This window comes from Dermacentor variabilis, chromosome 6 (assembly GCF_050947875.1).
Source record: "Dermacentor variabilis isolate Ectoservices chromosome 6, ASM5094787v1, whole genome shotgun sequence".
Lineage (NCBI taxonomy): Eukaryota > Metazoa > Arthropoda > Arachnida > Ixodida > Ixodidae > Dermacentor > Dermacentor variabilis.
Genome location: NC_134573.1, coordinates 68,399,041 through 68,467,180, shown reverse-complemented (window position 1 = coordinate 68,467,180; position 68,140 = coordinate 68,399,041). Strand labels below are relative to the sequence as shown.

At 46.7% G+C, this 68,140-nt stretch overlaps 1 protein-coding gene across 1 annotated transcript; it reads left to right on the top strand.

Moving 5' to 3' along the window:
* Positions 1 to 21,655: 21,655 nt before the first annotated feature.
* On the top strand, positions 21,656 to 32,307 carry LOC142584200 (uncharacterized). Its single transcript, XM_075694361.1, has 3 exons — positions 21,656 to 21,987; positions 26,874 to 27,214; positions 31,666 to 32,307. The coding sequence occupies exons 1-3, from the start codon at positions 21,738 to 21,740 to the stop codon at positions 32,089 to 32,091; spliced, it is 1,017 nt and encodes a 338-aa protein (XP_075550476.1). The 5' UTR covers positions 21,656 to 21,737; the 3' UTR covers positions 32,092 to 32,307.
* Positions 32,308 to 68,140: the final 35,833 nt, after the last annotated feature.

Sequence of the window (68,140 nt, the reverse complement as noted above, 5' to 3'; positions counted from 1 at the left end):
CTGTCTGCAATTCCTTCGCAGTCACTGAACGCGTCGCTTCTTACTGCGACGGCTACGCTGGATCTAGGAGAAAGCATCACGTCGTCATCGGCAATGTAAAGGGCGTCGAATTTTTCTTCCGTGTTGAACGCTGCGATAGCGTGCTTTGTTGAAAAGGAAACACATGATTCCGGCAGGTTGATTACAGCGCCATTATCCTGCAAGAAGTCCATGCCAATAATCAAGTCTCTTGAGCACTCGGGAAGGACGATAAAGCTAGCGACGTACGTGAAGCCTCGTATTCCTATTCTAGCCGTGCACTTGCCCGTGGGGTCGATGAGGTGTCCTCCTGCGGTGCGAACTTGTGGTCCTTTCCATGGTGTCAGCACTTTCTTCAACTTCCTGGCAAGCTCATTACTTATTACCGAGTAATCTGCACCTGTATCCACTAACGCGTTCACTTCGTAACCGTCAACAAACACGCGTAAATCGGAACCAACGTCGCTCTGATGGCACTGGTTTCTGAGTCCCTCGTCGTCGCTCGGAGTCATCGATGGAGGTTCTTGTCTTTTCGCGTTGGCAGCGACCTTACCTCCTGAGGTCGCTGACTCTAGTTTTCCCGACGCGGGCTCTGTGAACGGCGTCTTGGGGAGCTTGAAGACGGGCGAGGGCTCGGTGACCGATGCCTCAACGGCGCTGTTGATCGAGGTTGGTGTTGCTGGTAGATGTATGGGGAGCTCTGACGAGTGGACAAATACTCTTCGATTTCAAATGGACGCTCACCATTTCGGGGGCAAGGGGCGTTCACCGGAAAGCCACGAAGCCCTGCCTGGCGATAGTGGCACATTCTGTACAGGTGGCCAGCCTCCCCACAGTGGTAACAGAGGGGTATTCGGTCAGGAGTGCGCCATACATCAGCCTTCCTGAATCTTCTCTCGGGTGGCGGCAGCGTAGCTCGAGGCATCGAGCTATTGATTGAGGAAGTGGCGGCGACGTCAGCACGTCCGGGAGTTTGCCGCAGCACATCGGCATATGAGACGCTCGGTTGGCGCAGTAGTGGCGCTTGGGGCTCAGCACGTCCGGGAGTTTCCCTCAGCACATCGGCATATGAGACGCTCGGTTGGCGCAGTAGTGGCACTTGGGGCTGCGCACTGAGCTGTGGTTCCTGGACAGCCTGTCTGACCTCTTCACGAACCAGGTCTGCCAGCGAAGAGGGCATTAGAGCGCTCTGGTCAAGCCGTAGCCTCTGGAGCTCTTCTCGCACTACAGATCGCACGAGCTCCCGTATGATCTCCCCGCTGTTTCCAAAGACGGCTGGAACTGCGTCTACAGAGGTGATGTTCATCTCCCGGTTGTACATCCTTGATCGCTGTTGCAACGTGCTTTCCATTGTTGTCGCCTCTGAACGAAACTCAGCAACGGTGCGCGGTGGGCTCCGAACCAACCCTGCAAGCAGTTCCTGTTTTACGCCCCGCATTAGATGGCGTAGTTTCTTGTCCTCGCTCATGTTCGGATCAGCTCGGCGGAATAGGCGGGACATGTCTTCTACATACATGGCCACGCTTTCGTTATTCCGCTGGTTTCTTGCTTGCAGGGCAGCTTCGGCCCTCTCCCTGCGGTCGGTACTCGGGTAAGTCGCCAGCAACTCCCGTCGGAAAGCATCCCATGATACAAATGTCGCTTCGTGGTTTTCAAACCACGTTCGAGCGCTGTCCTCTAACGCGAAGTAAACATTTCGTAGCTTGCGCTCTCCATTCTATCCATTGAACTCAGCGACGCGCTCAAAGCGTTCCAGCCAGTCCTCGGCGTCTTCAAATGTGTCGCCGTGGAAAGGCTCTGGCGTCATTGGCGAGTTCACCACGATGTGAGTTGGCGTGGCTTGAGTTGCCATCTCGGTAGCGTTTCCGCTAGCAGATGCTGATGCTCCGATCGAATCCGGTAAAGGGGAAAACTCGGGGGGCTCACCACGTAGGCGACGACTGCTGCGTTGGTGAACAGGAGTCAACTCGATGGGTCCGAGTCGCCGTGAGTCCGGGCTCCTTTCTCTAACTTGAGAAGGGCTTGAAATCATACCCCGCACCTCCACCAGATTTGTAACGCACAGTTTGCGTGACGGTGCTTTAATCACTTCACCCTGGGCGAACTTGTGCCCGACAAGCAGCTAAACGAGAGCCTCACTAGAACGTCCACAGCCGTTTTCCGCAAGGGACCCGCTCCTCTTCTTCTTTTTTTTTGTGTCCCGCGCTGATGGCACGTTGCTCCGATTGCGCGTGCCTTGCGGGCCCGTGTTGCCCGCTTCACTGCCGCTATCTTTCGCAGGTAGCAGTAAGAAGCTGGACGGACACAGGAGGCGGCTGGCGCGTAATTTGAAATCGTCTTGCGTCAATATAATCAGCCGTGCGCTAATTATGCTGAGATTGCATATACGTTTTGACTGATTCAAGACGTAACTCTTTTGCATTGCGGATGTTCGGATGAATGAAAAAGTGATAATTCGAACTGTGCTGCACGTGTCAGCCGTGTAACATTTGCTTCTTTTTGTGACGCGAAGGCAAGCTTTCGCGTTCGCGCACCGTGTGTTTGTATATATATCCAAGTATCTTCCTGTGAGATACCTGTTGATAGCCTGCTCTCGTGTTTGTCTACTACGGCCCCGATTTCTTTTTTCTATTTTTTTTTGCAGGTTCCAAGAAGTCGAGCAATATGATGCAAATGTCCTCGAAATGGGGTTCATCAGTTTTGAGACAGATTAGTCTACAGTTATTTTGAACATCCGGCAGAAGCAATAAGCGGCACATTCGCAAGAGGGAGAACGACTTAACGCATTCTGCACTTGCATCGCAGCGCAAAAGGCCAACATTTGTAAGGATCTCATTCATGGGAACCATTTCTATGTGTATATTTCGTGTTTGCAAACGCTTTCTTTCCATATAAAGTATAGGTTCCAATGTGATGTTTGCGCTTGAGAGAAAGCGGCACCAATTTGTCATAAAGGCGTTCGATCACTTTCACAGCGTGCATAGATGACAGCGTCACGACTAATGGACGAGAATAACTGACATACTACGTTCATCGCGCACATTTCTACATGACGCTCGCGTTATTCAGGCAAATATGTCACGTGCCTTACATTCAGTCATCGTGGTACTAAAATGATTTAATACACGCAAGTACCGACGAACGCTCCTAGCTCTACCAGGGCAAACACATCCGCGTTGTTGAATCAGCAGCTACATAGCGCTGCATACACGCAAACGCATTGCCTTTCGCGTGTACCGGCGAAACATTGACTTCATCGCAGCCCTTTCACGCCGGGCAAGTGTCTTTAAAAGGCAAATAAATAATCTGATGAATGCAATAGAAATAACTTGCTACGCGGTTTGATCTGTGCGAGCCGCGACAGTGCTTTTGCCGGCAAGTACACAAGTCATCGTGGACGACATAACACTTAAACGAAGCTCTGGCAGCTATATGAACATCGTGTACATTACGTATATTAATGGCGAGACAAAGAGCTCTGATTTTTTGTGCTTGTACTCCACACTAAAAGTACTGCTTGTACTTCACACTAAAAGGACATGCTTCTCACTGGAAGCAGGCTGCCAATCCGAAGCGGCTAAAAAAGCGCGCAGTTACTCTGCGCAAAGAGCACAGAAATCATCTGCTTCTGCCAGCTTTATAGCGTTCCATCATCGCTCCTAGCACAGCACTCAACAAACAAGCCTAAAGTACGGTAAAAATCTATGCGCAAACGCCCGACAACAATTTTTAATGTATCACCTCGCGTAGCTCTATGGGCGAAGGAGGCGTTGCCCGGGGCGAATGACCGAACTGCAAGGGCGAGCTACGAGGGAAAGCGCGAGCGGCGAGGAGACCAGGAGAAGGAGAGGCCGGGCGAGGAGGTATGTCGCTACCTTTAATTTTATTCAGGGAGCTTACAGCGGCCTGCATGGTGCAGCCGACTGGTGGCACAGAACTTAACCAGCCAAACACAGATTATTGCAACCAGTGTAAAAGATTTTAAATATTTCAAAAGACAACGTGTTCCCGATTACGCTCCTGCCAAAAATTTACACCAGCAGCAAAGTAGAAAACAGTTGGTTACTGCTACATTAGCTCTGTGTTTCTCTGGTTGAGATCTGTGCCACCATGCGGCAGCACCATGAAGGCCGTTCATATATGGGCCTCCGATCATCCGGTAGAACGCCCAGTCCGCTTGCGCTTGCCGGACGTTTACCCAAATACCGGACAATCTAAAGCTCGCTGTTGTGGTAGTAATCCTCCGGCGTGCAGGGGCGGCCGCAAACGCGTAGATACTGGTGCCGATCGCATACCAACAGCCCGATACGTTGCAGCTACTCCGTTCACATGCTGCCTTGCGCAGGTACACGATGTCGCAGCTTGACATGTCATTGATCGCTAGATTTGAAGCCCACAAAATAAGAAATTGGAGGACGCTTAAGCTTCGCCTTCAAGAGTGGAACGCGATAGCCTTATCGCACCCCGTTCGCAAGGCCTATCAAACGATCTACGCGAGCCAAACGTCTCGAGCCGGGCCGCGACGTGCGATGAAGGTGGACGCGATCATGGGGCGAGTGGCGCGCCACGTGTCGGGGCAGCGCCGTACATTGCGAGGAGGGGGTCTTCTGTGTTCGCCGCAAGATGGCTCTGCGTGTGCCCAGAGCGCAGAAGAAATGTAGCGGAAACGTACTTCGCTACTCGTCAAACTGCGACTTCTGTAATTTACATGGTCATAATTACCGATATACGCCGCAGTATAACTTTCTACGGCACGTTTCTAAGGCAACACCGCATTCACTAGAGGCGATTTTGTCCCACTTTGAACGATCGAACTCGTGGCAGAGTGGCAGCGTGTCTCCGTCTCACACTCCGGAGACCCTGGTTCGATTCCCGCTAGCCCATCTTGCAAGATATATTTTTATTTATGAAGTGCCTTCTGGGATTTATCGCTCACGGTCAACGCTACTGACGCCGACAACACCGGCTTTTCTGCCACACGAGCTCCTTAACGCTGTCGCGTTAATAAGGCCGATCTAGAAAGCTCGAGAGCAACATTGACCGAGCAGCTGGCGTCCACACGGATAATGTTGTAACACAGGCAGGCGACACTTGCTGTGTGCCGAAAGTGCTTGAGTGTAGTGATAAATGGACGTTGTGTATTCACGTTCTGTGCTTCTTTATAAAAACAATTTAACTAACATCCCGACTATTACGAACAACATTTATTCACCGTAAAATTTGAAAAATTGTTGATCACGCCACCTGTGTAGCGAATCGGATAGCTCGCCCAACAGGGCTAACTACGTCATTTGTGAGGGGGCGGCTGAAAACTCAAGGGAGCGGTACCGCTCTGAATGGTAGCGATGCCCATTTTTAAAACCTTATAAAAATAATTGCACCTTTTACGCGAGGCGCTTAAACGCGCCACTTAATGTTTACAAGGACATACCCTAACGTCTCGGTACGTCTGTACAACATCGTCAAAATCGTTTCAGGGTCCCTTTAAATATAAGCAAGGTGCATCGTCTAATTTATCGACGACATCAGCTAAACCAACTAAAAACATCGTACGATTCATGAAAATAGAGAAAAATACGAGGGTACAGTAATTATCTCCGACACTTTTAATCAATACAAGAACGTGGAAGCCTTCCCACGGGTTGCCCATAAGTTGGCCTCTATTTTCACCAAGCTTGAAGGTGGTGTCTTACGCAGTTATTTTAGGAGTGTGGGAAACCTTGCGAACAAAGGCACCGAAACACCCCGAAACGCAGGAATAATAAAAAAAAAACTTTCTACAAAGGTTGTTATTGACGTACAGCGATGAAACATTTGTAGCTCGTCACTCGCAACACGTTTTCTACTTCAACCAAAAAATAAACACCGTGCCTGAGATAGTTCACCGAAGAGACCCGGGCAAAGCAACCACATGCGCTGTATATAAAAATTTGGAGATGAGCATTCAGTAATTATTTTCGAAGCAGATATATTTATCATACACACGGAAAACGTTCGGTACACATCACACATAGTGTGAACCCCATCGCACCGAAATATACAATTTCTGCAAACCTAAGCCCGTCCAGTGTAGTGGATAGAATGGTTAAGCGTTTCAGCTGACGCCTCTGAAGGCGCCGGAAACGAAAGTTCAGCTATTTTAATGTGACCCCTAAATGAAACACTCACCTAAAACTATTCCTGCATATTGCTTCGTATATTACCTACATTCTCTAAAAATAAGAGTTTATTTAATGTTTTCGCTTGTTTATAAAACCGTAAAGACTGGCATCTAACGTCTTCGAGCGCTTCCAGTCGCAATAACTACATCGTTGCAAAAAAATTTTGGAAGGCGATTTAATACCTAGTTGAAGTAGATGAAAGACAATGTACTGATGGGCAAGTTCGGCGTGAAGATATGGCATATAAACCGTGTAACTGATGATGATGGCCGCGCTGGAACTAGTAAGTTTGATCGACCTCAGCTAGAGGTTGGATCGCTTTCCAACTTTTCATCAACAGTTATTATCGCTAAATTCATCATCATCAAAGTCACCATGAGTGAGGCTCTGAGAATAAATTGCATGGCTCATTATTATTAACATCATCAACATTGATATTATTATCATCATCAGTTCTATCTCCCCTTTAGACTACAGCAGTATCTCGGAAATCAGTCCACGAAAGAGGCTGGAATCAGAGGCTAGAAACAGGCGTACCTGATATAGAAAAGTGGCGATAACTCGTGAAGCAAGACATCGTCTTCAAAAAAGTAAAGGCGGCAGGGCATCGAACCCTGTTACATCTGCGCGGGAACGGGAGTACGAGGGACGTTACGAAAGTAAGTTTCGTCATTTATTTTCACATGGAAGCTTTATTGCCAAAAAATACACCATAGCATCATGAACTACACACCTTGCACTATTTTTTCTCATAGTCGCCACCGACTTTCAGACATTTGTAGTAGCGTGCATTCAGTTTGAAGAAACCACTCTGGTAAAATTCGGTGCTGTGATGCAAGGAATCGTCGCACAGTCTGCTCCATCTGAGGATTGTTTTGGAAGTGACGTCCCGAGATTGCGGCTTTCAATGCAGAGAACAGGTGCCTATTCATAGAGGATAACAGCACGCACTTCCATTGGCGACCACGTTATCAGCACACGTATGTATGCCATCGTGATTTGTACTGGAATAACCTCCGGCAAGCCGGTCTGCTGCTACTCTCTCTTCTTCGGCGTTCTGCGCTTGCGTCATTCCTCCTCCGCTGACGCTCCTTCAGTCGTTGAACCAGCAACAGGAGTGGATTCTTATGGCTATTGTTTGTCTCACCTGGTGTACCATCTTCTCGTTCAAAAAAAATATAGATGACGCAAGTTGCTTTCGGAACGTTCGTGGTATTTACCGCAACGCCAACAGCGAGCTACTCTACGGCGCTTGTGTACGTGCAAAAATAAAAACTGACTGAAAACATTACAAGTTCTCGCTGAGTCATTTTTTTGTTGATTTCTTTGTTTCCGAAGGTGAACTTTTGGGGCCATTTTACGTTCCTTGTGGCCTAACTTTTCGCCTACAACGCATTTAAAGTGTACAGTCACTTCAAGATGCCCGTTTCATCATAAAAGCGACCCTTCAATGACGCTGGCACTGCTTTCCATCGAAGCCAGGTAATGCACGTATGTACATTCTCCCTCTTGTTCTTGTAGAATTCCAGCTGGCACATTTGACGACGGCAAGGTATACATGTGCGATGGACAGCGCTGTAAATATTCTAAACATCGTATTCCAAAGGCAGCTTGAAGCTTTGCCGGATGCCCCTTTTCGCAAAGGTTTCTTCCTGTGGATCGTCCGCATCTTTGCTAAACTATCTAATGGACACGTGAGGTGTGTTTTTACACATTTGGACCAGAATACTGGTTATGAAAGTCTTCGGATCCTAGTAAAAGTATAAAGGTAAGGGGGCTATGTGCACGACAAACACACCTTGTTTCGGGGCTACTTGCCCGAGGAGCATGAAAGGACAGAATTACTGTGAACCAGAGACTAAAAAAGCTTATCACAGCCCTTAACATACCTTAAATCCTGTATTAATCTCCATACATACATTTCACCAAACACAAGAGAACAGGGCAAGCATAAACCATGCAGTCATCCTGCTTTCTTTTCTGTCCAGCGCGCACTCGCTTGGTTCACAGGGCAGCTACGAATCTCAGATCAATTCAAAAGCGACAGATGGCGTAAATCGACAATACGACAGATTTTGAGAATGCCTCGAATACCAAACCTACTCTGACGCGTGTCATCTGTTCCGTGAAAAGTTTGGCACGTAACGCCCACAGCTTGATGCGACGCGGTGCAGCTGTCTTGATGCTTGCGCCTTTTCTGTTCTGCCTTTTCTGCAAAAGCATTAGCTGCCTCTTTGTGGCATTTCGCCACGTGTCAATCATGCACGCAGCCACACGTTGCACAGCGTTCGGTTTTTGTCTGTAGTACTTCATTCAGGCGTAGCACGTTCTCGTTGACAAGGAACCTTCCCTTCTAAAATCCGTACACGCTTCAGTGGAAGCACACACTTTCCTTCTTTCAGGACAACTGCCGGCAGTATATGTTATTTTTCTCTTCTTTCAACCACTGCCTACGACGCCTTAATTTATTTGCCACTCATTTGCGGCTTTCTCTTGCACCACAGTGTGCAAAGATACTGACACGCGTATATTTGAAATGCGTAAGCATGTCTATGGTTACCCAACGAGAAAACTGTCCGTCCGTCTTTCTTTCGCGTAAGACGATCGTTTTCAAGGTTGAGCCAGCCAGCTCTGAAAGACGGCGACGACGAACGCGCGGGCAGTGGCAGGAAAATTTGGGGGTGGGCCAACTTGAAATTTAGGGTTTGACCAAGTTATATTTGGGGGTTGGCCTGAATCCATGATAGGATGTGTAAGCGCGACTGAACGAGGACGTACAGAGAAACAGACACACCGAGACGGCGCTGTCTCAGTGTGTCTGTTTTTTTTTTCTACGTCCTCGTTCAGTCGCGCTGACACATTATATCATTGTTAATTTACTTAGTAAGCGAATGTTTACAAGGTTATACAGCTGATAAAACTACTATCCTTGCTTCGTATAGCTATCTACTAATTTGCTATCGCAATCGGTGCTTGACCTTTCGGGAGAAACTGCAACTTTTTCTAAACCGGGTGCGTGACATTACACTTGTTTCGAAATTGGCCCAGGTAGACGGCAGTAAGTGCTTGTACGGCGTTGCGTATTGTGTAAAAGAGAGACGTGCACTAACGCCTGAAGTTTCAGGGACAACCGGGACGACCTATGCTCGACTACGAGGTGACAAACACACTAAGTGAATGATAAGAGGCCTGTACGGCCAGACCGTATTCCGAAATTGTTTCTAAGGCGGTTCGCTTATTATTTATTTCCAGTGACAGTTTTTCGCCACCAAATAGTGGTTCCGCAGGACGGAACAAATCTATGTTTTTAGGGTCAGACGGTTCAGCATGTGAATACACCTCACGGATTCGCCGTGACGTGTAGTTGACTGCTGTTCGCAGCGTTTCGTCCGTGGCGCACACGGATGGAAAATGCCGAGCTAATTGTCACATCTGGATTCTGGCATGCAAACAGATTGGGAACTAGGAATAGTAGTAACAACTTTATTTTATGTTTTTTAAGGAAAGGGGCCACAGGGTAGAGGGGAGAAGGGTGTACTCGAGGTAGTTCTCCGCCACCCTCTCAGCCAACCCCACGATGGCCTCCTGAACGTTGGCCTTGGAGCTGCGCAAGGCGACCCCCCTCCCCGGCTCCTCCCTATAGTTACTAAATTATTAAAGGGGAGGTGGTAATAGGTGTTGAAGGCATCCCTACATAATGTGGTTGAGATTGGCCTTGGCCGCTGAGTAGAAGCGGCAAGCCGGGGAAGTGCAGAGACAGGGGTGAATGACCTGAAGAGAGTGAGGGGAGGGAAAGGTGCGAGTCTGTAGCCGCCGCCACAGGATCTCGCGTTTGCGCGAAGAATTACGCACGAACGGAGGAAAGGTCAGGCGATCGAGTGCATAATGTGCACAGATGTCGTGGAATGGGAGAAGGCGATCTCGCGCGCAGAGCGGCGTCTCGAAGGCAACGATTTGCGACTCACCGTTAATCCTCGGGCGCTGGTGTGAGCGACCTCGTTGCCAGCGAGACTCGCGTGTGCTGGGGTCCACATGATGCCTATGTCTTGTTTGGGAGGGTGAGAGAGTATTAGGGAAAGGGCTGGCCGCGAAACCCTGCGCGCTCCGAAATTGCGTATGGCTGTTTTTGAGTCGATGACAATGACGGAGGGATTCGGAATAGCGAAAGCCAGGGCTATGGCCCCTTCCCCCGCCTCCTCCGGAGTGGAAGAGGCAGCCGTAGCTAACTGGACCTGCGAATTGATTACTGAGAGAGAATACTTCGAACCAGTGCTATATTCGACGGCGTCGGCATAGAGCACGCCAGTTGAATTGGAGAACTGTCTTTGCAGGGCTTTTTGCCTTCTGCGTGGGGTGTGATGTATAGCGTGCATGTTTCCTAGGAGTGGTCGTATGTGTAGATTCGCGTGTATGTCTTGTGGAATGGTGTGTTTGGGGTGAGCGAGAGAGGGTGGGGAAATGTCTATGGAGTTAAGACTGTGTCGTCCGGTCTCCGTTTTGGAAACCGGGTGCACTGAAAAGCGAAATGGGCTTCCGCGAGCTCTTCGAGGGTGTTGAAGGTACCGGTTTGCATGAGCCGTTTTGTGGATCTGCGTAGTGGGAGGCCTAGGGTTAATTCATAGATTTTACGAAGGCCAGTGTTGGACCTGGTCAATCTCCTTTCTAAGGTGTAAGTATGGGAGTGGTGGTGGTAACAACTTTATTGAATATCCGGCAAATTCGCGGCCTGGGCGTGGGCCACCCCCGATGAGGTCCGGAGATCCTGTCTCCTCGGCGCCTCACGGGCTTGCTGGATGGCCCATAGTTGATCTTGGAGGGTTTAGCTGCGCAGCGCGGCCGTCCACCGCACCACATATTCACTTCGGAAGACTGCATTTTCTCTGCCTATAACCTCACATTTCCCGAGAATATGTCTAAGTGATGCGTGAGCCCTAAACTATGACAGTGCATGGCAGTGCAAACTGTAGACTTTCGGATCCTTCCCATAGTTTCGTCATGTTTAACACTTCATGTGTAACTTTGACCGCCATCCTTCAACCCGCTTTGCATCCGTCAACCCGCTGCGTCAACCCGGTGGATGACCTCAAAATCATACTGCTGCAATTCGAGTATCCAGCGCGCCAGCCTTCCTCTTGGCTCCGACTGACTGAGGAGATAGATCAGAGCCTGATGGTCCGTATACAGTTTGAATTTTCTGCCGTATATGTACGATCTAAAGTATTCCACTGCCATGAGGACGGCAAGGGCCTTCTTCTCCGTCGTAAAGTAATTGAGCTGAATTAGTGTTAAAGGTGTAGGAATAGTACGCTACGACACGAAGTTGTCGATTTAGTGGAGAACTGCAGTCCCGCTGATACAGCACTGCCCCTGTACCATAATGTGATGCGTCTGTGTTCATTTCGAACGGCATGCTGAAGTCGCGTAGAGCTAGTACAGGGTCAGACGAGATGCGGCGCACTAGTTCTTGATAGGCTGCTTCACAATCGTCGGACCAAATAAAAGGAACAGGCTTTTTTGTCAACTCGGTCAGGCACTTTGTCATCTGTGCAAAATCCTTGATGAAAGCCCTGAAGTGGCCTGCTAGTGCAAGGAAAACTCGCAGCGAATGAAGGTCGTGCGACTTCTTAAGTGTGTAAATCCGATGTACAGACTGTTGCTTGGTACTTTTGGCAGCACTGTCGAACACTCTACTCCACTTTATAAAAAGGACCTTGGGCTGAAAGAAATCGCTCCTTTTTTCATTTATCTTCAGATCGGCATTGCTGAGTGCTTGTAAGGCATTCGCCAGGTGTTCGGGGTGCTCCTGCTCAGACCAAGAATACACAATGATGTCATCAATGTAAACATTGCAAAAAATTCCGATATATGACTTTAGAACATTGTTCATCATCTTCTGGAACCATGTGGGTGAGTTGTTTGAGCCAAAAGGTAGCCTGTTATATTTGTATATGTCGAATGGTGTCACGAAGGCGGAAAACTTTTTAGTCTCCTCTGGCAATGACTATTGCCAGAAGCCTTTGCACAGGTCCAAGCGCAAAAAAAAAGATCGTACAGCCTCCGATTTCATTGATGATTTCGTCGATAATTGGCATTGCAAAGGGAAATAAGTCAGACTGTTTGTTGACCTGCCTGTACTCAATACAGAGACGAAATGTGCCATCTCCTGTAGGAGCAATAGTGATCGGAGAAGCGAAGGCAGAAGTTGATGGGCGGATTACACCACCGTCGAGCATCTTCTGTATTTCTTCCTTCAACCAATGCTTCTTCTCTCGCGATATATTGTAAGCCTTGCGTTTCACTACAGTCTTGTCACGAAGTTCAAATGGTACTTGAAACTTTGATGTGGCGTTCGGATAGCCCCCGACGCATATTAGCTCTGGATACAGCGTGATAACATCCACCGCTGTAGTGGGCTTCCGTTGATGTTCAGCAAGGGAAACCGAAGACATTTGGCGGTCATCTCGAGTAATGACTTCGCCATCCCAGTAGAGGTCAAGTCGTAGCTGTTGCATGACTGGGGCGAGACAAGAGCAGCTGATATTTTATTCCACTGAGTACGAGAGCCTTAGTTAATGTGCCTTGTCCTTCCGCCCACTCATTATACGTCTGTTTGTTGCCGTCGTAACCATACACTGTCACAGGATAATATTCCACGATGCTTAGGTCCGGAATTTCGCTCTTGTTTACAACTGTTATCGAAGCTCCGCTATCTACTACAGCCTTGAGGTCCTTCCCATTTGCTTGCACAGAAATGTACACAAGCTTGGCACGATCGGCAAGAAAGATAGTCTTTTTAAATGAGAGAGGGTGACCTCCCGATATCAAGTTGGTCCCGTTTTTGCACCGCAGTGTTTGATATTCATTGGATGAAGCACTGTAGCCGTTATAAGCACTCTCTTGATGCTGCAAAGTGCATAAATATTTCATATTTGTAAGCAAGTCATCAGCAGCATATGGAGTTCGTAATTGTACCTCACGCTGCATGCTCTTCGGCAATCTTAATATAATCAGAGGTACGAGCGACGAGTCCGATAACGTGGAGTCAGCAATATGTAGCAGCCTTCTCTTCCCAAAAAAGTATTCTACCAGAGTGCCGGAATTATATTTGAAGGCTATAGCGCTGTCCCAGCTCTGGAGCTTATTCTCGGAGAAAGGCGTCGAAAAACTGTCTCTCCAGTCAGCCCACGGCCGGTGCGCTCTTTGGGTGATTCTCAAATCATGCCAGGTTTTTGGTATGCCTCCAATGTACAAGCGCATATTCATAACCTTGTCAAGGTCATGTCGCCAACCATTTTGGTCGCACGCGTACTTATAAAAAATCAGCCAAGCTTGTGCGTTTGCATGTGACGAACCGTCGAAAACATCCGGTTTTACCGGTTCCAACGACGGGCTCCGAGAATGCTGGAGGACGTTTTTCGTCACGACCTCTAGTATCTGTTGCTGGTGTTCACTGTTTCTCTGCTCGAGTTCCATTATATGGTGAAAAATGTCTTGCGCTTTCTCATATATTCGGCCTTATTCACCCATGCTGGTCGTACACGGTTACGTTGTACCGCCGATAGCAAAATGTCGTTCGTGAGCGTTTTGAACAAGGGATCAGTGCTCACCCGCAACAGCCGTCCTCCGTGGAAAAGGCTTGCCACACTCGTGTGTTTGTCGCCGTCCGCGCAGGTTTCCATAACGTCCAAGCCAATGGTCCTCGGTGAAACGAAGCGGAAGAGGTGCACAACACAGGTTCTAATCCTATCCTGTTGACTGCGCCAAATTTGTAATAAAACTGATATACGTCAAGATGACAAGGTAGCCATCCTTATTTTTTCTCACTTCTTCGTCTCCTCCCCCCACCTTTCCTCTTCTTCTTCTCCCTTACATAACTTCTGTGATGACAAAGACTTGCATTAGTCTGAGAAGCGTTTTCCCGCAGACCGCCGGTGTTGTTGGACACGCGGCCGATGAGTCTGAGAGTGTTGTCAACGCTGGATTGGAGTGTCTGGAGTGTGTGCGTGTTGTGTCGATTGTTTTGAACATGCAGACCGGCAATCCTGAGCCTGTCTACCCTGGGGACTTGTTTGTTGCCGAGTAGAATGTCGATGTCGGGAGTGCGTCTATGGTTGCCGGTGTGGGCAGGAAGCAGTAGTTCCGATTTCTAGGGAACAGACGAGATTCATGCATCCCGCAGTGGCCTCCACCTCATCGGCGGCGGTCTGCAGGATGTCATGAATCTCACCGTCTGAGCCAGCTGTGACCAAGAGGGGGAGTCGTCTGCGTAAAGAGAGAAATGCAGCCTTGGGGTGGTTTAAAGGGAGCGTAGCGTGTAAAGTTGAAAAGCAGTAAAGATAGCACGGACCTCTGGGGGTGCTGAAGCTCCCAAAGGTATATGCAGAGGATTGCTCCGCGCCAATAAATATTGTCGTGGTATGGTTGGAGATGAATGCGGCAGTGAGATTGTGGATTTTTTCGCTGACCTTCAGGAGGTTTAGCTCCCGAAGTATGACGCAATGATCTGCGTTATTAAAAGCGTCGTGAAGGTGGAGACCCAAAATAGCGTGTGTGTCGTGAGTAGGGTTGCACGCCAAGATGTCGTGCTTCAAGCGAAGCATAACGTCCTAGCATGATGGGGTGTGGCGGAATCCCGCCTTGTCTGGTGGGAAAGGAGGTTGTTCTCCTTAATGCATTTATTGAGGCAGTTGAGGCTGACGTGTTCGAAAGTTCTGCCAATGGATGAAGTGAGTGAGATTGATCTGAGGTAGGATGTGTTAACGCGTTTGTGGGGTTTTGGAATAAAGATAACGTTGGGCATCATTTCACGAGGATGGAAAGGTGCCAGTGTCGAAGCAGTGGTTAAGGTATGTGGTGTGTGCCTTGGTGGAATTGTCGTCCAGGTTACGGATAATTTTATTAATCTGGTCGGGGCCAGGAGCGGAGGTCATGCGGAGGTTATTCCGCGCGTGGTACACTTCGGCTTCTGTGATTCATGTAGTAAGATCCGGATTAGCTATGCCATTGTAGCGGGAATTGCAGAAACAGCGGGCTGGAGGAAGGTGTTTTTGTCGAATCTCGGCAAAGATTTCCTTAAGTTATCTTTGTGAGTGTGTAAGTTTGCTTATGTGGTGGTTGCGATGTGTGCGTGAGGTGGTGGGATCTGTGAGGTGTCGTAATAGCTGCTATGTTCTCTTACGGCTGATCTGACAGTGAATGCTGTCGCATATTTGACTCCACTGCTGGATACTAAGCTGGGTGACATATGTTTGAATTTGGAGATCAAGTTGAACTATTCTAAGTCTCAAACTTCGATTGCGTTAGCACTTCTTCCAGCGTTTCAGGAGAGATGTCTTGGCTTCCCACTTGTGTATGAGCCGGGCGTCGACTGTGGGGAGTGGTGTGTTAAAATGGAGGTTTGTGATGTGGAACTATGCATCGGCTTGGAGTTGCTGGACCCATTCCGTGATGTGGGCAGGGGCTGACACTTGCCTTGCAGCGCGAAACTGGTTCCATTTAGTGAGGTTGAGGGGCTTTGGTGCGAGGAGGTTGTGGCGGAAGCGTGAGGGGGTTAGGATGATGCAGTGATAGCCGCCGAAGTTGATTTGTAAGTTTGTCCAGTTGACGTGATAGGCTCTGTGTGTCTGTGTTAGATTGGGCGAGATGTCTCAGGCAACGTTGGTGCCTAGTCGTGAGGCTATGTCAGTGTAGTTATGGAGTGTAAGGCGGTGGTTCTTTATGTGTGCCCAGAGCTAGCTGCCTTTGGGTGTACTGCTGGAGTCACCCCATAATTGGTTGGGGGCTTTAAAGTCTCCTAGAATTAGGAGCGGGTGTTTACCGGCAGCATATAGGGCATAAGCGATTGGGGTGTCGAATTTATTATTTGTGTCTTTAGGGTGACAATGAACGTTTAGAATGTATAACGCGGGAGTGCGAATATTGCAAGGAAGGATTTCGATAAAATCGTGCTTTATGTCGTTGTCCTTGAATTGTGAATGCGTGGCAGTTAGGTGTTTAAGTATGAGTACGGCTGTATTAGGTATGGTGTTGCATTTGGTTTGCATGATATTGTAACTAGAGAATCGCACGGTTCCGTGGGTTTCCTGTAAGAAGACGATGGCAGGCGGCTTGTTGCAAGTGGCAATGTACTGCTGAACACTGGCTTTCTTACGACGAAACCGCCTGCAATTTCACTGCCAGACTACGAGCTATGAGCGGGCAGTACTACTGGCCATCGCTCGGGTGGGTGGCTGGTGAGTTAGTTGGGCGGGTAGTGGTGGCTTGGGTGAAAGTGGCTAGTTGTGCAGTGACGGACTCAAGAAAGTGGTTGAGTTTGCAGTAAGGGCGATGAACTGCCTGGCGGACCTTTGTTGGAAGGTGATAAAGTGTTGTCGTAGTTTGTGGACTTTCATTTCAAGTGTGGTAATTCTGTCGTTAAATCTAAGAAGGGTATCGTCAAGGCGATCCTCCGTGCGCGGCTTGTCGGGGGTTTTGCGTTTGTTGGGGGGAGAGGGTAGCTTAGGTGGTTTAAATTAATTAATTTAAATTAAAGTGCAACACGCCTGGGATAGGACGGTTTGGTGGAGGTAGCGGTTAATGGTGAAAATTATGGTGTGAGAGGTTGCAGTTATGAGAGGGTAGGAGGTCGTGAGGGTGGTGGGGTGGATTGAAGCGCCAGTTATAGCTGGTGGATCTCGTCCCTGACGCTGGCATTCTCTAGAAGGAGAGAGCTTTCACGGTTGGAGGTCTGACATGGCGAAGAGCAGCTGGAGGCAACCCCAGTCCTGTTTACCTGCAGGGGTGGGGTATTGCTGGCTTTGAGGGTGGCGGCGGAGTGTCGCCCTGAGGTCTTGCTGTTGCTCCTGGTGCGGGATTGGGCAGGGCCTCCGGCCGGGATGAGGTTGCTTATGGGCTCTTGAACTTGGAGAACGTCGGTTATGGCTTGTACCATTGATTTCACAGCTGAAAACCCGCAGGTTGTGCACGGTTACAGGCGATGCACGGCGGTTTGCAGTTGTAGTCCTTGAAAGGGTCGAGGGTTGCACAGTTCGAGCAGCGCGTGTCCGTAGAGAACGGACACACGTCCTGGCGATGGCCCAATTTGCGGCAACGAGTGCAGGCCTCACTTTTCTCTCGGAAATGAATATAGCGGAGGGAACAACCCTCGTAGTTGATATAATAGGGGACACGCTTCCCTTGAAAGGTGATGAGCATGGCTCCGTGCTGCCCAGTCGCCTGGCGGTTCCGATTGTGAGGTCGGGATTATAGCTGATGAGTGCAGGTAGGATGGCTTGTTCGGGTGTGTCGACAGGTAGGAGGATGACACCACGACAGAGGTCTGAAGGGTCAGCTTAGTGGGTGGTCACCTCGTAGGTGGTTCCGTTAAAGTTGAAGGTGCGGATGGCGTTGTAGAAATCGGCAAGATCCATATTTGGAGTGGTCCCCAGGATGGCATTGCTCATGCTGCTGACGCAAAACTGGTCTTGAGCAGTGTGGCCATTGATGGATAGGCCGGTCGCCTTGACGATGATCTAGCTTAGGACGCAGGAGTGGATTTTTCTGCAGTCGATAACGCCTCGGATCCTGAGAACGATTTCGTAGTCGTTGGCAGGTAACGGTGGAAGTTTCGGTGCTTTCTTGGATGGCTACAGCAGTGGTGTTGTATAGTGGATGGCGAGGGTTGTTGATGACGTCGGGTGATGTTGGTATGCAGCGCACGCCAGCTGCGTCTCGCTCCGCTCCTCCGTTCATGCCGGGAAGCTAGGATTAGCGTGGACGCCGCTGAGGACTAGCCCGAAAATTGGCTATGTCCTTCAAGAGCGCCATCGGAGCTATAAAAAAATGTCTGCAAAACAAAGGCCATAGCACTCACGAACGTCTAGTAAAAAATTTTGACGCACTCGCAGTCATTGGCGAATCGCCAGGTCATGAAAAAACTGGAACCGAGACGAACGCTGCTTTCCCTGCTGCTGGTCGTGATGCGTCTCCAGATTCGGAACAAGTTCTGTCAATTTACCAACAAAACCGTTTTCACATAAAGAGCGTCTCCATTTCTGTTCTATTTATAAAAAAAAATTAACTACAGAAATTCCCAGATTTGTCTACTAAAGCGTAACCATTGTTTTACTCGGCTGTGACTATGTTTTTGCTTAACGTTGCTTACTTGCCTTTCCTAGCTTACGCATGTCTACTCATGGCCCTTCCGGTGGCAAAGAATGCTTAGCCTTTTGTAGACAATTCACGATGTTTCTAGCCGCATCGAACCCCTTAAATGCAATTGTGCCAATTGAGCCGGAACGCCGGGCACGAGTGCACCTCGACGGTGCAGAGCGGTCGAAAGCGAACGCCAGCTGCCGCAGTACGCGTAAGGCCTTGCGTGAGGGCCAAATGTATCGCCGTGATGCCACGACACCGTCGCTGTCCCTCAGGCAAGCCTTGCGCGCATTCCTTGTCCACACAAGCTGTCGCCTGCGTTCTGACTGCGCCTCGGGAAGGCCCAGTGAAAACGTGCCAAGCGCCTCAACGCGCTCGCTTGCCCGCAAGGTGTTCGTAACCGGAAAGACGCTCAGCAGCGTTCAAATGAGCATTGGGCCACCCCAAATTTCGAGTCGGGTGTCACCCAAATTTCAAGTTGGCCTACCCTCAAATTTAAAATGCCCTATCCTCAAAGTTGGTCTATGCCCAAGTTTAGGATGGCCCACACTCAAATTTTAATTGGCTCACCCCCAGTTTTCAACTTGGCTCATCTCCAAACTTCAAGTTGGCCCACCCTCAAATCTAAGTTGGCCCGCCCCCAAATATAATTTGGGGGTGGGCCCAAGAATTTCAAGTTGGCCTACCCCCAAATGTATCTTCGTCTACCTCCAAATTTCAAGTTGGCCCACCCCAAAATTTTCGTGCCACTGCTCGCGCGTTCGTCGTCGTCTTCTTCCACAGCTGGCTGGCTCTATCTCGAAAGCGATCGTCTTAGGCGAAGGTAGGACCAACGGACAGTTTTCTCGTTGAGTAGCCATACAAATGTTTGCACATTTAAAACTATTAAGTGGTGATTTAGCGGCAATCCTAAAGAAACGCGTTAACATTACATTTCACCTCTTTCACGTCCCGAATACATGATTTACACCGCATTCACCACATTTAGAAGCGTTCCTCAGGAGCTGACTCGACACGCGTCCTGCCTCTTCGAGGAACGAAGTGCAACTGATAGTGGTGCAAAGAAGACCACCTTCGGTTGCACATATACATATGTATATACAGATACACACAGATATCTTCCGCAAAGCAGAGGCATCATATTGTTGGTGCTGCTGTCGCCTCAAAACATGGCTCGCACCCACCAGGGGGATTGGCCACGCCGGATGGATTGAAAGGTGTACCCAACAACATACCACAAGTTTAAAGGCGAACATTAAGAACGAAGCATTTGGCAAATAACTGATGACGCAGATTTTGAGAGTAGGCCTATACATAAACTAAATAACTTAAAATAAACTACGAAACTAAAAAATTAAAATAAAATAAACAGTCCCATGGTTGCTACCCTAGCATCGTTACCTTCCGGATACTTCAATGAACATAATTGTGCAGAGCAGTAATAATCGAACCATGGCTTGTGATTGATTGACAGGCATCAAAAGACTATTTTTGTGGTGTTGTAAATGCTAAATGCAGATTTCCAGTTCGAAATATGAGGAACGTTCTGCTGTGGGAGGAGAAGCGGCGGCAAGAAAGAAAGAAATGGTCAATAGTTTCTGGTTCATTACAGAAAGAGCAGAGGTTAGTTATGGATAAACCAGATCTATGAAGGTAAAAATTTAGGCAGAGAACTCTACAGAGGAAGCTTGATGACGTCACCTCGCATTGGCGTGAAAGGCATTTGCTCATGTTCCAACAAAATTTTAGGACTCGAAAATGATCAGCGTAAAGTATGGATGATTCATTACAATTCAGCAATAAAAGGCCTTTAAATCTAGATCCTGTTAGAAAAGATCAATCAGGAAGAACATTTAAAACCGGAGCTTTTAGTGATGATGATGCGAGTGAGTCAGCTGATTCATTTAAAAAGATTCCACTATGTCTGGGGATCCAGAAAAAAAAACGGTCTTGAGACCATTTGTCTGGGGCAAGAGTCGAAAATATGCTCAACAGGTGTGACCGATTACTAGAAGTTAAATGTGTACAGAGCGAAAGCGCAACTGTAACAACAATTACATTACATATCTGTGAATCCAATTTAGGATGGTCAGAATAATTCCCAGAAATTCTGCAAGAAATATTGCAGGGTAAACTAAACAGCGAGACGGGCTAGTTAAGCGAGTTAAGCTGATTTGTAAAGATGCCAACACCGGCCTTCTCAAACTTTTGTGTTGTGTCCGTAAAGATAACCAAATGAGACGGAAATTGACGAATATGATCTTGGGGGAGAACTTCAAGTATGTGCGCAAGAAGAAATTTTGCGCGTTTTGGAAAAATATCATAAAAAGTCACCTTGAACGAATTCGATTTTGGAGAAATCAGGCTCGGTAGACAAACTGGAAGTTTTGATAACCGCTCCTGAACAAAAACAAGTTGTGGCTGTTGGTAAGGACGCCAACCTGTTCTGAAAAATGATTCGGGAAAATTGGTGGAAACGGGCTGCAAATTGGAGAGGGCTGCATCGTAAAGCGTGAGGAAATTCAGGGCAGTCAATCGCTATAATCTGGATTGAAGCAGAATAGTGTCAGACTCCAGATAAAGCGCATTGTTAGCCACAAAACTCAGCAGCATAAGGCAGAGACGCAGTGCCTGCCTTTACAGTAGTATTAAAAATATTAGTTTGTATGCTGCACATCCTGAAAAAAAGAACGCAGCCAAATTCGAGAAATGGGCGGACGTAAAGTTGATAAACCATCAGCAACGTAGTTCTACGCATCCCTGTCTTTCTATTATTGAACCGGCGCAACAATGCCATGCGACGTTCTCCTTTAGTAGCACCTGCTTCGATTTGGTGCTGCCAGTTTAGCTTACCATCATAAAATATCCCTAAGTAGTTCAAAGCTACAACTTACTCATTTAGATAATGAAGATAACGAAAACGGGATTTGACAATAGAAACACAAGTAACGAGCTTGACGTTAAGCGAAAAAGACAATCCGTCCAGCAAGTAGTCGAGTTCAGCATATGTTGTTGTTGATGTTGCCTTAAAAGATGGCATAAACTTGAGTAAACATTACTGCTACTCGCCTCTTCTTCGTCGTCTCATGCTTGTCTCAGTTAGCACTTCCGTGTTGCAGCTGTGGTTCTCCGTTTCAACATTCTCTCGCGGTGTTTCTCGCAATTATGCCAAACACAGCAGCATACGACGACGAAACAGCAAGTAACTAGTAGCAAATGCTTACGCATCATTCAGATAACTTCCACAGGAGATTCTGCATATAATTTTTGTCACTTCGTTCGAGCTACGTTTAAAGCTCATCATCATCAGTACCGGCACGCACTGCGCCGCTCTATTCACGTGCGTCCAGCAAGAAGATCGTGGAAGCCGAGTCGGACGCACCAGGCCTAGATCGTTCCCCCGGTGTACCTTGCTCGCTGAGCGCCATGGAGTCCGCGCACAACTCGGCCACCAGCCGCCCGAAGTCCGCGAAGGCCTCACGCCGCGCTCGCAAGCGGCGCAAGTCTTTGGCCTCGACGCTGTCAAAGTCGTCCAAGAGCGACGACGATCGGCCGGAGGTGAAGGCCTCGCCCGGGCCCGTTGCCGAAGCCATCACGGCCTCTTCGCCAGTCACGCCGCTGTCCGCCCAACCTTGTCCGACTCCTCCGAATAAGCCCGAAGACGCCGTACCGTCGGGTAAGCTTCAAACCACATCACGTGCGTGGGATACCTTTGCAAAGAACTGAACGCGTGTGCGCTCGTCATGCCTCAGAAAACAGCTTACCTGCACAGTGCGTCAAGCGCAGCCCCATATTACAATGGCTCTCAAACCATGCGTATATGCCCCGTGCCGTTGCACTGCTACGACACGGACAAGTCTGACATTGGTTTCAGTAATAGTCTAGCAATAGGCTAATATGGCTGCAGCCAGCCTGCTTGGAACCAGCTGTGATTAATACCTGGGCCGCCCCGCCGCAGTATTTCTCGGCAAAACTTACCTTACTGCATCAGTGACGCACTTGATCAGTCATGTTGCTACAATTCTACGTTCGTGCAGGGCTCATTCAGCACCGAGTATTTCCGCAGCAAGGTAAAGCGCAATAGAAAATAAATTACCGGAGGAAATTAGGCTCCCTTTGGTCGCCTCGTGTTGGGTTTTTCGAAAGCTTAAGTGCAATTATGGTGTAACAGCTAACGGTAAGATGAGAATGGAACAGTGTCAGGGTACACTCGGCAGACGCAAGACGATGACTGTTGGAGCTCACTTGCACAGGCCTTTAACATAGACAGCGCAGGCAACAGGAGAAGTGAAACGGGCGGGACTGATACGTGCTGTCCTGTCCTGTTCGCAGAGGTGCCAACCACCCAGGCTAGTTTCCCCGTAACTCAGATAAAAAAATATTCTTTAGATTTCCCCCTATTCTCGCAAAATGCGGTTATTTACTTTGTCAATATATATTTTTCCTAATAAAACATTCATAGTGTTATACAAATAGACAGCACATTTTAAACTGTAGATTTATTTCTAAGCTTGTTTAAAGATATTCACTAATTCAAGTACTGGACTGAAGTAGAAATTACGTCTCAATGATTGTTTTCATCTTAATAGAGTATTCTGCTTGAAGCCATGCTCACAGAAGACGACGTCAGCACGCATATAGTTTGTTTTTGTCCAAAGTTGTTTTGCACCTAGACCGAGGTGCCAAGATAGGACGACGGGCTAAGGATGGTCCCTTACAGGATGTAACAGTGTCAAAACAGTGCGCCACCTCACGGCAGCAATGTAAAATAATGTTTTGTTGCCACTCACTCATGTGGCCTCACCAATAATAATAATAATAGTAATAATTTCTGGCGTTTTACGTGCAAAAAGTACGATCTCATTAGGAAGCACGCCGTAGCGGGGAATCCGGATTAATTTTTACCAGCTGGGGTTCTTTAACGTGCATCTAAATATAAGTGCACGGGTGCTTTTCCGTTTCACCCCCATCGAAATGCCGCCACCGTGGCCGGGATTTGATCCCGCGAACGCGTGTATTTCAACGTCACGCCAAAGCCACTAAGATACCACGGCGGGTATGACCCGGCGCTACTGAAGCATCATTTGCAGGGAAGCGCGGAGATACGCGGCTCATAATTGTCTTTCCTCCAAAGCGAAGCTGGGCCAAGCGCATGACCGCTAACACTGTCCATGGTTGCTCTGCCGATGGGCGGTTCCCGGTAAATTTTAGTACAGATAGCCCGATGCTCTACGCCCAAGCAGCTCTCTGAAACAGCTGTCGTCGCACGCAGGAAAGAGACGACGAACTTTTAGGAAGACTTATTTACTGAACGTTTTCGGCAGGTGGACCAGCCTTCGTCAGAGTACAGTCTCAGAGTACAGAGTACAGTCGTCAGAGCACTGTACTCTGACAAAGGCTGGTCCACCAGCCGAAAACGTTCAGCAAATAAGTCTTCCTAAAAGTTCGTCGTCTCTTTCCTGCGTATGTTACGTCGGGTCCTGCGTGCTGAACTTTGAAGAAACTCCTTATATATATATATATATATATATATATATATATATATATATATATATATATATATATATATATATATATATATATATATATATATATATATATATATATATATATATATATATATATATATATATATCAGTCGTGAGTATATAGCTGGCTGTTTAGCGCCACGACAGCATTGCCGTTCTCGGCACGAGGTAAATGTGTCCACTTACACCCATATTTGCCCATGCTCCTTCATTTGATGCTCCAGCATACGTTTGTTTCACCGGTTATCGATAAATATATTCGGAATTCAGAGACATCGACAACACAGCTTAGATGTACGCACGGTAAAATTGCAGTGGCAGTAATTTATTGCAGGACTTGAGGCACCCACACACTGTCGTGTATACTGGGCGAAATGCGTTCACTGCACTACTGTACCATCAAAAGTCACAGCGCACATGCTAGTGCGAATGTGATTTGCAAATGACTGAAATCAAAACACCCCGTGACACCAACAGTTTAAACCTCTCCCTTTGTTGGCGCGAAAGCTTCTTTTAAATTTGGACCGAGCTCTCTATTTCCCCCTTAACAATGCCAATATCCCAGATTTTCCTAGAGTTGGCTGTCTTCAGTGCACCTTATCAGTTGGTTGCACTTTTCCCACGGTCTGCAGGGTTTGCCATGTTGAACTCGAAACAACTAGGTCGGCGTAGACCCAGCAAACTGTAGTGGGCCTAGAGCGCGATGTTGATAGAAGTGAAACAATCGGCAAGCATTCCGCCATACCTGCGCAAGTTTTACTTATGCATGTGTTTGACAAACAAATTGACCTTTTTCTACCACACATGCTTGTACAAAGCATATGCTACACAATCCTTTCCATATTCCGCCATCATAGGTATTCGACAGTCGCCACTGGGTATTCACTCATCATCAGAACGCCATATTCACTGAGCCAATAGAGCGGTGGCAATAGCTAAAAGCGAAAAGATCATTCGAAATGTTGCCCAAACTGCGATTGATCTAAATATACGTGACGTATATCCACGGAAAAACAAGTCATGACGCAGTGGTTTGTGAGAAACGTCTGAAACGCTAAGGGAAACGTTTATAAGCCACGCCATACATGAGTCGTAACTTGAAGAACCATAATACAGCTAGCGGACGCAATTTTGTGGCTACGTTACCGTCCTCTTAACATTGCTGAATAAATGCGTCAGAAATTCCGCCATTGAAGACAGGCACAATTATTAATACTCCTGTAGTGAAATAAGAATTGAATAAACTGAAGCTGAATATAGGCACAAAAGACAACAGTACGGTCAAAGCTAGCGATTACGCCGTGGTCGGTGGGATTTTCTTCGTACTCTACCAACCTGGCTATATGATTTTATTTTGCTTATTGCACATTAAGGGCCACTTGGCTTTGTATAAGAGTACCTAGAAAACGTTCTGCCGGATCAGGAAGCCTGACGTCGAAGTTGCCCACAAATTTGCGTGGTAGCTCTGTAGATCCGTTAATAATTTGAAAACGTACACCTTTATCAGATTTAATGATGGAATTGATGAATGAATGAATTGATTATGAATTAATTTATTCTGGTTGTGGATGGCGCCTAAAGCTATAAGTCAACGGGAAGGATAAAGGAAAAAGGTAATTCGGAGTATTCTAGATGTTAGTCATTGAGCGAAGGACCGTGAGATCGGTAGAGTTGACTGGTAGTCTAATTAGTGCTGCGTCGTGAATAAGCGGCAGCGCTTCAGGTTAAGTTGCACAAATAGCAGAAGACCCGCAAATAGAAGCCCCGTCCTATATTATTCGAAAAAAAAAACACAAGATCCGGAACACGCAGGTGCGACCGCGGCAGGCCGCGCGATGCACTTATTCTCGGGGACGCCTTTCTGTGGCAACGTAGTGCAAGCTGCTGGGCGGAGCTTCTGCACCCGTGTTACGCACCAAGTAGTCCGGCAATATTTGACAGGCTTGTGGTTTATTGCAAGAGATGCTGAACCGACGCAGTTTCAATGTACGATGGTTTTGTGGGGAAAAGAAAAGCCGCAAAATAAGTCAACTTCAGCATTCGGTGGTGTGCTTTGTCTGATTTATGTCGTTGTAAACAAAGTCTTAGTTGTATTCTTTTTCTCCAGCTCCAATTACAGACGATAACAATGCGGGACTCTTTCCAGAAGCACTATAGTTGTGCGCGCTTTGCCTCCGTAGCTCCCTCATTGCCGAAGAATATTGTCCGCGAGTATACGAAGAAAAGTTGACAGTCACTTTAGCAAACGCTAAAGCGGACGAAGGCGAAAGCCAGCCCTCTAACGAGACGTTCATTAAATTACTTGACGTTTTCATTCTAATGCGTTGTTACTTCCTATTGTTTTCTCCCCCCAGCATTCGTGGGTTCTAGTGCCCTAATACGGCTTTAGTTGACTGTGTCTTAACTTCACCCTAATTAACACCAAAGGTCGTTGGTTCAAGTTCCTCAATTAACTGTACCTGAATTAACTTTGCCTTAATTAACACTAAAGGTAGTTGGTTCGACTCTCGTCCTTCACGATGTCAATTGGAATCCAACTTTGAGATGTCGCTGGTTCGTCCATATCTCCAAGTGAGTTCGCCTTCCACCAAAGGTCGAGCTCGTGAGTACTACTGTATTAATTACATGTCCTAATTAATGATGTAATTATTCAATGTGCGGTAATTAGCACCAAAGGTCGCGGTTTAGCTGCCCTTAATTAATGTCGCCTTAATTAACACCAAGAGTGGTGGATTGGAGGTCCTTAACTCTTACGCTTGTCCTTGTCGCCTTTTTAGTATCGAGTGTCCACTTTCGTGCTAGTCACTTCGGCTTAACTCTCAATCAACTGTGCTTTAATTCACTTTGCCGTTTTAACACCAAAAGTCGCGGGTTCGACTCTCACCAAAGGTACAGGGTCGGACCCCCCTAATTTTGGTGTCATTGAATTTTGGTCGCGTAACTCCGAACGGTCGAATTTTTGTCCCATGAGCCGTCTAAGGCTTTCGCCTTCGAAAGTTCGGTTACGTTAATGAGTTGCACACGCGCTGTGCAGAGTCTGCAGCAATGGCCGCCGCCTTCACCGAGTCCCCCGCCGTCGCCGTCGGTGCGTCGGCGCACTTGGCGTTCGACGACACTCTGCGCGTGGAAGAGCCGGTGGTTGTGGCGTCGCCGCTGTCCCCGGCCGTGATCCCCGCCAAGGCCCCGAGCGACCAGCAGTCCATCGCAGCCGAGGCCGGGAGTGCGGGACCGCCCCCGAGACCTTCCTTCGGCGCCAATGCCTCGGCGGCCGACGACGTGCACCATCCCACTCCCATTGGCCTGCAGGCTCGGCTGCGATCCTCGGACGCTGCTGTTCCGGCGGCCACCGCGCAAGTTCCCTGCGCGTCTCAAACGGTGAGTTGCACTTGATCTGTTGATACAACAGCGAGTTTTCGCGAAGCGCCATGGTCCACTCAGAATCCGCTCAGACCGTTGTATCCGGGCGCGCAGTCTGAACGCTGACGCCGGTAGCGGCAGGTATACAACTATACGAGGGGCGTTGATAAAGTTCGTGTTAGCGTTGCCATATATATATATTTATAAAAGGCATACACGATAGGCTTCAAAGTGAGTGTGCGTCTGTATAGTTCTAGCGCAATGTAAAACTTGTGTTCTATATAGCGCCGCGCTACACCGCTATACGGCACCAAAACAAAAATGGCAGCACCCATCGGGAAAGTGGAAGCACGTGCAGTGATCGGCGTTCTGTACTTGAAGGAACAAGATGCCAAGAAGACTCACGTCGAGCTGGCGGTGGTGTACGGTGGCAATCCCCGAGCTTATGACAGTGTTGTCAAATAGCGCAGATGATTTCGGTGCGATCAAACAAGCCTGGACAACGAAGAAAGAAGGGGCCGCCCGTCGCTCGATCGTTGAACCACAGATTGCTGCGCATACGGAGGCTCTAGTGCTCGCTGACCGGCGGATAAGTATTGAATAATTCGTAGAACGGGTTATCGTGAGTTCATGCTCTGGACCCTACATACTTCACAACAACCTGCACACGACTAAAGTTGATGCGCGCTGGGTTCCGCGCCTGCTGACGCCACTGCAAAAAGACTTGTGGAAGGAAGCAACCGCAAAAAAAATTGAAGCTTTTCGAGAGCAACTCTAGCGACATTTCTGACCCTCTGATACTCATGGATGAGTGTTCGGTGCAAAATTGACCCAGAACCTAAACTGCAAAGCCAACAATTGAAGCACGCGGAAACTCACCCGCGCCAAAGATGGCCAAGGTTGTGCCGTCGTCATGAAGGTTATGCTGAGCGTCTTCTGGGACTGTCGTGGTGCTCTTCTCAAAATGTATGCCCGCAAAGGCCAAACTATGACAGGAAAGTATATTATTATATTATCACGAGCTTCTCACCAAAGGTGCTACCAAGGCGAAACGCAGAGAAAAGCTCTCGAAAGACGACCGCCTGTTCCGTGACAATGCACGCGCTCACTCAGCACACGCGACGGTGATGCATGCAGCCTGCTTAGGCTGCGAAGTTTTGCCCCACCCGCCATGTTCACCCGATCTCGCACCAAGTTACTTCTTTCTCTTCCTTCGCATCAAGTGCACACTGGGCGGGAAACGCTTTCGGGACGGCCAGGAAGTGATTGCTCAAGTCGAGCTCTTCCTGAGCTCTTAAAATGGGGAGTATACTGCGATGGCCTGTGACAGCTCATCCATTGTTGGCAAAAGTGAGTGACCTTCGGAGTATATTATGTACAGAAAGAATGAACTTCCAATCAAATTTCATGTATTCGTCTCTGTTCCTTCATGTCAGTAATACGAACTTTATGACCGCCCCTCCGAGTCATCAGTAATTCATTAGCGTGACCAGCGAGATGCATGGTGATGACTTGGAGGACACTTCGCCGACGCAACCACAAAGGAGAAGAGGAAAAGTTGTGTGCTGAAAGCAGCCTCTCAACCACTGTTGCAGCGGGTTTCAAAGAAGCTAATGCTGTATTTTGCTATTGTTATAGGTGTTTTCTAACAGTGTTGAACACGCTACCTCTTTGTCCTTTTATTTTAGTTGAAACTTCATCAAGCCAGCAGACAAGGACCAGAAGAAGGATCAAAAAAAATGATTATTTTTTAAATTAAACTGGCGATCCTGAATGCTCCGCATCCGCCGCCATGGCCGTGATTGGTGCGAGCTATCGTCTAGGCATAAATTCATAGCACACACGTAAAAATAACGAATGCCAAGCAAAGTGCACTATCTCAACATAGAATATTTCAGCACCCAGGTGGTGTGCAAATGATGATGTCCTGTTCAGCAAAGCTCGAGATTACTTGCAACAAATAATTGAGGACTTCAGCCGGCAACTTGTAACAGTAGGGTTGAATAATATTATACAGACGACAGAGGTAGTGTTCAATGGCCTCGCAAGAAAACGAGAATTCATGATTGGTACTTGGTTTGTAGATCATGCGCAAAAGTATAGCTTGGTTCCCTGATTATGAGAAGAACTTTTACAAGAATATAGATATGGGTTAGAGCACGTGGCTCAGGCATTACCAAATCATGACTGGGAGCTTACCGCCATCCTTGAAACGAAAACTGTGCTATGAGTGCATTCTACCTGTGCTAGCATATAGGGGCAGATACTTTCAGTTTAACAAAGAAGCCTGAGAACAAGTTAAGAACCGCGAAACTTGTGATATAACGGAAATTTCTAGACGTAACGTTAAGACACAGAAAGAGAGTGGTTTGTATCAGAGACGAAACAGGGAATAGCCTATATTCCAATGGACAATACGCAAGAATGAAGCTCGTGAGGATATGAAATACGTGGGGTGGATAACCGGTGGACAATTAGGGCTACAGAATTAAGTGGTGGGATTAAATTAGGAAATGTTGTAGCCAGGAAGGAAGAGCGAGACGGGCAGACGAGGAATCACATACGCAAACGTTTAATAGTCTCTCAGACGTGTTCCAGCTCAAGAATAAGAGCACGCGCTGCCAGATCACCGACCACGCTCAGTCACGGGAAAATATGTCTCCACGCTTTACAATGTACAGGCATAAGTTGGAATCATGCAGCTACCGCAAGATAGGGGTAATTGGAGATCTATAGGAGAGGTCTTCGTCCTGAAGTGTACATAAAAAAAATAATAAAAAGAAAGTGTGCGGTAGGACAGCCGCTGCGGTAGCTATTTTCGTAAAGCACCACATGCATAATGAGAGAGGAGGTGCAGGTTTCAAAGATCCCACCTGTCGTATGATGTCTCCTTGTGCACTTTTATTTCCCTTTTAAATGCGAGGCCTTTCTATGCCTAGTCGGAGCCAAGGTCAAAGCAAGGTCACGTGCAAGGGCGCACCGTTTTTGTCTTGGGGAAAATGTCGGCCAATCCCGGAGACAGCGCAGCTCATAAAGCCGCCGGACGTACTACCGACAAACAAGAGATATAGTGTGAATGATACACTACGTTTTGCGGCAGACGATCCGCCTACTATTTCTTACATATCTTACATCTTAGAGACATCGTAATCTTACATATTTTAGAGACAATGATACTTGAACTTTTGAGGCACGTGATACAACGTGGTCTTGCGCAAGAATTAAGTGTTGCCAGTTTCCAGCGCCGCAATTAAATGTTAGTGTTCGCTACATCGCCGGCGAAACTTATACAGTCACTTTTTACTGACTTCTGTGGTGTTGCTTGTAAGACGTATTAAACTTTGCCACTTTATATACAAGTATCCATATTTAAAGGATGGTCAACTATACAGCCTATAGGACGTGATTGGTTTTGTGCTGTCATTGGCGCGCAATGTGCCATTACCGCTTTGTTTAGGTCTACGTCTCGTTTTATGCGCCATGCCTGGCCGAAAGCGTGGATGACCTATGTTGACTCGTGACTGCTCTCTGCAACAAAAGGAGGTGTCTCAGGCGCCGTGGAAAGGTAGCTTGTAAAGGTACTGTGGCGCAATGTAAAACAAAATTCGGCCGAAATTCTTAAGACTGCTTACGTGTGGGAACCCAAAGCATTATGCCGTTTGTAGACCTCGGAACGCCATGAACCTGCTTATGTTATCCACTCATGACATGGCGTAACCTCCTCCCCATTGGCTGCGTCCTTCTTTTTTCTTCTGTGAACATTTACAATTAGGAAAGAACAACTACCTTGGCGGTGAATGATTGTTGAAGCGCTGACGTTAAAGGTTAGAACTTTATTCTTAAAGAACAATATACGAAACATTTCGCTAATCTCTTCAAGCTTCCGGTTTTTGGAAATGTTTACAAGAACAAATTATTCATTCTTATTGAAGCCCTAATCTGCACTTATACTCCGAATGTATGAAACTTATAACTTTTTACCTACGCCAAAAAAGAGCTGTTGGTAAAAAGCCGCAGTTTCGTCGGAAAGATGAATCATTGATTGCGATAGCAAATTACTGGACAGCTATACGCAGCAAGGCTAGTAGTTTTATCAGCTGTACGAACTGCCGCAAACATTCGATTGCTATCTAAATAAAACGAGCGTGGTGTCACGCGCGCAGAAGCAAACATGAACACATCTAACTGGATGCACCGCGGACGCTCGTTGATAGAACGCCGGCAAGATGAAAAGCGGCTACAGTGGCCAGCGAATTCCCCTTCGTGCTACCTCTCGCTTCAACGCGAACTAGGCGAGCGAGAATTGAGCGCACACGAAGCTATCAGCCAACTCAGGTCGGCTGGCCTTCGAACACAACTGCATTATGCTAGTGCATGTATAGGTATATACAGGTGGTCATTCGTGTACCAAGTCTTTTCGTGTAAAAGATACCGAAACGGGCAAGACCACACTGCTCTCCACACTGCAGCGCAAGCCGTCGTGCGGTCAACTGGTCCTGATCGCCCTGCCGCGCGCCCTGCTCGCGGTGTTCGCCCTGGCCGCGGTGTTCGTCGCCGTGTCCATCCTGACCCCGAAGCCGAGGCCGCACGACGTGTGCCGCAGCCACACGTGCGCCGAGTACTCGGGCCGGCTGAGACGCTCGGTCAACCTGCTGGTCAGCCCGTGCATCAGCCTGACGCGCTTCGTGTGCGCCCACTGGCGCCAGCACGACGACCTGGGAGTGCGGCCCGGCGTCGTGGAAGCGGCCCTGGGCCGAATGTCCCGCCTGGCGCTCTCCCTGCGCGGGTCGTCGCCCCGGCCCCGGACCGCGGCGCAGTTCGGCGCCGCGTTCTTCCGCAGCTGCAACGCTGTGTTCAGGTGCGGGACCGCCCCACTGCAATCACTCGTTCCTTAGCTATATCACGCGATACCTGTCCGGCCAGTGCGAGCCATACCCATACGGACTCTGTGAGGACTGCGTCCCGGTGGGTAGAACATTCCTAGAGAAGAAGGACCTCACCGTAATGGTGCGCATGCCAATATAGCCAAGACAGTGTAATGTCCAACTTCTTTGAGCTCTTGCGGTCTTGTAAGTCGAATAAATGTGCCAACTCCACAACCAATACTACGAAGGCTGTTCATCTGCAGATGTGCCTTGTCTTCCTAGATTACATAGAAGTTCGCATGAACGCAGCAAATACCTGGCCTTTCAGGAGACGTCAATATAATTTTGGGTTTGGTGAAAGGAGTGTGGAGCATTGGACGAGAGTCTAACACATGCCTGTTTCAAATATTTGTCGCATACCGTTGCAGCCTCTACTCTGAGAAAAAAAGATAGATATAATCGACCTTCAGCCATTTTATCTCTGATGCATTCCGTGTGTGTGACGAGGGATATGAAAGTATGGTTTCTACGAAGCAATGGAGTTCGTTAACCAATGTGGTTGGGCGGAAGGCGCAGCAAAATCAGGTGGCGTTGCTACGAGTTAACTGTGTACACCTCAGAAGCTATAATGTCGCAAAGGAAAACACGGGGAAACGGGGACAGCGCGCATGTAAGCAGTGCATAAAGACTTTGTCTCATCCATGGCTCGTGTCAGGTTACGATTTTATTCCAATGTCAATTGTTTTGTAGACGAGCTGGCGTTGAGTGGATGCATAAGTAGAAGAGGAGATACGCACTAACCTGGCCCCGACCCCTCCTCCTAGCGCGCGCACGTCTCCTCGCTCCATTCCCCTCCTCTTATATATATATATATATATATATATATATATATATATATATATATATATATATATATATATATATATATATATATATATATATATATGTGTGTGTGTTCATCATAATCAGCAGCAGCAGCGCTGAAAGGTAAGATCAAGCCGGGCAAGGGCTCGCGTCACGAATTCAGAGGCCGAACGGGGGCGTTGTTATGTTCGTCGAAGAAATAGTTCAGCTGTTTCAGAAATCGGATGTCTCGGTGCAGCTCTAGATGTGTAGAGTAAAAGAGCAACTGTTTGCCGGCCTTGTGCGTAATCCTCCTGCCACCGTAGCGGCGTTCCTTCGTGAGGCATTAACCATGGAGAGGACGCTTCGGCAACGGTCGTCGCAATATGCGCGTCTCACAGCCACCGCCTGCTCCCTCGCGACAGGAACCGAAAATGAAAGCCACAGACCTCGTACGGCGTGTGGTGATGGAATAGGTCCAAAAGTTACAAGCAGCGGGACCCCAGCCGAATGTGACGCCCATTACAGATGTGCTCCGTGACGAGTTTTGGTAGATAATGCAACCTTTCGCGCACCCCTTGATCACTTATGCCGAAGCGGTGCGCGTGCCAGTGCCAACTACAGTGAGTTTCTGGTCTCCAACGGGGCAGGCAGCACCGCTGTTCCCGAGCGCCGCAACCCCGCGGACGGCTACATACGCTGACCCACGCCTGAACATGAGGAACACAAATGCGTGACGCACGGCCGACAATCGTCTACTGTGTTGCCATTGTGAGGAAGCCGGTCACTTTTACCGTGACTGTATACGTTTCACCAAATGGGTCCTCGCGGCTTCCACACGAACGCGCGTTGCCCGCACTACGGAGAGCGCCTTGAGGAAATCGAAGCGTATCTGGCAGGATGTCATCACCTTGCGGCTCCACAGCTACAGCGGTCTCGATCACCGACTCCTAGGCGCTTTATGCCCCCTAGCCGCAACACTACCCCCTTCGATTCCGTCGGCCTCAGTGGCTCCAGCCCATTTCGTGGAAACTATAGGACCAGTAACTGGCCGTGTTGAGGCCGCTATGTCCGCGAAACTGTCAAATTTCCTCTCTCGACATAACGTGTGTCCAAAGAACTACAGACAAATGGCCGACAAGTTTCTGACATTTCACCTGATACCGAAGTTTCCGCCGACATTGCCGTTTCCGTTGATGGCCATCAACTTGTCGACACCCGCGCCGATTACTCTGTTATGAGTGGTGCTTTCGCAGCTGCACTTGGGAAGGTCCCCAGCTGCGCACAGCCGCCGGTCATCTTGTAGAAACAACAAGGCGATTCATGGCCAGAATTCGAATCCGCAATTCTACCTTCATTGGCTCTTTCGTCGTACTGCCTCTTTCTTCGCGGGAAATAATCCTGCGGTTGGATTTCCTTCGGGAACATGAAGCCGTCATCAGTCTGCGGGGCCTATCTCTGAAATTTTCTAGCCAACGCATCGTAACACTGTATGAATGCCCCTCAGAGCGAACAGCATTGCGTGTTCCGGCATGACATCGATACGTCGAAGCATCGTGGAATATTCTAAGCCTTCCAACTTTGTACGATTATACTTCGGACGCCTTAGACTTCCGTCAACCAAAGGACTAGGCAGGATTCCGTAAAGGCTACTCAACAATAGACCATATTCACACACACAATCAGGTGATAGAAAAATGTGCGGAGTATAACCAACCTTTATATATAGCTTTCATTGATAACGAGAAAGCGTTTGATTCAGTCGAAACCTCAGCAGTCATGGAGGCATTGCGGAATCAGGGTGTAGACGAGCTGTATGTAAAAATACTGAAAGATATCTATAGCGGCTCCACAGCCACCGTAGTCCTCCATAAAGAAAGCAACAAAATCCCAATAAAGAAAGGCGTCAGGCAGGGAGATGCGATCTCTCCAATGCTATTCACAACGTGCTTACAGGAGGTATTCAGAGACCTGGATTGGGAAGAATTGGGGATAAGAGTTAATGGAGAATACCTTAGTAACTTGCGATTCGCTGATGATATTGCCTTGCTTAGTAACTCAGGGGACCAACTGCAATGCATGCTCACTGACCTGGAGAGGCAAAGCCGAAGGGTGGGTTTAAAAATTAATCTGCAGAAAACTAAAGTAATGTTTAACAGTCTCGGAAGAGAACAGCAGTTTACCATAGGTAGTGAGGCGCTGGAAGTGGTAAGGGAATACATTTACTTAGGACAGATAGTGACTGCGGATCCGGATCATGAGACTGAAATAATCAGAAGAATAAGAATGGGCTGGGGTGCGTTTGGCAGGCATTCTCAGATCGTGAACAGCAGATTGCCATTATCCCTCAAGAGAAAAGTTTATAACAGCTGTGTCTTACCAGTACTCACCTACGGGGCAGAAACCTGGAGGCTTACGAAAAGGGTTCTACTTAAATTGAGGACGACGCAACGAGCTATGGAAAGGAGAATGATAGGTGCAATGTTAAGGGATAAGGAAAGAGCAGATTTGGTGAGGGAACAAACGTGAGTTAATGATATCTTAGTTGAAATCAAGAAAAAGAAATGGGCATGGGCAGGACACGTAAAGAGGAGGGAAGATAACCGATGGTCATTAAGAGTTACGGAATGGATTCCAAGGGAAGGGAAGCGTAGCAGAGGGCGGCAGAAAGTTAGGTGGGCGGAAGAGATTAAGAAGTTTGCAGGAACAACATGGCCACAATTAGTACATGACCGGAGTAGTGGGAGAAGTATGGGAGAGGCCTTTGCCCTGCAGTGGGCGTAACCAGGCTGATGATGATGATGATGATGATGATGATGACGACGACGACGACGGCTACGACGACGACGACGATGATGATGATGATGATGATGATGATGATGATGATGATGATGATGATGATGACGACGACGACGACGACGACGACGACGACGACGACGACGACGACGACGACGACGACGACGACTTCGGACTCATGGAACATAGGGATCGCCATTTTCAACATGGGTAGACAGGTGCCTTTCAAATTGATTGATTGATTGATTGATTGATTGATTGATTGATTGATTGATTGATTGATTGATTGATTGAACGAGTTTTGTGTCACAAAGGGGACACCAAGGTTTGGAGAGATGCTGTAACTGGGGTCACTGAATTAACTTTGACTGTCTCTTGTCCTTTAATGTGCAACTAAATGTAAGTACACAAACATGCTTGCACTCGTCCCCTTATATAAACAGCCACGATTGCCAGGATTAGCACTACCTTGTGTTAGACAGCAGCAGCAGTAATCCACTGGGTCACAGCGCAGGATGACGTTGTTTTCGCTGCCGTAATTTCAGTTCTATGGTAAACTAAATGCTCGGGATTCGACGCGAAGTGATAGCATCGCAGAATCGGGCTGTCATTAAGCGCCGTCTCTCAAGACGCAGTAGTAAGTGCAATATCAGACCGCAGGTCCGCACATTTTTGGCTACCCAGGGAGAAAGATGCGCGAAAGAACTCTACCGTCTAACCGAGTTCCTTCCACAGGTTCGAAGATCAAAGCATGCTTATTCGTCGGCATTCAGTCATTTCCACAAATAGCACGGCGTCATTTAGACTTTGTTGCTGGGTTAGATGCAAGTAAAGATGCGCATTTCTACCTTACTTGAGGAAAAAGTCGGAAGGTCCTCGTATTTACCGCCAAGGCATTTTCCGATAGATGTGCGAAGGGAACATCGGCACGGAGTATATACGCGTATAGTTCAAGAAGTTAGCCGATGCTGGTGGCGCAGTGGCTGCAGCCTTGCCGTGAGCGTTAATTCAACCCGCAGCGACCAAGTATTTTCTTCCTGCAATCCGGCTAGTAGTCTAAATTGCAGGCCACAAGGATACACAGGATAACTCGTGCCAAGCTTTATATAATCCACTTGTGCGTTAGGCCAATGCAACAAACGGTGTTCTGTACTGTCCGCTTGGATGACTCGAAATACCTTTCATAATAAACTTGGGTAAATATTTAACACTAATTAATTAATTAGCATTTAAAAGGAAGCTTTAGCTCCGGCCCAACTCCGACGCGGCCTATCCATATGCATGTAAAACGCGAAAACGTTTTTCTGAAATAACCCATGGACCGATTTTAATGAAATCTGTTGCATTTGAGAGAGAAAGTTAAATTCTAGTGACTGTTGGAAGCAGAATTTCGATTAATGCCGAAATTTTGTTTTAAAAATTTTAAAATATTTGACAGTTTGAAAAAAGTAGAAGCACGAAGTTTACAAATTCATAGCTCTGCAGCAAGAACAGATGTCGCAGTTATGTAAACGGCATCCATTAGATCATTCAAAGCGGACAAATTCAATATGTCATTTTACATTTTACGTGAATTTGTTACGCTGGTTACAAGGGTTCTGCAAAAACTGTATTTCCATGTTACTAACGTTTTTGATATTCATGTGTAACATAACAATTTTGTCAGCTTTAGATTTACTAGTCCATGCAATTCACAGAATTGTATTATCATTTTACGTTGTTGAGTTACAGAGTTGTAAACTTCATAGTATCGTTTTTTGAAAATGTTCAATTTTTGCCACTATTTAATAAAAAATTGACGACCTAACTCGAAGATTGGAAACCAACAGTCACTAGATTAAAAGTTTTTCTTTTAAATGCAACAAACCTCGTCAAATTTGATGCAGCAGTTGCCGAGAAAAACGAGTTCTCCTTTTACATGCATTTAGATAGGAGCACCCGAGCTAAAGCTTCCTCTTAAGGTCTTGTTCTAAGCGAAAACTGTACAATGGAAAAATTGTAGAGCCCTAGGCAAATATCCAAGCAATTTTTTTTTTGGGGGGGGGGGGGGGGGGGGGGGGGGGGAGAGGGGCTGTCGTTTTAATTTTCCCGGACTTCAGAGAGAGTGCGCGAGACTTGAAGATGTACCGCGTGACTAAGCGCCTACGCACGGCGACATTTGTGCCCTGAAAAATGCTACGAACGCACGATCGGTGCAGCACGCAGGCCAAAGGCATAAACGTGCAAGACCTCAGCAACGGAGATGGATCGAATACAGAGATCTCGGCTTCCAATATTGCCGAGATGTCTTGTGCGTTGAAGCACGACATATACGTGATAAAGCCACGACATACGCGATAAATAAGGCACAGCAGTTCTTGAAGCTCTGTCAGCGTTTTTGCTGCTGAGAGCCATCGCGTAAAGCGGGTTTTGGCGGCAGATGGCGATGTGTCAGAGACGATGGTTGTAGCCATCACCTATCATTATTACTTGCGGCCTATTCATTCTTTCGATCTGCGTGCAGCATCAATCATTCGATGTTAGCATGTTTGAAGGCGCTAATGTCACTGAGAACAACTGTCTAGTTACGTGATGCTTCTTGAAATCTCGCGCACAATCGTTGCAGCGCGGAAAAAATAAGACCACGGAAGCTATCGTCACGGAAACAAATTGTTCGGGTATTTGTCAACAGGCTCTACAGCTTCTTTATTGACAAGTTCACGTGTAAACTTATATTTTAAAACTTCGTTAGCTAACTATTACTGAATATTACCTAAGTTCACAGTAAAATATACTCCGAGTTGCCCAACAGGACAGTGAAATATACTAAGTTGGCTGCATTCACGTCAATTTATTCTTCCTTGGCATGATTTAGCGGAAATGTCCTGTATACTAAAGTACTTAGCTTGGTCCCCTGTGCTTCCTGACGAGCACATTTAAATAGTTTGTTGTGACAGCATGCGGCAGTGTAGAACTGCGACAAAGTTCAATGCCTATAGATGTAGCTTACTGCATAACTAATAACCATAATGATCGCCGCCACGCAAAACTGCTATTGTTGAGACACTCTCATTTCTGTCGATTATTAAGTCGTCAGAAGCTCCTCCGCGTGATCGCAAAACAGACTCTCGTGGCGGACAATGTTTCTTCAGGAATCTACATTTGCGAAGGTTGAAGGGAAGTAGTCAAAATAAAGTTCTGCGGTGCACCATGTAAATTGCGGTGGCTAAGTGACAGTGCTTCACATAAAGACAAGTCCCTGGGAATGGAATTTTGCGTGCGCTTTAGTATAAAAAATTACTCAGTCTTTAGTAAAAGCACGAATTTCGTGCGCGATGAACGTGCGCTCTGTCACGAAATTTTCTTGTAGACATTAGTAGATTAGTAGAGGTCACTTTGAACCTGAAATCATTTCGGCAGCAGTGCGCCAACATTATTATTATTATTATTATTATTATTATTATTATTATTATTATTATTATTATTATTATTATTATTATTATTATTATTATTATTATTATTCTCTAACGCACTGCTGCGGAACAAAGAGTATTCTGCTACTAACCATGACACGCCTCATGCCTAAGACCTAAAATATGAGGTAAAACTGATCGAGAATCTAAGCGCGATTTGGGAACAGAAATCATAGAATTGAAAGATGGCATAAAATACTGCTCAGACACATGTTACGATGTGTGAGCAGGACAAAGGAGTGAGAGATGACTTTGCGGCGTTAAGAAATAACGGAGATGACAATCCTGAACCAGAAATTATATGTAGAAAATGAGAAGTTGTCGCAACGTGTCGAAGAGCTCTAGCACTGCCAGCGGCTGAACAATTTAGAAACTAAAGAAATTACCGGGCGTGAGCGATCCTGTGAAAGTTGTGCGACAGATAGGAAAATGCATTGGAGCAACGATCAGTCAGTCTGACATTGATGCGTGCCACTGGGTACAAAGCCTGAATACAGGCGCGAAAGACGTGAGTATTCGTTGTGTCCGACGAAGCGATGAGGTCGCTTTGATAAAAAAAAAAGGAACATTTGAATGCGTCAGCCCTGGGATACTAATCTGACAACTCTGGGCCCGTGCGCGAGCACCTTACACAGATCAACACGAAGCTGCTTGCAGCGGCAAAGCAGAAAATAAAGATAAGTGAGCTGAAAGCCTGTCTGGACGTCAAAAGGGCAAATATGTGCAGCAAGGGATGACAACACTCCTGTTCTGCGAATCGCTGATCTAGACGATCTTTCTAAAATTATGCCGGTGGAATAGACAGTTGTTAGGCAGGCACTGTCTGAGAAGCCTTTTTTCATGGCTGTTTACAAAGAAGCTGATAGTCACTGTACTTTAGATAAACGCGAGAAAGGGTTTACTGACAGAAACAGAAAACCATGCACTTTAATGTAAGGAACATGAGGAATAAATGAGACGATTTGAGTTTTTTTTTCTTTGAAATTAAGACGAGTGAAATTTAACATTATATGTCTAACTTAGATGTTGTTGACAGATTTTAATCCTGTTTCCTTTTCTTTTTTCGCGTTATTATGTAGAGCACCTGCTTAGACAAAAGAGTGGTGAAGTTGTAATTTATGTTAAAGATTCTCACTCCTGCTCTGTTAACGAAGACTGCTGGGCAATGAGTGAGGACGTGGAATGTTTAGCGTTACGCATAGGGCAAACGGAAACATCAGCAACTTACTGACCGCCGAAGGGACACAAGACTAACTTCCGTGCTTTTCCGGAGCACTTGGTTTGACATGAATACCCGGCAATTGAACCACGTATTATCATAGGTGATGTGAATATAAACGTAAGTTTTGAAGACATGTGGCCACTTGAGATAAATAATCTTTTAAATTCCCATGCTTAGAAAAATTACATTCGATTGCCCGCTAGACTAACGGCGACTTCGAGCACGCTAATACGTAGGGCTATAAAATTTAGGTGACAGTGGTGTCACAGCCGGTGTTCTGATTGCTGACGTAGGTGATCACATGCCTATAGCTTGCATTATAAAGAACATCCTCCAGAAACAGAAAGCCGACCATCAAGCCCGCTTTCAGATTAAAATGATCGCACATTACATCATTTTATATACTTGCCATCAAATGAAGATGGACAAGATGTGTATCGCGACACTGAAGTTGGAAGGTCATACAGTGCCTTCTTTCAGCGCATGCGTGAATACTATGTATGGCATACTATTTCCACTAAAACAAGAACATCCCACGAAAGAGGCAAAAAAATAACATTGGAAGTTAAATCTATGTACAAACGTATAAAAAACATGAAAATGCCCCGTTCATAATTTTATCCGTACCCGCGATGAAGGATTGATTATTGAGTGTAAAAAGTATACAAATAAGTTAAATAGCGACCTGGAAAAGGTTAAAGACGCCTATTGCGACAAATTTTTCACCAGGCTGTGCAATCAAGTACGAAAATCGTGGGAAGCAGCCAACTATTTAGCAGGCAAGAAAAAGAATGATCAATTACACTAAACCAGAATAAGAGCGGAAAATTTGCTGTTAGCCTATGCTATGAACAGACATTTTATAAAAGCGGGTGCTTGTCCACTTGAGCGAGAATGTTGTATTAATGATACAGAAAGTATAATTAAGGTTAGTAACATTTTATTCTTGAGTCTTACAGATTCAATTGCAGTAGCAGCTCTGTTAAAGAAACTAAAGCATGATGCAGCCGTGGATGTAGTCAAAATTATATCGACTATAAAATTACATGTATTGCACCAAATCAGTTAATAGCTTACGTAAATAACTTAACTTCAGCTGCTAGTGTGTTTCCGGAAGAAAGGAATGTAGCCCGAGTCATGCCTATACACAAAGCTGGGGATCGAGGAAAACTTAATAATAACTGACCAATATCTATTTTCACCTTGTTTTCCAAAGTCTTTGAAGAGGTAAAATGTAACAGATTAATCACATTTTTCAATGCACACGGCGAAATTTCCAAGAGCCCATACGTCATACAAAAGAATAAATCCACCGAACAGGCTCGTCTGTGTATAAAAGATAAAATAATAGTGAGGATTGAAAAAAAGTATGCGCCGGCATTATTTTTAGACCTGAAGAACGCCTTCGATTATATCGACCACAAATACTATTAAGAAAATTAGGAAAGCGCGCAGTGGGGAGAATTGCAGTTCGCTTGCTTGAAAGATATTTAGGTAATCGGGTATGGTTCGTGCTCATACAATACGTTTCGTCGAGCGTTTTAGAGCTTCAGCGAGGCGTCCCTCAAGGTTCCAAATTAGGTCCGTTATTATTCAAAATCTATGTAAATTATGTAGTTACCATGCTTGATTTACCAGAATTGACAATGTACGCCGACGATATAAGTCTGTTTTTTAGCTCGCATGACCTGAAGGAATTTCAGCACATTGTGAATCGGTACCTAATTTCACTAGCAGGGTGGTTTAACTAGAATAAGTTGCAGAAAATATACAACTGCCTTTCTCATTCGAAACTTTATTACGGAGGTCTGGTGCGGCGAACGAAGGCCAAAGCTAATTACAACAAGTTTGAAGTGCTTCGTCAGAAAAGAGGGCTGCGACTATACTGAAACCACCAAGAAGATTATCCAAATTTCAGGACAGCTCCATTATTCCAAGGCTATTATATGCTTCTTGCTGAGCAAATTTTTTACATGAAAGTATTACAGGGCATATATAATGAAAAACTGTATGCTCAAAAGATGTTAGGCAACGCCGATATCTCATTCGACAAAACTTACGCTATATCCAGAGAACGAGTACAAATTATGGGGAAAATGCTCTTGCTTACCAATCAACATATATATTGAGCAAAGTTGAACAAAAGCTCAACTTCAGTCGTCCAGCAAAAGCGGAGGAAGAGGAAGTTACAAATGAGCGCAGACGCGGCTGCGTCGGCTTACGCTTCTTTGAATGTTTTCGAACATCTTTTGCGTTCACCACCGATATTTTGGTCTTTTCTAAACCAGTTTCGCGCGAGCTTTCCGACGATACCTTTTTCGTTGGGGTGAGTGAAGTTTTCGGCGAGTTATTGAACTTTGAGTGTGCGAAACGGTGCCTAGGGTTAGTTACGAGTACGGAGCTAGGGTTAGCTTCGAGTACAGCACTTTCGAGGTGGCGTCGGGCCTCGTAAGGCCCCTGTCGCCCTGAAAAGACGGCAAAGATGCCCGAAACGGTGACGGTTGAAGGCATGGACATCAATCCGGAAGACTTTGACGGAGCTGGGGGGACCACCGCCCTAGGCGCCAGACGATGACGGGATCCGGCAAAGGCCGCGACGCAGGCAAGCACGGCGACGAAGAACGGTTTCAACGCCCGCTCCCGCTCGACAGTTCAGAGGGTCGTAGCCGCTTCGCGGCTCCCCCGGCTGCCGAGAGACGAGATCAAGTTCATTGTCCGGCCCCGAGGAGGGCTCGACGTTTCGAACGCGGACTTGGTGCTGCTGGCGAGGGCTCTGACCATGGCCGCGGCACTAACCGACCAACTAGCAATGGAGGACACGATCTGCCCCAACAAGGTACAAAATATTATTGTGATTTCGACTCCAGTGTCATCCAACGCTGCCGCTTATGCCGGCATCCAGAAAATTCACACAAAAGTCGGCGCTTTCGAGGTCTCTGCATACATGGCCGCGCCGGAAAACACTTGCAATGAGGTCATCAGGAACGTTGACCCCTCGATAGAAGAGCATGCCCTCAGAAGCATGATTGTAAATCGAAGGAACCCGACCGCCATTGAGGTCAAGAGAATCAAAAACACGCATGTCGTTGTGATCCTCTTCGACGGACTTCAAGTCCCAAACAACGTCATGTGTGGAACGGCCCTATTGCCTTGTTCGCTTTACAAACGACAAGTCGACGTTTGTCACGCCTGCGGCCGGGTCGGGCACAGGGCCGATGTATGCCACAGCAGCAAAGAAGAGAGAAGTAAATGCCACAACTGCGGAGAAGCGCTCTCAAACGGCGCTGCAGAACTACACAACTGCACCCCGAAATGCAAGCTCTGCGAGGGCATTCACCCCAAGGGCGACCGTTCGTGCAGACAGATTTCACATCCCATACGTCATGCGAAGACGCTGGAGAAGACGAAACCGCTCCCACAGAGATGCCAACCCCTACGAGGTCAATGACCCAGCGGCCATGCAGCAGGATCCGGCAGGTGGCTCGATCCCCAAGCAGCGCTCCCACTCCAGAGGGCGCTCTCAATCCAGAGGGCGCTCCCAATCCAGAGGACGCTCCCAATCTAGAGGGCGCTCCCGCTCCAGGGGTCGATACCAGTCGAGATCCAGCTCCAGGCGGCCGGCAAGAAAATGGCATGGGCCGACATGGTTGGCAACAACGGTTGTGCACCGCCAACTTCAAAGCCAGGTAAGGCACAGTCAGAGCACATGGCAGACCCGCGAATACACACACGAGAGAGAGAAAACAAGGCACTCATACAGGAACTAGCGGAACTCAGGGCAACCCTAGCCAGGCTAGAAGGCCGTATCTTAACAAACAACACACCGACACCCATCCCTCAATGTTCAGGGACCATGGTCGCATCGTGTAGCACACACAAACGCAGGGCCGTCGTCATCCAAACCGATGACACGTTCGACGTGGACGCGTCTATGTCTGGTGTCAGTGAGGCTCCTTCTAAGGCCTCCGTCAGTGACAACAAAGCTAAGAAGCGCAGCAAGAAGAAGAGCAAGTACAACGTATTTCAGTCGGCAATTACTGAAATTAAGCAGGTACTCACTCAAATCTGCGGCAGACTCGTCCGCCTAGAAAGACCAATCGCTGATCCCAAAATCGCGAAAATAATTCCCACGTCGGACCCAGGGCCCATGTTTGCCCTGGGACCCACACCTGCGCCGCCTGCACCCTCCAAGCCGCCAGGCTCAATGAGCGAGCCCAGCATAAATGGGGCCATGCCAAACCAGTACAATGGATAACGCACCAGAATATTTCAAGATCTGGCCATGGAACTGTAACTCATTCAACAAAAAGAAATCTAGCCTAACGCAATTCGTCAGATCATGTAAAGAAAAGCCACACGTCATCATCCTTCAAGAAAGCGGGGCGGAAAATAACATTCAAAACATGTCCTTCTCGGGGTACAGGGTTTCCAGGCCGACCCTGGACCCCGAGTTCAAACAATCCAGGGGCGTTGCCACTCTCATCCGCAAAGATGTCAGCTTTGTGGAAAGGGGCACCCCGACGTACAAAAAAGGCCTGGAATCCATTCTCACAGAAATCATCCCCAGTCGGGCCCTACAGACCAACTTATATATATTGAACATCTACAGTTCCCCGACTGACAGACTCAGAAACATTAACAAACTTCTCACATCGGTCGCGTCGCAAGCCAAGGACAGGTCACTGATCGTTTCCGGGGACTTCAAAGCGCACAACACCGTCTGGGGCTACGCCACCAATGACAGGAAAGGAATTAACCTTGCCGAGTGTGCGGACACCCTAGGCATGCAACTAATCGCGGACTCAAGGTTTCCGTCGCGCAGAGGCAACTCGGTTCAGAGGGACACCACCCCGGAGCTGACGTTCCTCAGAAACGCTGACGGGTCGTGGCACAACCTCTACAAGAGGACCTTGGCAGTGATCATTACATCCTAGAAATCAACGTCCACATCACACCCACTTCTCCCAAGAATTACACCTACGTCGACTGGGACCTCTTCAGAAGAATGAGGGGTAATGCGGACAAACAAGGAGAAACCTTCGAAGAGCTCCTGGAAAATCTGAAAATTACGGTGGCCAATGCCACTAAAGAAATAAGCGTGGATCTGGAGGTGACAGCCATGGACTCCAGACTCGCACACCTCCTGGAGGCCAAGAACGCGCTAAGCGAAAGATGGACACAGCAGAAACTAAACACGATGCTGAGGTCTAAATTAACGAAAATCAACAAAGAGATCGAAGAACGCTCCAGAAAGTTGAATACGCAACAATGGGACGAAGTGTGTAATGAGGCGGACGGTAAAATGAGAAGGGGCAGCAAGTGGAGCCTCCTTAAGAACATATTTGCCGAGAACAACACGACCAAGAGTTATGCCCGACTAACGATCGAAAGCTCGTTCATCTTCACACGAAAGAAGGCACGAGTCCGCGGGACTTTGCTGACGCCCTGGCAGACATCTACCTACCAGTAGAGCGCAAATCTGTCCCGTGGGACGACCCGACACGCGAGTATAAGGGGACACCTCAACTATCGCTGGATCGTCCTTTCGAAGTTTCGGAGATTGTGCACGCTCTTCATGACCTAAACGGATGCTCGGCCCCGGTCCAGACGGTCTAACAAACAAACTACTCAGAAATCTAGATTACAAATCCATACAAATCATTACGAGCAAAATTAACGAGGTATGGGCGGAAGGCCGGGTGCCGGACGAATGGCGAACTGCCAGTGTAGTCCTCATCCCCAAACCCGGAAAGCCGCTCCATGCAGACTATCTGAGACCCATCTCCCTTACGTCGTGCCTCTGGAAGGTCGCAGAATATGCCATTCACAATAGAATTGGAGAGAACATTGAAGAAAACGGCCTATTCCGCCACAATCTCATAGGCTTCAGAAAATCACTATCCACACAAGACGCCATGCTACTCATCAGGAACGCCGTCATAGACAACAAATTCAGGGATATAAAAGGCATCCTGGCGCTCGACCTAACCAAGGCCTTCGACACAGTCAGACACGAGCACATCCTCAACGAAATCTCCACTTTAGATCTCGGAGTAAATTTCCACAATTTCGTAAGATCGTTTATGGATAACCAAACGGCCACCATAAACGTCGGACAAATCAGAAGCAGAAAGCACATGCTAGGTCACATCGGTACCCCGCAAGGGTCAGTGCTTTCGCCGCTTCTTTTCAACATCGCAATGCAATATCTCACAAACTCTCGAAAGTCCCGGGGGTAGGGCACGCGATTTACGCCTACGACATCACCAAGCGCTGGACACCACCGAAGCTTTTCTTGCAAACACGGGACTGAAGCTCTCCCCCTGCAAATCGGAGCTCCTTCTGTGCAAACAAGGCCCCAGGCTGACACAGCCCCTTAGCTCCCTCCCCGTTCACCTACACACCAGGGACGGAGGAAACATACCAAGCGCTGGACACCACGGAAGCTTTTCTTGCAAACACGGGACTGAAGCTCTCCCCCTGCAAATCGGAGCTCCTTCTGTGCAAACAAGGCCCCAGGCTGAGACAGCCCCTTAGCTCCCTCCCCGTTCACCTACACACCAGGGACGGAGGAAACATCCCCAGGTGTAACACAACCAAGGTCCTGGGCATGGTCATTGGGGCTTACAGCAATGACAACGCGGAGGCACTAAAACGCATCACAAAGAGCACTCTCAACTTCACCAGGGTCATATCACGGGTCGCTAGCAAAAGGGACGGACTGAAAGAGGACAACCTCATGAAAGCATTTCACGCCTTCCTCATCAGCCACGTAACCTACGCCGCCCCCTACCTCAACTGGAAGAAGACGGCGCTGAATAAAATTGATACACTAATCAGAACGAGATTGAAAAAGGCCCTAAGCCTCCCTAGAAACACTAGCACGGAACGACTCCTCCAATAGGGGCTACACAACACGGCAACCGAACTCTTTGAGGCACAGTGAAACTCCCAAATTAGTCGGCTCTCACTCACTAGGGCGGGCATCAAGATCTTACTAGAAACAGGCATACAGCCCCTCTTCATGCCAGCAGAGAAGTCGCAACTATGCACAAACGCCAAGAGATCAATAACCGTTGATCCCATCCCACGAAACATACGCCCCACCCACAACAAAGGGCGGAGAAAAGCGAGAGCGAAGGCAATCCTTGACAACATAAAACGTAACGAAACGCAAGTCCTCTTCGCTGACGGGGCCAGATATTGGAATCGAAGCGCCTACGCGGTCTCAGTAGTGGACGCCCATGGCTCACTCGACAACGCAGCCACGGTAGTTACCAACTTCACTCACGAAGCAGAAGAAATGGCCATCGCGGTGGCCCTTCGAAGCTGCAAAGGAGCGTGTCATTTACTCGGACTGAAGAACAGCTATTAAAACCATCTCGTCGGCCCTCGTCTCTAGGAAAGCAGCTACGGTTATATCAACACCATCTTCGTCCAAGAAACGGGAGGAGACAACCTCACGTCCCCACACATCACATGGTTCCCGGCCCACATGGCCAACATTTCCGGACCTCCTGACTGTAATCCGAACGACCGGGCACACCAACTCGCGCGAGAGCTCACATTCCGCGTCTGCGGTCCGCACTCTCACTTCAAGCCAGCCTGGAGAGACCTAGACAATAAAGACCGGCTCGTATCATTCCACGAAATCACTTCAAATCATAGGTTATCACGAAGACTTTTTCCTCCTCCTCCTCACCCAAAGCGCAAAAAAGCACAGGCCGTCACTTACAGACAGTTGCAGACTAGGACATACATCACACCAACAACACTAAGCAGCATCAATCCTGACCTTCCTACTGAATGCCCACACTGCCGCCACGAATACAACTTCGAACACATGCTCTGGCTGTGCCCTGCCAACGCGAGCACGGACTTTCCCGACCAGTCTTCCTGGGACTCAGCGCTCAGAAGCACAGAGCTCATCGCTCAGCTCAAGGCTGTCCAGAGGGCCCGGGCCGTCGCCGAAGGACTCTGTCTACCGGCCCCGACCTGGGTGGAGCCGCCGTATTGATTTCCCCTCAGGACCTAAATAAAGTTCTAATTCACTCACTCCAGCAAAAGCTTTCAGGAAACAGGTCACAAAAATTGTTATGCAGGAAAATATATATCTTGAAGGCTCGAAAGAATATCATTAACACAGTACCCACACACTATACTATGCAAAGCAGCATTTGTGTAACAACGTTTATGTAACGTGATCTGATGTCGTGTCAAATTAGCATTGTTCGGTTTTCTTAAGTGACATCGCGTCCTTGGTTGTTGGAACAAAGCTACATGACTTGCGTGTATTGTATTCATTATACGATTTCTACGTTTCCTTTGTTCGTGTTGTCGAATTTTACTTTCCGTTCGCTGAGTTATTTCCTTATTGTTTATTACAAGAATAATACTTTTTTGTTGTCCCAGGTTGTCTATGCATCGTTATAATTGTACATTCGATTTAGCAAGGGAGAGTAAGTTATCTGCAAACTATACCTTTCTTGTACCGATTTACAAATTATATCAGTTTGTGTGAACCTGACTGCTGTATAGTTGGCACCTCTGACAGGTTTTGTTGCTTTTAGTCCCCACCTATCCTTACAAGGAAATATTAAAATGAAAATTAAACGAAAAAGAAAAATCAACCAATCCTTCAGAATCGAGTTCATGCGAGGCAAGCATAGGCCCGTTACCTTATGCGTCATGGAAGCAGCTCCCCGTCCTCGAAGCATTCTTTCGCGTAGCGTTGACACCAGCAGCTACCAGCAGCAGTTGTATAGCCGGAGAGAAAGTAGAAAAAAGGGACAGTAATGAGGCTGCAAAAAAAAAAAAGAAGAAGACGGAGGCACAGTTTTGTTCCATAGTACAGTCTGTAGTGGCGCCTTAGCTTTCTAACATTGTAAACCTGGAAACCTTCCAAATTCTGCATACTTCCATACTTTGCAAACAGCTAGCTTCTTTTACAAGAAATGTTTAAAAAGTTTGCGTGACATTGCTCGTACAGACTTTTATCGCGTCTAAACTTGCCGTAAGTCGGAGCAAAGCTTAGAAGTGTTAACCATAGCTACAGCACCGGCGCTAGGCATTGTATTCCAGCGTGTGTAATACAATGACTGGCGCTGAAATGCCTGAATTTTGCTCCTGTAAATTTTGACAACGTTGATGCTGGCCCCAAGTTTAAGAAAAAAGTAACCAAGACATCCAAGCCTGCATGGCTCTTACAAATATTTAATGTGAAAGAAAGAGCCGTATACAGTCGCGAGAATGCGCATATCTATGCTAAAATATGTGACCCCGTTTATGGTGTAGCTGTCACTGTTTTGTTTGTGTCTTTTGTGTTGGTGTGTGCAACGTGTACCATGCTGCTATAGCGTGTATATTGCTTCGAGGCATTAGTCGCATCTACTGCAATGCGGCGGCAACGGATCCCACTTTCTAGCGCGTGGTCTCAATGCGATACGCCATCCTTTATACGTGGCGCATCGAGTCCACCGCTATGACGCTCCATTAAGAGCCCTCGTAGAGCTGTTAAAGATGGTATATGTTGCCTATTTTCATCCCGTGAGCATTAACGTAAAGTGGAGGAGAGTATCTGCCTCTCTGGAGGTTTGCTAGATTTCGTCTGCCGGCGTCTCCCGCATCTTGATTAGTACCTTCCAGTTCATCGAGGCAGTTCGGCTATGTGGGTGCATCGACTCAATTTATACAGATGCAATGCCCTGGCGCAATGATGTGGATCGCTATTGTCGTGTTCGCGCAAACCCGTCAGCTATTCGCCATTGGTGGCGCAGTATTCGCGACAGCGTCCGCAGCAAAAAAATCTGAAGACCATTCAGCGCAACCTAATAGAATGCGAAGGTATTTACCCAGTGAGACCTGTAGGCAAACGTAGACCTTCCAGAATCGCTTGGATTTACATTGGATGGAAGCACCGACCGGTCAGCAGTAGAGATAAGCAAGATACATTTAGAGTATCGGTGGAAAAGAAGCAGGTAAGAGATAGATACTACCGGGTATCCGTTACAGGCAGGGGTATACCGATCGATACAAGATGGCTAGAGAAATTTTTTTTTAGGAAAAGAAAAAAAAAGATTAAGGGAGTGTATAGAAAACTCTAGCATAAAGCTCAAACAGGCTAGGTGACTATTTGTCAGCGCCCCGTTTCATAGGGGATGCTTATAAATCATCATAATCATCGTCCTCGATTCTACATACTTTGTGCAGGGGCGAGCGGGACGAGCTGGACAACGCGAAACGAGCGCTTGCCGAGGCAGGCATCACGTGGCCGCACCGACCGCCGGACAAACCGGACGTGCTCCACACTCTGCTGTTCGCCGCCATTCGTCTCGGATGGCCGGCCATCTTGCGCGTCGAAATCCTCGGTGCGTCCACGCGCGATGACTTGCTGCATCGAACTGTTTATTGCAGCGCCCGAAGGTAGCCAGCACAACGCAAAAAAAAATCAAACAAACTAACAGAAAAGTTCAGCAGAAATAGCCTCACTGTGAATGTCGACGTTGATGCGATTAGCACTGAAGCAATGTGGCGAGACGCTGTATTTTCGCCGCCGCCGAAACGCGTCGTGTATATATGAGGTGTGAATGCAATTGGACTCCTCTTTTGCGCTTCCCTCTCGACGCGCTGCGCCATCTAGCGACGCCGCCGCGATGTCCGCGCTTGCGGCATGTGTGAATATATTCAAACAGGATTGTGTGGATATATACGACGCGGATTCAATTGCGCCCAGCGCCGGATAAATTTTTAAGGATTTTTTAGAGCGAAGTTATTAAGCGCTAGTTCCCCCAGGATCGTGTCCGTCCGTGCGTCGACACGAAACTCGAGTCTTCTCCTCCGGCGTCCGCCTCAGACGCCACCTGCGTTCGTGCCGTCTAGTACGCGCCGTGACTGACGCGTACCTACTAGAATAAAACGTCATTACGTGGGCCGGTCCTGAAGAAAGTGCAATGCTGGGCCGACCCGCGGCGGAGGTGAAGCAGGTGTTTAAGCACTCCTCGTACGTGGGTCGATACCGAAGTTAGTGCAATACTGGCCGCCACGCGGCGGAGGTGAAGCAGGCGCTAAGCACTCCCCAAACGTGCGCCGATCCCGAAGATAGCGCAATGCCGGGCCGACCCACGGTGGAGGTGCAGTTCGCCATTAAAAGGAAGCTTTAGCTCGGGTGCTCCTATCTAAATACACTTAAAAGCAGAATTAGTTTTTCTCCGCAACCACTGCACGAAATTTGGCGAGGTTTGTTGCATTTAGAAGAAAAAAAAATTAAAATCTAGGTTTCGAATTTTCGAGTTACGTCTTCAATTCTTTATTAAAAATTGGCAAAGATCACAGATTTTCAAAAAACGAAACTATCATGTTTACAACTCTAACTCAGCAATAAGAAATGATATCATAATTATCTTAATTGCATATAATAGTACATCTATAGCGGACAAAATTGAAATGTACATTAATCTGAAAAATTTAGTAATATAGAGATACAGATTTTGCAGAACCCTTGCACTCCACGTAACAAATTTACGTAAGATATAAACTGACCGGTCGGTCGGTCGGTCGGTCGGTCGGTCGGTCGGTCGGTCGGTCGGTCGGTCGGTCGGTCGAACGACCGACCGACCGACCGACCGACATAAGCTTTCTTTGGTAGATAACCTGCCCCCTATTTCCGCCAAATATATGCTTGTTCCGTTTCTAAATTATTTCAGCGACGACACTGGAGATGTCTACACGATTCTTGTTATGCTTGGAACTATGGAGATAAAGAGATTCAGTAATTAAGTGCAAAGCTTCTCTTATACGAAGAATATTTGAACTACTGCCACACATTACCCTTGAAGAGGTCCTGAAGCACTCTTTATCGAAATGTAGAAATGCGTTCGAACTTAAAATGGGCTATTTCAGCAATACTTTGCCCAAGAATGTATACTTCATTGCGTCCATCAGAAGCGCAGTTATTCGCAATCAAGTCTGCCGAGGCGTCTTACCGTGAGCGACGAGGAGTCAGCGCGCTGGCTACCGTTCGTGTGGTCTGACTTTAACTTTCGCGTGTTTCGAGGCTGGTTGAACGTTCAAAACTAGCCGAAATTGGCGAGACCCGACGGCTACGACACCGATACGCAGGGTGGCCAAATGATTTTTCCTACGCGGGCGGCCGTGGCCGAGCATGAGCAGGCGATAGTCGGCTTCTTCAGGAAGTAATTATTACGAAAATTCGAAAGTAGATTTTCACTTATTTCAGCCTGTATTTTGAACTTTGTCAATAAATATGCGCAGTAACGGTATAGAAGCGCACTCATTTAAAAACTCCTCTCGATTGACGGCAGCTATCGGCCAACAGCAGTCGCGTATGGGAATCCGCTGTATCACGAAATAAATCCTCCAGAACAGAGTGGGGAGCGGGCTTTTGTTGAAAAGAGAACGTTTGAGAGCTAGGTGACTTCGCGTTCGGCTTGCGAGGTCCGCGCGACGCGCACAATAGCAACACTACGCTGAGATGTTCACAGCAGCGTTTGTGTATCCACGGACTATGTTTCTTTTTTTTTCACGAAGCCCGAGGGTGGTTCAGGGCCCCTTTAAGATGTCTTTCAGAACACTGCGAAGCATTACGAATGAAGGCTGCGTAACGCTTTCGAGCACTTTATGAATAATATTTTTAAAGCTTCTAAATAACTGATACTCTTTAAGCTCTGCCCGCACAATGACATGCACCTTATTCATTTTAAGTGTAAGTTCCATGACACATTAATTCGGTCGGTACACTGGGCAAACATTCTACGCGGTTCGTAAAGCACGATTCTAGCGCTACATGGGCATAGCGGAGCCGACAAGAACTACAAGCTCCCGTATTTTCAGACGATCCTCCATTTGAAGCCCTTCCTCCACTCCACCGAGTTTGGCGCCGTGCCGCCACTCGACTCATAAAGACGCTACAGCTATCAAGAATTACCGTGAACAATCACAAAGCGCAGTGACCACTTCTGTCGAGGGGTGGCGCTGCTATGTACTTTATCTAGTCTAGGTCAAGCATTGAATGGAGGAACGTTCTCGAACACGGGGGTAAGACACAGAAAAGGCTCGAGGTGCACGCGAAAAGCTTCTGGGCAATATTATCTCCATATGGCCTGTACTACTTTTGAGGTGTGACGTGTGCAGCTGTACACGCAGTGTCTGAAGGCGATAATTCAATATATACTATCGACTTCGTTACGAAATTCATACAATAAAGAGTTTTGGCTTACCTATATACGTTTTACCTTTTACCCAATGCCGTATTATGGGACACGTGGCCGGCAGTAAGAACGTTGGTAGATACACCTTTGCGACACTTTGTAGAACGACAATGCGTTAGAAATCTTTTTGTGCTAAATGGGGGCTCCCGTCAAGCGCAAACAAGAAAATGATTGCAGCTTGAGGAATTGTCCTGGTGCCAACACTTTTCACCCGCAGTCAAGCAAACTCAAACTCCCTTAGCAAACTAAGCACGCTCACACTTTGTGTCACGCTGAAGAAGCACGTCGACTGGCTAGACTTTGGACGGTGCCCTCACAAGGCCACAGCAGGACTCGCTACGGCGCCCGTCATATCACCGTCAGCTTTGTTCCCGGTGCCTATAGATCTTTTACAGCACCATATCTGCGGGCGCCGCCATATTTGCTCACGTGACGGCGCCCGCCATTCAGCGCCTTCTGATCGGCGCTTGCTCACTTGTTTACCATGGCCACGGCGGCCTCAAGCACGGCTCATACAGCCGCTATTTCGGCAGTCACGGTGAGCAATGAGTTGCTAGGCGACAGAAGGCTGTGGCCGAAGCTGCAGAAGCAGTGTAAGTACGCATTTCATGAATGCATTCTGTCTGCACAGCAATCTTATCGTGTGTAAGCTGACCGGCTAAAGGCGACGAATGAAGCAGCCTGATGTTTGCTTTTACCTTCCATATTCTAATATTTCCAGCGGTAGATTTGCAGGGCAGTTACGGCCGTACGCCTGTTGCGTTAAGTGTATGTTGGACAACATCGTTCAAGAGTAGGTGTGCGTATTCGCGCGAAGAAAGAGCCTGTTTGTTGCGACCGCGTACTTCTTGTTGCGTACTTCTTGTTGCATAACATGAAAATGGTTTTCTGAATACGTACAGCACAGAATAATATGTATGCGTGTGGCGTGCATAAACCATGCTGCAAGTGCCCGAGCGATCGTTCACCTGCTGTTTTCATTCTCGGCGCAGAGAGAAAACTCGCGGAGCCCACCTATTACTTCACGTTTGACTTCACTGGAAAGTGGAGTCGTTCGAGTGTGTCAGTCGCAATTGCCTGGGAAATGACGTCTTCTTCACTTGCATGCTTATTGAATTTCACCATCGCGTCGTGATATTTTGTTCCAGCGCTGGCGGTAACTATGTGCTTTCTTTTTCTGCATATGGTGTTAGGCTGCACGTCAGTGCCGGAAACGGTTACCGGTCGTTGGCGGCACTTTACAATCCGACGCTAGCGGTAGAGCTTGTTGTGCTTCCCTTGCGGAAAGGTGTTCATGGCAAATGGTTGTAAATACGCACACTCCTTGTACAGCTGAGGCCGATAAAGCTCCCACACAGTCTCATCCCATACATTCAAGTTCATGTTTCAGTTCTTGCAGTTCGCAACGGAGTACGTTTCCTCTCAGCTCTTCCCCATATTAAGTAAACAGTACTAAGGGACTCCCGGCCTTTCGGCGGAACCTTGTGGCAGCGGCGAGCGGCGGCTGATGCCTGCTCGCTCTAGATTCAGAAGGCGTTCTCTGACGACCGGCCTATGGCGTCTCCTGGTGCACGGCAGGCATACTGCTCGCTGGAAAAGGTCTATATTTAGCGCGGACACCTGTTCGCAAAAAATGACTGTACCACAATCTTCTCACCGGTTACTCTGGACCGTTACTCATTCGATAGAGCGATGTGAACTTTGTGGTCGTCGAAGTGACGGCACGTAATCGACGTTTACGTGCGATGCAAGATGTTCGTGTGGCCCACCTCAAGTAGTATCGCCATCACAGACCCCTTAAACATCAGCGGCGACCTTCGCTTGTCCCTGGGGCAAATGTCGCAGGCCTTCGCGGCGGAGCCAGAGAAAGAAGAATTGGGAGATCGCGTGAACTTGGGCCCTATAACGTAAAACTATTCCAATATGTTTTTATTCTAATCTCCTGACGTCAGATTTGCGTAACCGCCGACGCATGCATCTGACGGTGACCCGCCGAGTTGTCTAAACAGACCAATCAAACGCTCTCCTCGTTTATAGAAGGTCAATTTTGTTTGCTTTAAAAACGAATAGTATTGCCTACACTGAGCGGCTTGTCTTATCTGATTGGCTGACAAAAGACGAGGAGCACGCTCAAGTGGAGAGGGAGTCGATGGGGCCGAGCCAGTGCACTCGAAATCGATAACCGAATGAAGATGGTGGTGCCGACATCTGCGATTGGTCCGTTTTCCCTGTAGGGGAAAACGGACCAATCCTTGGTGGCTGGTGGCTGGTCGAAAATCACGGTGGCATGCAACAGAAGCTTAAGAATGACGCTGAAATGGATCCTCAGCAAAGAAAAGTTGCTGAGCGAGGTGGAAAGCGTGCTGAAAGTACTCGAAAACGTTGCACGACCACGAAAAAGGTTTTATTGTACGCAAATAAACCCATGCTCTCCGGCAGGTGCGAGTAGCCAGTGCGTGAGCGATCGGTGGCAGCCATCTTTTATTCCTTTCTGAACGGGGCAGCCTGCGGCTATTCAGAGAAAAGTTCAGTTTTATTCGGGATATTAATGCATCTTTAACGCGTACGCGTCATTTTGACGCAGCGAGTTTTCGCGGTTTTGTGACGTCGCGTGACAGGCAGGTGAACTGGGTGCAGCCCGAAAACATTTGACCAATAGCCGAGGGCTAATGGCCAAAAGGCGTGGAATCAGAAATAACTATTTTTCTTTTGTTCAGTCCAATCATGCATAATCGGAGTGTACACGTCATATCATATGGGGAACTACCGCAGTTTGCATGACGTCGCGTGACTGTCAGGCGACCCTCATACATTCGTAACAAGTTTGTTGCTCACTGCAGCGATAATTCTCTGTCCTTTCTGGTAAGACACTGGTGCCACCAAAGTCATCGCTCATGTAAACGTCTCCAGCAATCGAAAATTCCCTGATGGGTAATATGCATACGGACAGGGGGGCTATAACTTTCCCTTCTGCAATATTGCAAGGGCAACTCACAACAATTATGGTGTCCCCTTGCGCTCGCCTCCCAGAAGGCTCCGGCGACGACCCGCAGCAGCCGGGACAAAGGGAGCACACTATCGCGTTGACGCCATCGCGTGAGTTCACAATGCTGGCTCGGAAGCACGCCTCCCTGCCGGAAGCCCCGCTGTCACGGAATGCGTACTTCTCCCTGCTCAGGGACAGCTTCAGCTCTGGCGCGCTTGAGGTGAGTGACGAGTTGAATGCCACGCCTTTGATTGACAGTGCGAATAAATACGTTCGTCGACTGACAGATTCGGAACCAGAACAACATAACCACGCAATCGAGTTAGTCTAGCTCCCGTAACTTAGTCACTACGAACACTTACGAGCACCTAACTACTTTAATATCTGGAGACTCCCGCTTGACGTTGGCAATTATTCTATAGGCGCCGAGCACGGAGCTTATGACGTTACTTTTACAATCACGCAAATGGTTTTTTCGAACATTCTTTATCCACAGTTTTCCCTCCTTTTGTCATGTATCGTTCTTAATTTGAAGCATAAGATGTATCTTAATACAATATTTCTTTATTTCCAGTGTATCGTCTCTAATTCTAGAAAGGTTACGCGGCAAATGAAGTTAAATAAGGATTACTCTGCATAATACACGATGTAGTTTTCCCCGCTAACCTGCCTTTGTTTCACAAAATTATAAAAACTAAAGCAACTTCGCCATACTACTAATTTTGCTCCTTCTAGATAGTTTTTCAGACAGTTTTATATCGCAAGTATTAGCTGTGGCTGCTATGGCGAAGGAGTTCAAATTTGAGCGCTTATTATCTCTCCCTGCAAGAACTACTTCGCTAAACTCGTCCCTAAAAAACTTTACTTGGTGCGGCTGCTGCTGTCAGTGAACTACAGAGCCCATTTTCAAACGTATTCGTGAAGCCCCGAAACTTGGCGCTGACGCTAGAGACAAGAGCTGTGCCGAAAATCGGGCGAGCCCACGAGCACGAAACCACACAACCAGAGAAGCAGAAGAGCCGGCGATAGGGAAATACGGCGGCGAAGGCCTGTTCATTGATGCCAGTCCCTTTCAAAAATTACTAGAACGAACTCTGGCGCTGAAATCGCCTAACCAGGCCATGATGGTTAGTACATAGGATTTTTTACAATTTTCGTGCTTGTGGCTTCGAGCGTTCTTGTGCAAGTTACTATTTCATTTCATTTCATTTATTTACCCTAAGGGCCCAGAATCGGGCATTACATAGACGGGGGGGGGGGGGGGGGTATAACAACAAGAAATTTCAAAGGTGGATTGAAAGCACGAGGATCAAAACGCAATATAAAAAACAGAACTGTTTTAAGCATACATGAGATACAAAGCATCTAGTAGTAACCTGGCGTAACGATTATATAATGCAACTCAGAAAAATCGAACTACAACACTATTTAGAATAACGCAACAAATACGTGACAGTGATCAAAGATAGTAGGGAACTCAAGCAGGATAACATGGTAGCTTACAAAAGATCAGCTGGTATGGCAGGTTTGCTCATTGAGGTAGTTTAGTAAAGCCGATTGGAAAAGAGATAATTCCTTAATGTTGACAATGAATTACGGAAGGGCGTTCCACTCATTTATTGATAAGACTAAAGGTGAGTGTAAATATTTTTTAGTCCCTGCGAAAGGTGGGTATACCTTGAGATGTGGGCTGCTGGATGAATGATTTTGCGTGAAAAAGCACTGTCACGGTAATAAACACTCCAAAAAAAGGATAATCATGAATATTTTCTGCGTATTACGAGAGGTAAAATGCCAAGGGTTCTTTTTATAGACGACACACTCTGAAAACGAGAATATGAGGACGAGATGAATCTAGCAGCTCTGCTTTGAATTGATTCCAGCATGTCAGTAAAGTAAGCTTGATGTGGATGCCATATGTTAGAAGCGTACTCTAAGGATGGTTTGATTAGCGAATTAAATGCCTGAAGTTTGGTGTCAGAATTAACAATGCGTAAGTGACCTTATAGAACGCCAAGCTTTCTAAAAGCTTTGCTAGTGATTAGTTCTACATGACCAATCCATTTTAGATTGCAAGTGAACGGAACTCCTAAGTATTTAGTTGACGAAACTGTTTCAACTGCAGAATTGTTAATTAGGTAACCGTTAAGCAATAAATTGAGACTGGGACCAAATTTAACGTGTTTAGTTTTCTCGATATAAATTTTCATCTGCCATTTTCTGCACCATTCTGAAAGAGTCGTTAAGACGGATTGCAGGGTTAAAGTGTCCTTCTGGTTTGCCATTTCTTTATATATTACGCAGTCATCGGCAAAAAGACATATGAAAAACTACATGTTAGTCGATATATCGTGTATGTAGATTAAAAATAACAGCGGTCCCAAAACATCCTTGTGGGACCCTAGATTTGACATGCGTGTGGTGAGATACGTATTGATCGATTTTAACACTCTAAAGTTAGTTGGTTAGAAAGTGCTTAATCCAGATAAATGTTTTCCCATCTAGCTTTAGGCTACGTGATTTTGTTAGAAGGCGTTGGTGAGGGACGCGATCGAATGCTTTAGAAAAGTCAATAAAAATTGCATCGATGAAAAATCACCCATTGATGGAGTTGTGTAGGTCGGTTACTAGCTCAAACAACTGGGTGTTAGAGGAGCTGTTTTTCTGAAAGCCGTGTTGGTTTTCAAAAAGTAATTTGCTAGATTCAATGTCAGACATTATTTGACTGTATATGATATGCTCAAGTAGTTTGCAGCAAATAGATGTAAGAGAAATGGGATGGTAATTGTTAGCGAAGTGTTCGTCTCCAGATTTAAAGCAAGAAATTATATGCGTAATCTTCCAGTCATCTGGAAGAAGTCCAGTGTCCATGGACTGTTGAAAGATTAGTCATAAAAGGTAAAACGAATTATCTTATGTTAGCTTCAAAAGTTTTGCGCTGTACCATCCGGCCTAGGGCAAGTTTTGCATAGAAGCATCTCTATTGCGCGTGCTATGCCTGTTTCTGTTATCGAGATAGGTGTAAACTCGTGCAAAACTGCTTGCAATTGAAGCATCGTAGATTGTAGCGGCAGCTCGTCTGAAAAGGCCGAAGCGAAATGTTGACTGAAATTTTCAGCAGTTTCTTCTATCGACAGTAGGTCACCATTTTCACATTTGAGTTGTACGTTCGGTAGCTTTTCTTTCGGGTTTATTACCCGCCAAAATTTTCCACGGTCGGTGATTATCAGATTAGGCAATGTACAGTTAAAGTATTTGTTTTTATCTTCATTGACTGAGGTCTCCGTAAACTTTGACAGCTTTCTGTAGTTTTTCCCGGCTATATCAGAATTTTATGTCGAAGCTTTTCTAAACGCCGGCTTTTATTGCTAATATTTATCTTGACATCACGTGTGAACCAAGGATCGTCTGCTTTGGACAGGAGAGTTAATTTTGGCGCACAGCAATCTTCCATTTATTTAAGGTTGCCTCTATATTAAGACCAGTTGTGGTTAACTGATGGGATTGCGAAATTGTGCAGGAATTTGGCCACTGAAGTCGTGAGCATGCAGTTCATCTTGGCAATATCTACATGAACATAGTCAAGTATTGTTTTCATTTTCTTTGTTTTCGTTGGTCGTGCTACCTATAGTGCAGTGAACGGCCCTATGGTCACTTATTTCTTCAAGAACAAGAGCGTTTCCGTATTCAGGATGGTTAGTAAATATCAGATCCAGAATATTTTCGCCTCGTGTAGGGTATTTTACCAATTGGGAAAGGTTATGAAGGTGTACAGTATGCAGAAAGGGAAGGTATTCTTGGTGATTATTGTTACCTAGAACAGAGGGAATCAACCAGTCTATTGCTGGATAAATAAAATCTCCGGTCAAAACAAGTGTAGCATTCGGGAACTTATTTGTGACCTGTTCGATAGCATCGTTGAAAATGTCCACAAAATCGGGCTGGCTATCGGCAGGTCGGTAGCACGAACCAATAACACAGTGCACGCGACAATAACCCATAGCAATCCAAATAATTTCAAGCGGCGAATCAGCAGGTATAAAATATTGCTCCAATTCCTTTTTAACAGCAATTATTACGCCACCTCCCCGCGACACTTTTCGGTCTCTGCGAAAAACAACAAATGATTTCGGCAACGATAGTTCATTATCAGCAATATGCCCGGTGAACCACGTTTCTGTGCCGATGATTATATCAGCATCACACGCGTGTATCAGCGTTTTTAAGATATAAACTTTGCTAAGTAAGCTTCGGAAGTGATTATGATTTACCTTTCTAAATTTCCAATTATTCGTAAGTTTCTAAACACAGACAGGCAATTAGCCTTTGTTCAGATTCGTTATCATTGTAAAGTGTTGTACTTATGACGCGATATATTGTTGAAAATGATCCCTCTGCAAAGTCACAGCACTGTGAAGCCAAAGGGACAAACCGCAAGTAATTCGCATGCTGTAGCTGTGCACCCTGTGCTTGCCACAATGCTTGACGCACCTGTAGGCAATACGGCACCAGAATTCTCTCAAATAAGTATTGTAGGAAACTCTATGGTGGTAGTAGTTAACACAACGCCAACTGTCGAAGAGCTGGCGAAGTGGCTGAAATCCTCCCTAAATCATTAAGAACAGAAATGTTGGAGCAAAGAATGAATCGGGCAAGGGTGACATCGAATGCAAAAGAAAACAGAAGAAACAAGAGAAATAAGTCGATAGTTCAATAATAGTATTTATACGACAATAATATAATACGTAAATTTTTGATGTGCGGCAACTTTAGCAGATGAAGTTTTGCCCTAATATTACCGAATTGAAACTAGTCCTTATAGAGTGCTCCTTCTGCAGACGCCCCCGAAAAGCGATGTATCACCCAGATGCGCCTAAAGAGACGTAATTGGTAAGAAACGCCACACAATAAAAACGGGTCGACCAAGTTTCGGTGCTAAAGGAAACAAGATCGACGTAAATGGTGGTTCAAATGATTCAATGAACAAATGTTCAATATATCTCTCTATTCTGTCTCTTCCTGTCTAATTTCCATGTTCATTATACACTCATTTTTTACTCTTCTCGTATTTCACATACAATTAAATCAATCTTGTTGACGAAGCGTCGGCATAGCCTTCGACGCTTGGTTCACCGCTTTCCTTTCGATCAAGATGCCAACTGGGCCGATTTATTTATTTATTTATTTATTTATTTATTTATTTATTTATTTATTTATTTATTTATTTATTTATTTATTTATTTATTTATACTGCAGCGCAATTTGCGCTATAGCAGGAGTGGGTTAAGAAAAATGTACAGAAAATGCATTGGAGTATACAGCGGTAGGCACAAGTGAACACTTTTAAAGAGCACTGATGAAAGAATACACAAGAAGTTATACAAATGCTGCCAGGCATACCCATGCCTGATTATGCCCATACCCATACCCATGATTATGCATCCGGGATGGAGGTTGCAAAAATGTGGGATGAGCATGAGCGAATGGATCCAGGTAATGAATTCCAGTCTTCGATTGAGCGGGGGAAAAAGCTGAATTTGAAAATGTTAGTACGTGCGTAGTAGGGTATTAAGTTTAGGTCATGATGACTTCTCGTTGATGATCCCGGCGCCAAGTTAATGTAATTATCATTTGAGAGCCTAACTAAAGAATTGACAATGCAATGCAAGAATTTTAATGATTCGACACGGCGACGAGAAGAAAGCGTGTTTAGGTTCAAGGAAGAAAGTGTTGAAGAGGGCGAAAAGTCTCGATCGTAACGATGACATATAAATCGCACAGCTTTTTTCTGTATAGCCTCTAGTTTATTAATCTCTAACTGCTTATGCGGGCTCCAAACTACAGATGCATAATCAAGAACAGGGCGGATTAGAGATCTATACATGAGTAACTTTGTGTCTTTAGGAGATCGGGTTAGCGTTCGCCTCAAGTAACCTAATTTTTTTAGTGCTTTACTGCATATGTAGTCAATGTGTTTGGACCAGGACATGTTATGCGTAAAAATGACACCAAGATACTTATACTCAGAAACCTTATCTACTGTACGGCCATTGGATGAGTAACTGAAAAGGAAGGGGGAATATTTGTTGCAGAAAGACATCAGAACGGTTTTATTGAAATTAATGTTCATTTGCCAAGTGTTACACCAATCACAAAACCTAGAAAACGACTCTTGAAGGCGATAATGATCATTAGAAGATTTAATCACTTCATATAGAACGCAGTCATCAGCATAGAGACGGATGTTAGAAGAGCAGTGAAGTGGCAAATCGTTTATGTATAATAAAAAAAGAAGCGGCCCAAGGACGGAGCCTGGGGGCACAACTGAGGCCACATCAACAGTAGCGGAGTCAGTCGAACTGTAAGAGACGAACTGGGAGCGAAATGAGAGAAAGCTTAAAATCCAGTTAACCAAACGAGGATTATTCAGTACAGCCTTAAGTTTAGCAATAAGTTTAGAATGTAAAACGGTGTCAAATGCCTTCGAGAAATCTATAAAAATGGCATCAACTTGGTTGCCTACGTCAAGGTTAAATGAAATGTCATGCGTGAACTCAACTAGCTGCGTTAACGTGCTAAAAACCACGCCTAAACCCATGTTGCATGTTAGACAGTAAATTATTTGATTCCAGAAAGAGCGTGATGTGCTTATGAATGATGTGTTCCAACATTTTGCATGACTGTGACGTCAGTGAAATTGGTCTGTAGTTCGTCAAACACTGCTTATCTCCAGATTTATAAAGAGGGAGCACTTTGGCTAACTTCCATGAAGGAGGTACAGTAGAGGATGATAAGGACTTTCTGAATATGACTGACAGATATTTTGATGACCACAACAAATAACGAACAAGGAACGCGTCGTGTATCCCGTCCGGACCGGTGCATTTCTTAACATCCAGACTTAATATAAGGTTGAGGATGCCTTCGCAGTTTATCTCAACGTCACTGATTGCTTCAGAAGAAACTATATTGGTAAGTGTCGGGATAAAGTTGTTATCGGAAACAAACACGGATTGGAAATACTTGTTGAATGCATCGGATATCACCGCCGGGTCGTTGGTGACGTCATTATCTATTCTGAAAGAAGTGGATGAAGCATCGCGAGGTAAAATAGAAGACCAAAATTTTCGTGGGTTAGTTCCTAACAAATTGTGCAGGCGAACGCGAAAAAAGAAATCCTTGGCATTTTGCAACATAAGATTGAGTTCTTTCTTTGCCTTAAGAAATTTATCCAATGCCATGGGATCAATGCCTCTTCTGGAGCGCCTTAACCTTCGAACGCGACGGGACAAATGCAAGATATCGCGAGTCATCCACGGAATGTTAGAATTTTTTTTCTTAGTTTTAATGGGCACAAAACGTTCGATACATGATTTGACAAGATGCTCAAAGTAATTAGCAAGGCAGTTGACGTCCTGGTTGTCTGCAAGTGCACTAAACGTATCGAAATGATGATAAGGCATCAGTAATGGAGTTGTCGTCCGCACGAGTGAAATCAGGGAAACTAGTAAACGTGTAGGGGGATTTAGAAAAAATTGAAGCATCACCGATTCCGGTGATGCTTCAGTACTTGGTGCGACCTTCTGAATTTTCCTCTATACTGGCGGCAATTATGCCAGCACAATTAATTTTATCTACTCTACTACTAGTACTTGCTTCATGTGGGCACCACCGAAGCCACTTTCTAGACCCCATCGTCACGCTCGAGTTCTGCTTAGTACAAGCAAAGTCGCTCCATAACCCAACAGTGTGCGGCACGGCGGTTTTGCCTCAATATGCCTATGTCTAGGGAGGTGCACCCTTTACAGGGCCTACAGTGCGATGATGTTAATTTTCGAATACATTGGCGCTATTTACGCCCGCGCCGTTAATTTTTTCCTCCACTGTGACTAATTCTCAATTGTCTCGTTGCGATCTGCATTCTCGTACCTCTTGCGGCTCGATACGGCACTCTGGAGGTGTGAAATTGTCATTATTTATGGAATTGGATGCAAATCTCCAGATCCCAGATACGCCAAACCCGCGTGCAGTCAGCTAAGAAGTTCTTGTCTTAAAAAAGAAGTGACAAAAACGCAGCCATAGCTAGCAGGGAGTAATCAAAGGAGAATGCATTTGCCCGGTTCCCTATGTCAACAGTGGTTCATTGCAATATAATGATGTCAAGACAGATGCAAAAACGAACCCATTTTCTTCACAATGCACTAAACGCTGGTTGAAAGGATGTAGAAGTATGAACTATTATACTGACAGAGAGTTTAAATGGAAATGATCCTGAAAATGAAGAAGCCATTGTCCAGGTAGTGCGCGTAGTAAATATATATATATATATATATATATAAGAATTGTCGCCGTCCATACTGCCGCCTCAGCTGTGGTTGCGGCGCACGCGAACTCTCCTTTTCAATCCTCTGACATGTTATCAGGCATGCGACGCAGCTGGTGAAGCGAGTGGAGGCGAACGCAACGACGAGGAACGCGGTGTGACGTCATGTGCCTCCTCGGAGCACGGCCACGGCGAAATCGCAAGTTCGCGGCCAGTAAAGCTTTCGCTTTAAAAGCCACGTGACGGTGCGTTTGGCGCAGTGGTATCGTGCTGCTCTCAAGCGTGCGTTTGGCGAACAAAGCCGGCTGCATTGCGACTAGCGTCGAGGAAGCGGCAGGGCGTTTTTTATCTCATTGGTAGCGCTCAGCCAGCACCATTCATTTTCGCCGTCATCAGACGGGAGCCGACCTTGCGCACCGAACGCATGCTTGAGAGCAGCGCGACACCACTGCGAAAGCGCTCAACCACGTGGCTTTTTTCACATGACGCGGGCTTTCTTTGCAACCAGGAAGAAAGGACTACGGGAGACGTATCGTAAAGGAAACAATTCGATCGGTGGTTTCTGAAGGTGCTCTACAAATCTGCTTATCATGCTTGGAGTCCTCAGCCAATAAATAATAATTGCTAATAATAATAATTGCTGAATAACAGACATGTCCTCTGCTGTAGATGTCGCCTAGATGAGAAGCAATACGGGGTAGGATTCATAATCCATAAGTACATAGCGGGTAACATTGACGAATTCTATAGCATTAATGAGAGGGTAGCTGTAGTTGTAATCAAGCTTAACAAGAGGTATAGATTAAGGGTAGTAGAAGCCTACGCTCCAACATCCAGTCACGATGATGAGGAAGTAGATCAGTTTTATGCAGATGTTGAACTAGCGATGAACAAAGTACCAACTCAATATACTGTAGTAATGGGCGACTTTAATGCAAAAGTGGGAAAAAAGCAGGCTGGTGAACAAGCAATTGGCAACTACGGCGTCGATTCTAGGAACGCTAGAGGAGAGATGCTGGTGAAATTCGCAGAAAAGAATGAGCTTCGAATAACGAACACCTTTTTCAGGAAGCGTAGCAACAGAAAGTGGACCTTGAAAAGCCCTAACGGTGAAACAAGAAATGAAATTTACTTCTTACTTTCTGCTGATCCCAGCATAGTGCAGAATGTAGAAGGGATAGGTAGGGTAAAGTGTAGTGATCACAGGTTAGTGAGGGCTAGGATTCACCTCAATTTGAAGAGAGAAAGAGCAAAATTAGTCAAGAAGAAACAGGTCAACCTAGAGGCAGTAAGCGTAAAAGCAGACAAATTCAGGCTGGTACTTGCAAACATATAAGCAGCTTTAGAACAGAGAGATTACGATGACATAGAGCTAATGAATTAAACCGTAACTAGGTTGGATTCAGAGGCAGCAACTGAAGTAGGAGGCAAGGCACCAAGGCAACCAGAAGGCAAGCTCTTCCAAGTAACAAAAGACCTAATAAATAAACGACAAAAAATGAAAGTGTCCAACTCAAGAGATAGGATAGAAGTCACGGAACTGTCAAAACTGATCAACAAGGCGAAAATGAGGGATATTTGAAACTATAACGTCAGAAAGACTGAAGAAGGCGTAAAAAATGGACGCAGCCTGAAATCGGCAAGAAACTTGGCATAGGGCAAACCAAGGTGTATGCACTGAAAGATAAACAGAGTAATATCATCAGCAATCTCGTAGATATAGTGAAAGCAGCGGAAGAATCCTATACTGACCTGTACAGCACCCGAAGGAGTCAGGATACCTCAATAATTAAAAAGTTGGGAAATTAAACTTGATTAGTGAGTTATAGGGAAAACAAAATGTATAAGTTACTATAGGCTATTGCGAATAGTATGCGTTCGGTTCAATTCGCTTCCAACGCGCCTTTCATTTTTATATTCTTGACTCAAGTTATGTAAAACAACCTGTACACACACACACACACACACACACACACACACACACACACACACACACACACACACACGCACACGCACGCACACACACACACACACACACACACATATATATATATATATATATATATATATATATATATATATATATATATATATATATATATATATATATATATATATATATATATATATATATATATATATATATATCTGCGAGAGCTGCCACTTCAGAATTTCCTTTTATAACCTCCTTGGTTACCACGCATAGATGATGCCCTCGACTGCGTCCATATAGCCAGTTAATTTTCGTCCATCGACCTGGTGGTGTGGCTATTGGTAGGTTGCCATGAATCATATGGACCGCGAGATGACCGCATTTGTAGCTCCTGACGGGCTATATCAATTTAAAGTTACGCCCTTCGGTCTATGCAACGCACGAGCCACATTTGAGCGCATGATGGATTCGCTACTTCGTGGCTTCAAGTGGTCGACCTCTTTGTGCTACCTATATGACGACATTGTTTTTTCAACGACATTTGCCAGCCAGCCATATTCGGTGCCTGTCGGCCCATCTCCGATGGTTCCGCAGCGCCTGTCTTCAGCTCAAAGTGCCACTTCTCTCAACCAAAAATGTTCGCTCCTTCATTGGCTTATGATCTTACTTCCATCGCTTTGTCAAAATTTTCGCTGATATCACTGGTCCACTCATCGAACTTCTAAAGAAAGATTTGCCTTTCTTATGGGGCCGTAGAGAAGTTCATGCATTTTCCGTACTAATCCGCCTTCTCACGACTGCTCCTCGTTGGCACACTTTGACACATCTGCTCCTACAGAAGTTCGGAGGTATGCCAGTGGATACGGAATCTGAGCCGTCCTTGTCCAGCGCCAGCATGGTCGTGACTGCGTCATAGCCTACGCCAGCCGCCTGCTTTCTGCCCCAGAACGCAATAACTCTATTATCGAGCAGGAATGCCTTTCCTTTTATTGGGCAATCTCCAAATTTTGGCCATACCTCTTTGGCCGTCCATTCACGTTAACGATTGATCACCATCTGATCTGCTGGTGTCCTCGCTGAAAGATCCTGCAGGCCTTCTTGGACGCTAGGCTTTGTTTGCGCTCACAAGAGCACTCGTTTGCCGTCGTGCACAAGTCTGACCAAGTACATCTGGACGCGGACTGCTTATCCCCACATCTAGTTGATCCACCCGACAGCACCAACTCTGACACCGATGCCTGTGTTCTTCTTGTCTCGAAGTTTCTTCATTTCGGCGATGAACAGCGGTGTGATCCGGC

Bases quoted from the DNA above. Each gene is read 5' to 3' on its own strand.
- LOC142584200 (XM_075694361.1), top strand. From the start codon at position 21,738: ATGGAGTCCGCGCACAACTCGGCCACCAGCCGCCCGAAGTCCGCGAAG. The intron at 21,988-26,873 runs GTAAGCTTCAAA...CGCGCTGTGCAG, and splicing joins CGAAGACGCCGTACCGTCGG to AGTCTGCAGCAATGGCCGCC. The intron at 27,215-31,665 runs GTGAGTTGCACT...TCCACACTGCAG, and splicing joins TTCCCTGCGCGTCTCAAACG to CGCAAGCCGTCGTGCGGTCA.